The 71,961-nt window shown below is 43.3% G+C and overlaps 2 protein-coding genes across 3 annotated transcripts; both read right to left on the bottom strand.

The window, feature by feature from the left end:
• Window positions 1–32,148: 32,148 nt before the first annotated feature.
• ITGB1BP2 (integrin subunit beta 1 binding protein 2) lies at window positions 32,149–38,308 on the bottom strand. 2 transcript variants are annotated; one of them, XM_079764451.1, is made up of 11 exons: window positions 37,788–38,308; window positions 37,328–37,377; window positions 37,184–37,240; window positions 36,966–37,108; window positions 35,994–36,088; window positions 35,610–35,668; window positions 35,400–35,470; window positions 35,184–35,283; window positions 34,810–34,923; window positions 34,507–34,569; window positions 32,149–34,152 (listed from the first exon to the last, which is right to left on the bottom strand). In XM_079764451.1, the coding sequence occupies exons 1-11, from the start codon at window positions 37,849–37,851 to the stop codon at window positions 33,928–33,930; spliced, it is 1,041 nt and encodes a 346-aa protein (XP_079620577.1). In that variant the 5' UTR covers window positions 37,852–38,308; the 3' UTR covers window positions 32,149–33,927. The 2 variants fall into 2 exon arrangements, with proteins under 2 accessions (XP_079620577.1, XP_079620576.1); XM_079764450.1 differs by lacking the exon at window positions 37,788–38,308 and having other exon boundaries at window positions 37,328–37,768.
• Window positions 38,309–38,439: 131 nt separating this feature from the next.
• On the bottom strand, window positions 38,440–55,302 carry NONO (non-POU domain containing octamer binding). The gene is made up of 11 exons (XM_079764449.1): window positions 55,178–55,302; window positions 49,214–49,375; window positions 47,263–47,456; window positions 44,795–45,096; window positions 43,161–43,256; window positions 42,777–42,973; window positions 42,377–42,461; window positions 41,388–41,490; window positions 40,767–40,806; window positions 40,509–40,618; window positions 38,440–39,432 (listed from the first exon to the last, which is right to left on the bottom strand). The coding sequence occupies exons 2-11, from the start codon at window positions 49,362–49,364 to the stop codon at window positions 39,298–39,300; spliced, it is 1,413 nt and encodes a 470-aa protein (XP_079620575.1). The 5' UTR covers window positions 49,365–49,375; window positions 55,178–55,302; the 3' UTR covers window positions 38,440–39,297.
• Between the last annotated feature and the right edge of the window lie 16,659 nt (window positions 55,303–71,961).

Raw genomic sequence — 71,961 nt, 5'->3', positions numbered from 1 at the left:
ATCATCTTACCTAATAATAGACAAATATGTAAATTGACCGTACCTTCGCTATACCCACAGCCAATCAGAGTGAGTGAGTATGCAAATTAACTCACCAAAGATGGCGGTTAATTTGTATACAAAGGCAGGGCGGGCAGCACCATGGCCTGCTTCCAGGGGTATGGGTCCATGGGGCGGAGGAGGCCCTGCAGGCAGCGCCAGACACCGACCACAGATCCATGGCCGGGAGGCGGTGGGGTGGGCAGCGCCAGACAGAACAGGAGGGGTCTGGGTCCATTACAGGCCCCAGGAGGGGCAGCGCCTGCCTAGCCACTCCCGGGGGTCCCTGGGAAGATCGCCGCTCAGGGGAGGCGAGGCCGGACCCGCCAAGCCACTCCCTGGGGGTCCCTGGGAAGATTGCTGCCCAGGGGAGGTGAAGCCGGACTGCCTAGCCGCTCCCAAGGGTCCCTGGGAAGATCGCCGCCTGGGGAGGTGAAGCCAGACCGCCAAGCCGCTCCCTGGGGTCCCTGGGAAGATCGCCGCCTGGGGAGGTGAAGCCAGACCCGCCTAGCCGCTCCCCTGGGGTCCCTGGGAAGATCACTGCCCAGGGGAGGCGAAGCCGGACGCTAGCTGCTCCGGGGGTCCCTGGGCACATTGCAGGCATGGGGTTGCTGACATTCATAGCTTCATGGAGACCGAGGGCAGGGATCTGCCTCATCTGCAGAGAGACAGAGGTTCTGCAGTGGCCCCAAGACATGGGTGGGCCCAGCCAGGGATCAAGGGGCATGGAAGGACTCCCGAGCAGAGAGGCAAGGGCCCTCACCCCTGAGGCGGGGGTTGAGGGGTTGTGCCACCTCAGTGGAGGGATGCTGCACTGCAGGGTACTGGACTGACTGATGTGATTCAGAGAAGCTCCCAGTGCTAATGGGCCTCACTCAGGCGGCCTTCACACTTCAGAGGCAGTGACTCCTGCTCCTGCCTTGACCCAAAAGCAAGCCCACGGTGCCCTGCCCCATGGCAGAGCATGCCTAGGCAGTGAGTGCGAAGCCTTCCACCTGCTCCGGAGAAGCGGAGACAGTAAAGAATGGGGGACAGGGGACGGGGAGAGGAAAAATGTGGAGCATCCGCAATGAAGTGGTGCTCGAGAAAGAGGCTCGGAAGCCTGACTGGAAGGTTTGTTCTGTTTGCCGGGCGGCTGCCCCTTAGGAAGCGCAAAGAGCATGGCTCTGAGGGCTTCCTGTGTGCTGAGTCAAGTGCCACAGCCAACTGGAATTGGCCTCAGTTTCCTGGTCTGTAAAATGGATGAAGCGTGTCTCAGTGCCTTCACTGAGCTTTGATGGCCAATTGAGATACTATATAAAGAAAATGAGGGAAGAAGTGAGAAAGAAAAGGAAGGACGAGCAACACAAAAGAAACACTGAAAGGAACCTGTAAACCCATTGTCACTTAAATAGGGAATATAGTCACTATTGTTGTAATGATGGTATGATGCCAGGTGGGTACTAGAAATATTGGGGAACACTTTGTAAAGTATATGATTGTCTAACCACTATTCTGTAACTAATGTAAAACCTGAAACCAATACAAAATAATATTGAATGTAAAGAAATAAAAATTGGAGTGAAATTTTTATAAATTTCAAAGTTTAAATAAAAGCTGTAAAGGAAGGAAGGGGAGAATAAAAATAGTGTTTTTCATTTTACCACTTCATTAAAAAGACAGTTGTCTTTATATGGTGCTTTTATACTTTTATACTTTTCTAAGTCATTATCTCATTTTAATTTCCGGGCAACTTAAAGACAAGATAATTATTCCATCCACTATTCAAAGAAAGAAAATCTTGGTGTCTGGTCCTAATGATTCAATTATCAAGCCCTTATTGTAAAGCAGGGTTAGTAAAATTTTCTGTGCAGGGTCATATCTATACTAATAAAAGCCTTGGGGGTGATCAGACCAGCAGGGGAGGGTATTTGGGGACAATCAGGCCCGCAGAGGAGCAGTTAGGTGTCAATCAGGCTGGCAAGGGAGCACTTAGGGGACAATCAGGCAGGCAGGTGAGCGGTTAGGAGCCAGGGGTCCCGGATTGTGAGAGGGATGTCCAACTGCAGGTTTAGGCTCAATTTCGGGCCTAAACCTGCAGTTGAACATCCCCTGAGGGGTCCCATATTGGAGAGGGTGCAGGCTGGGCTGAGGGACACCCTCCCCAGTGCACGAATTTCGTGCACTGGGCCTCTAGTATATCTAATAAGAGATTATTATCCAAAATACATAAAGAACTTATACAACTCAACAACAAAAAATCTCCACAAACAACCCAATTAAAAAATTGGCAAAGGACTTGAACAGCTATTTCTTCAAAGAAGCACATGAAAAGGTGCTCAACATCATTAGTCATTAGAGAAATACAAATCAAAATTACAATGAGCCCTGGCTGGTGTGGCTAAGTGGTTAGAGTACCAGCTTGCTGTTTCTCCAGCTCTCCATGCCCCCAATCCCTCCGTCCCTACCTTTCCTCCTCCCTTCCACTCTTTTTGAAAAATCAATGGAATAAATATCCTCAAGTGAGGATTAACAAAAATATCACAAGATACTTTATATTAATTAGGATGGCTATGAATAAAAAATGGAAAATAGCCCTAGCCAGTTTGGCTCAGCGGATAGAGCATCAGCCTAAAGACCAAAGGGTTCTGGGTTCGATTCTGGTCAAGGGCACATACCTTGGTTGCAGGCTCCTCCCTGGCCCAGGCCCTGGTTGATGTGTTTCTCTCTCATTGATGTTTCTTTCTGTCTATCCCTCTCTCTTCCTCTCTCCCTAAAAATCAATGGAAAAATATCCTCAGGTGAGGATTAACAACAACAAAAAACATCAAAAAATAACAAGTATTGGTGAGGATGTGAAGAATTAGAACCTTTGTGCATTGATGATGAAAATGTAAAATGTTTGCAGTTACTGTGGAAAACAGTTTGGTGGTTCCTCAGAAAGCTAAATATAGAATTACCATAAGACCCAACAATTACACTCCAAAGATACTGAAAGCAGGGACTCACACAGATAGTTACATAGCAATGTTTACAGCATTATTCACAATAGGCAAAAGGTAGAAATGACTCAGGTTCATCAACTGATGAATGAGTAAATAAAATATGGTATATACATGCAATGGGATATTATTCAGCCATAAAAAAAGGAATCAAATTCTGATATATGCTACATAAATATGAATCTTGAAAATAATATGCTAAGTGAAATAAGATAGACATAAAAGTCCAAATATTGTATAATCCCACTCATATACAGTATGTAGAAAAGGCAATTCAGAGACAGAAAGAATGGAGGTTACCAGAGCCTGTTGGGAAGGGACAATGAAGAAGTATTGTTTAATGGGTACAGAGTTTCTCTAGGATGATAAAAAAAAAGTTCTAGAAATAAATTGTGGTGATAGTTATACAAACACTGTTAATGTACTTAATGCCACTGAATTGTACAATTTAAAGGAGTAAATTTTATGTTATATATTTTTTTCCATTAAAAAAAACCTGGCCTGCAAGGCTCAGTGGTTGAACATCAACCTATGAACCAAGAGGTCACAGTTTTGTTTTTGTTTTTTTGGTTTTTTGTTTGTTTGTTTGTTTGTTTTGTAGGAACAATCTATTTTTTAATATATTTTATTGATTTTTTACAGAGAGGAAGGGAGAGGAATAGAGAGTTAGAAACATCGATCAGCTGCCTCCTGCACACACCCTACTGGGGATGTGCCCGCAACCAAGGTACATGCACTTGACCGGAATTGAACCTGGGACCTTTGAGTCCGCAGGCCAACTCTCTATCCACTGAACCAAACCGGTTTTGGCCAATCTATTTTTTTAAATAAATCTTTATTGTTCAGATTATTACAATTGTTTCTCCTTTTTTCCCCCCATATCTCCCCACCACCCGGTTCCCACCCCCCTCTGCCCTTACCTCCCCCCCGTTGTCCTTATCCATAGGTGTATGATTTTTGTGCAGTCTCTTCCCGTACCCCCCACACAGACACGCCTTTCCCCCTGAGAATTATCAATCCACTCCCATTCTATGCCACTGATTCTATTATGTTCACCAGTTTATTCTGTTCCTTAGATTTTTAATTCACTTGATTTTTTGGATCACTTGTTGATAGATATGTATTTGTTGTTCATAATTTTTATCTTTACTTTTTTCTTCTTTTTCCTCTTTTTAAAGAATACCTTTCAGCATTTCATATAATACTGGTTTGGTGGTGATGAACTCCTTTAGCTTTTTCTTATCTGTGAAGCTCTTTATCTGCCCTTCAATTCTGAATGATAACTTTGCTGGGTAGAGTAATCTAGGTTGTAGGTTCTGGCTATTCATCACTCTGAATATTTCTTGCCATTCCCGTCTGGCCTGCATAGTTTCTGTTGAGAAATCAGCTGACAGTCGTATGGGGGCTCCCTTGTAGGTAACTAACTGTTTTTCTCTTGCTGCTTGTAAGATTCTTTGTCTTTTGCCCTTGGCATTTTAATTATGATGTGTCTTGGTGTGGTCCTCTTTGGATTCCTCTTGTTTGGGGTTATGTGCACTTCCTGAACTTGTAAGTTTATTTCTTTCACCAGGTGGGGGAAGTTTTCTGTCATTATTTCTTCAAATAGGTTTTCAGTATCTTGCTCTCTCTATTCTTCTGGCACCCCAAAAATTCGGATATTGGTACGCTTAAAGCCATCCCAGAAACTCCTTACGCTATCCGCACACTTTTGGATTCTTCTTTCTTTCCGCCTCTCTTGGTTGGGTGTTTTTTTCTTCCTCATATTCCAGATCTTTGGTTTGACTCTTCGGGTACGGTGGTCTACAGTTGAGTGTCTGTATATTCTTTATTTCAGACAGTGTAAGCATAATTTCTGACTGGTCCTTTTCCATTTTTTTGGTATTCTCATTAAGGTCCTTGAAGGTCTCTTCAAGTTTCTCAGCAGTTTTTAGAAGATTCTTGAGTAACCTTATAAATGTGGTTCTGAACACTGTGTCGTCCATTAGTTTGCTTTCCTCCATCTCTCCTACTCGTGACATACTTCGGTGTCTCCGCATTTTGGCTGCCTCCCTGTGTTGATGGAGTGGCTTTGTGTGGTCAGTGACCTATAGGGGCTGGTAGCTCAGCTTCCCCAATCACTCTAGGTGATCGCTCTTGGTACACCCCTTTGTGGGCTGAGTGGAAAGACTTGGTGTAGTTAATAGCCTTGATTGTTGTTGGTACACTGGGAGGAATTGACCTCCAGGCCAATTGGCTGTGAGGACCTGCTGTGTCTATAACGGAAGAATTTCTGTGCTGGAGACACAGTAGGGCTTTGGTGCTCACTGAGTCTGCCTCTTGAATGTGTCCCTTATGAGAGTGGTTGAAATCTGGTGTCATCCACACCAACCACTAGATACCCTAGCGTCTGTATCTCCAATGGGGTGTAGGTCTGAGGCCTCTCAGCAGGAGCTACAGCAAGAGCTACAGTTTTCTCCTCTTTGCTTGGGCGGTTTTGGAGCAGTCTGACTGGAGCTGCAGTTAATTTGGTTGAGCTGCCACAGAACAGGCCATTTATATGTAAAAGCCGCTGTGTGGAGCCTGGGCAGGTTTGTAGAATGTGCGGGGTCTCAGGGCGTCACTAGGCTGGGGCATGACCAACGGCCATGGCTGCCTTCAGCCGTCTCTGCCTTTCCGTGTTTCCAACTCCCCGTGTCCCGCGCTCCAGCGCAGCAAACCCTAGTTGCTGGGTGCACCTCTGCAGAAAAGTCACTCTCACTCTCCCACCGATGGCCGAGAGTCCAGCTTCTCCCTGTAGGCATCTGGGTCCCCCGCGTGTCCCCAGAAACTGGAGTTCAGAGTGATAGGGAGTTTGTCTCCCTTTGGTTTGAAGAAAAGCCGCGTGCCCCGTCGCCCGCCGCCAGCCTGCTTTGCGCGCGCCTCCGTACCTCAGCTCTCCAGCGTTTGCACTCCCTTCTTTTCTTAGTTGTAAATCTACCACTCAGCCAGCTTTCTTGTGGTTCTGGGTGGTAGACGTTTTGTTTTTTAGTTGTATTTTTGAAATTGTTGTGCGAGGCGGCAGTTTAGTTGTTTAACTTTGCCGCCATCTTGGTTCCTCCTCTGGCCAATCTATTTTATTGAGAGCCTTCAGAGAAGGGTCGAAGAGCTGGGAGGACAATGGATCCGTCGTCCTTGGCCGGCCGGGTCTTGGGTCTCCCAAGCTTTACAGCCGCTGAAAAAAAAAGGTGGGAGGTCACAGTTTGATTCCCGGTCAGGGCATATGCCTGGGTTGTGGACTCAATCCCCAGAATTGGGCATGCAGGAGGCAGCTAATCAATGATTTGCTCTCATCATTTATGTTTCTTTCTCTCTCTCCTTCTTCCATCCTCCCTGAAATCAATAAAAATTTTTCTAAAAAAGTCAAAAGTTAAAGAAGAAACTCAGAAAATATATTTCAACCGACATGATAAAAGCCTGGGTTTTGTAGTGTAAAAAGCTTTTACAAAGCAATAAGAAAAAGATAAATTGAAAACTAGGCAAAGAACAAGAGCAGGACACACACACACACACACACACACACACACACACACAGGAAATATATATGAATTAAGCATATTAGAAAGCTTAACCTTATTCATGAGAAAAATTGTGCTAAAAATATGATACCACTCTTTTCCTATAAAAATGACAATATCAGAAAGTCTGATAATGTATTGTTTTTTAAAGTGTCTGGAGAAACAGACACTCATTTTATTGAATTGTAGATTAGTATAACTTTTAGAAGGCAGCTTGTCAAAACATTTTAAAAGTAAATATGCCGAGAGAAACCAAGATGGAGGCATAGGTTAAACACCTAACCTACAGCCGGGCACAACAATTTCAAAAACACAACTAAAAGTCAAAACGGACATCATCCAGAACCACAGGAAAGCTGGCTGACTGAAATGCCCACAATTAGAAGGAAAAAGAAAACCACAAGGAAAATCAGAGAAGCCGTAAAAGCTTGAGGTATGGAGACACGGGCGGAGACACGAGCCCGCGCGCGTGCGGGGAAGACGGAGCCAGAGAGGAAGGGGCGGCTGACGGCCTGGCTGGCGTTCTCTGGCGGGAAGGAGATAAAAGCGCCAGATTGTGCTGAACCCCAGCTCCGACTGCACTGAACCCCAGTTCCGGGCGAAACCCTGGGAAGCCGGGCTCATGCTGGGGGAGTCTGGGCTGTGGGGCGGAGACACAGAGGAGTTGCGCCGGACCCGCGCACGGGAATGTGCGCAGAGGAGGGTCTGTTGCCTGTGCCGCTGGATTGCCCTAGCAGGAAGGAGACAAAAGCTCCGGACTGTGCTGAACCCCCAGTTCCAACTGCACTGAACCCCAGTTCCGGGAAAGACCCGGGGAAGCCAGGCTCATACTGGGGAAAGCTGGGCTGTGGGGCAGAGGTGCAGAGAGGCGGCGAAGAGCAGAGCACCAGAGGCGCGCACGGGATTGTGCGCGGAGGATGGGCTGTTGACTGTGCCGCTGAGTCGCCCTGGAGGGAAGGAGACAAAAGCGCCAGACTGCGGTGAGCCACAATTCTGACTACACGGAAACCCAGTTCCGGGCGAGAATCTGGGAATCCAGATTCATTGGGGGAGAGACTAGACTGTTTGGCAGCGCGCGAAACTCCAGGGCACTTTTCTCTCAGAGGTGTTTGCTGGGAGTACAGAGGGACACAGGAACCTCATAGGGCGGGGCTGACAGGAAGCCAAAGCGGTAGGCTCCGCCCTGTAACTCCGCCCCATCCAAGCTGAACACAGAGGCTTTTACAATTTTGCAAGTCTAGTTGAATGGGGCTGTCTCCCGGCATAGACACAGCTGATCCTCACAGCCAATTGGACTGGAGGTCAAATCCTCCCAGTGTACCAACAGCAATCAAGGCTTAACAACACCAAGACTTTGCACTCAGCCCACAAAGGGGGGTATCAAGAGCGACCACCTAGGGAGATTGGGGAAGCTGAGCGATAGGGAGGCAGCCAAAAGGGGAAGACACCGAAACAGGTCACGAATATAAGGGATGATGTAATTCCTGCTGAGGGGCCACAGGCAGTAGCTGACCTACACACTCCATTGGAGACCCAGAAACGAGGGCATCTAGTGGTCGGTGTGAGATGACACAAGATTTCAACCACTCGCATAAGGGACACATTCAAGAGGCAGACGCAGTGAGCGCCAAAGCCTTGCTGCACCAAGACCCGGCACATAAACGTGTCTCCCGCACAGCAACTCTTCCTTTATAGACACAGAGGGTCTGCATGGCCAATTGGCCTGGAGGACAATTACTCCCAGTGACACCAACAACAATCAAGACTTAACTATACAAACAAGGACCAAGATGGAGGCATAGGGCAGAAGCCTGATTGCTGCCTACCACAACAATTTTGAGAATACGATGGGAGAGCAGAGCAGACACCATCCAGAACCACCGGAGGGCTGACTGAGCAGATGCTCTACAACTAGAATAAAAGAGAGGGGTATGCGGGATGAAGCTGATGCCGGTGACCCAAAGACCACACTTTAAAAACTACGGCTCAGGCGACACAATGGCGGCCTGGAACGTGCTCGGCGCAGTTCCCCCAGCGGTCTCCGGCTGAGGGGAAGGCTCCACTCGCTGTCGAGCACGGACAGACGAGCCCCTGGGAGACATGGGGTGGGAGACTCCGCGCTTGCTGACCTCCGAGTCCCTCAAGAATCTCAACGCCCCGGAAGCGGCCAGGTGTGCACGCTCGGCGACCGGCCACCGCTGCAGACCCAAGGGCCGACGCAGCCACCCTGGACCAGCCCGCCGCCGCGCACCAGGCACACCGGAGCTTCGCCGAGCCCGCCGCCCAACGAGTTCTGCGGTGGCTGCCCTGGAACTCTGAGAAAATGGCCGAAGGAATTGCTGAGAGGGAATTGACCAACAGGAATTGGGATCAAGAAGACGAAACCCCGCTGGGTCCCGGATCCGGGTGAAGCCGCGTGCCCCTGGGTCCGGGTGAGGCTGGGAACTGGGTCAGGGTGAGGCTGGGCCCCGGGTCCGGGTGAGGCCACGTGCCTCTGGGTCCGGGCGAAGCCATGCGCCCTTGGGTCCGGGTGAGGCTGATTCCTGGGTCTGGGCGAGGCCGTGTGCCCCTGGATCCGGGTGAGGCTGGGTCCCGGGTCCGGGTGAGGCCGTGGGCCCCTGGATCCGGGTGAGCCTGGGTCCCGGGTCTGGGTGAGACCGTGGGCCCCTATATCCGGGTGAGGCCACGCGACCCTGGGTCTGGGAGAGGCCACGTGCCCCTGGGTCCGGGTGAGGCCACGTGCCCCTGGGTCCGGGGGAAGCTAGATCCCGGTTCCGGGCGAGGCCGTGTCCCCCTGGATCCGGGTGAGGCCGTGGGCCCCTGGATCCGGGTGAGCCTGGCCCCGGGTCCGGGTGAGGCCGTGGGACCCTGGATCCGGGTGAGCCTAGCCCCGGGTCCGGGTGAGGCCGTGGGACCCTGGATCCGGGTGAGCCTGGCCCCGGGTCCGGGTGAGGCCGTGGGACCCTGGATCCGGGTGAGCCTGGGTCCCGGGTCCGGGTGAGGCCGTGGGCCCCTGGATCCGGGTGAGCCAGGGTCCCGGGTCCGGGTGAGGCCGTGGGCCCCTGGATCCGGGTGAGCCTGGCCCCGGGTCCGGGTGAGGCCGTGGGCCCCTGGATCCGGGTGAGCCTGGGTCCCGGGTCCGGGTGAGGCCGTGGGCCCCTGGATCCGGGTGAGCCTGGGTCCGGGGTCCGGTTGAGGCCGTGGGCCCCTGGATCCGGGTGAGCCTGGGTCCGGGGTCCGGGTGAGGCCGTGGGCCCCTGGATCCGGGTGAGCCTGGGTCCCGGTTCCGGGTGAGTCCGTGGGCCCCGGGATCCGGGTGAGCCTGGGTCCCGGATCCCGGTGAGGCCGTGGGCCCCTGGATCCGGGTGAGCCTGGCCCCGGGTCTGGGTGAGGCCATGGGCCTCTGGATCCGGGTGAGCCTGGGTCCCGGGTCCGGGTGAGGCCGTGGGCCTCTGGATCCGGGTGAGCCTGGGTCCCGGGTCCGGGTGAGGCCGTGGGCCCCTGGATCCGGGTGAGGCCACGCGACCCTGGGTCTGGGAGAGGCCACGCGCCCCTGGGTCCAGATGAGGCCACGTGCCCCTGGGTCCGGGGGAAGCTGGAGCCCGGGTCCGGGCGAGGCTGTGTGCCCCTGGATCCGGGTGAGGCTGGATCTCGGGCCCGGGAGAGGCCACGCGTCCCTGGGTCTGGGCGAGGCCGTGTGCCCCTAGATCCGGGTGAGGCTGGGTCCCGGGTCCGGGTGAGGCCGTGGGCCCCTGGATCCGGGTGAAGCCGTGCCCCTGGGTCCGGCCGAGACCAAACCAGAGGGAGTCGGACCTGCATTACCACCATTTGTCCACCATCCAGAGCTGAGGGGTTAGTGCCGACATGTACTCATAAGGAACTGGTGGACATTGATATTGGGTCTCAAAAGAACTGTTGGTCCAGAAATAAACTCATTACAGACTGATTCATTTGCCTGTCAGCATAACTATTATTGCTCGTCGCACATTCAATTCTTATAAGTATATCTCTAGTGACACATGATCTCGCTCATCTAGGGGAAATGATGAACAACATAGACTGATGAACAAGAACAGAACCAGTAACAAGGAGGCATCGATCGGACTATCGGGCCTCAGAGGGAGGAGAGGGGAGGGTGGGGGGAGGGGGGAGAGATCAACCAAAGGTCTTGTGTGCATGCATATTAGCCTAACCAATGCTTAAGTTCAACAGAGGGTTGGGGCATCCATGGGGAGGGGTGTGGGATGGGAATGGAGGGATGAGGACAAATATGTGACACCTTAATCAATAAAGAAATTTAAAAAAAAAGTAAATATGCCTTTTTTATTGGTAAGTAACAGAAAACCCAACCCAATAGGCTTAAGCAATAAAGAGGATTTATTGGTATGTACAACGGGAAATTCCAGGGTATGAGCAGGCTTTGCAATTGGTTTAATTCCATGGATCAACAATAAAACCAAAGACCTAATTTTCTTCCATCTGTCAGTTCACCCTTCCACAGTGAAAGCTTCAAGATAAATTTGACTCCCTTCTCAGTAGCAAAAAGACTGCAGCATTTGAAGTCTTCACATCAGCCAAAAGATGAGACAAAGCTAGTCTTCTGTTATGTCTCTCAGAGGAGCAAAGAACTAAAACAAACAAAAATTCTTCCTCCAAATACTTCAACAAATACCCTCTAACATTTCAAGAATTTGAATTGGGTCAGTGGCCCATTCCTGAACAATCTTCTTCACAGGACAATGGTATGCATTTATTGGCTAAGGCCTGGGTTGCCTAAACCAATCACTGAGGCATATAGGGATAGACTTACACTGATTGGGTTACATGGTGGTACCACTTGCCAAAAGCTGGGGGTGAGATCACTATGATGGGAGAACTTCTGTGCTGGAGACACTCTTCTGGGGCAAGACTTGCTTCAGTGGAGCTTTGGTGCTCACTGAGTCTGCCCCCTGAGTGTGTCCCTTATGGATCTGAGGAGTTGTAATCTGGATGGTCCCACTCTGACCCCTAGGTACACTGGCTCTTGGATCTCCAAGGAGGTGCAAATTTAGCTCTGCCTGAGGACACCCAGCTGCGGAGAGATCTACAGGTGCCTCTTCTTTGTTTGGGATTTGTAGGTGCCCAGATGAGGCCCAGCTGTGAAGCAATGCAAGCTGCTGTGGAGCCTTGGGCCTTCTTTTGGAAATTCTGGGCCTCTCTGACCCAGTAGCAGTTTGTTAGGTAATTTTAGATTGCAAAGGGCCAGGCCATTCATATGCAAAGGCCTCTGAGTACATCTGGGGTGGGGTTGTAAATTGGGTGGGGCGGGGTCTCAGGGAATCAACAGGGCGGAGCAAACAGCAATGGCTGACCCTCAGCCCTGCCCCAAGAGGCCCGGGGTCTCAGTGTCCTGCGGTAATCGCTGCAAGCACCTCTGAGAGAAAGCTGCCCTCGTGTTCCGGCCTGATGCCAGATAGTCCAATTTCCACGCCAACCCCCCACCCCCCGCAGCCCCGTATGAGTCTGGGTCCCTAGAGTCTCACCCGGGACTGGAGTTCAGAGCAGTCGGGAGCTTGTGTCTCCCTCCCTATCTGAAAAAGACAACTGCAGAGAAACCAAGATGGCGGCATAGGTAAATACCTAAACTGCCTTGCACAACAATTTCAAAACTACAACTAAAAGACAAAACAGACATCATCCAGTACCACAGGAAGGCTGGCTGAGTGGAAATTCTACAACTAGAAGGAAAGAGAAAAGCACACTGAGACTCAGAGGAGCTGCAGGAGGCAGAGGTACTGAGACGTGTGCGCGGAGAGGACTGGCAACTGAGTGCATGGCTGCCTTTCTCAAGCAGGAGGGAGACAAAAGCTCCCTACTGCACTAAACTCCAGTTCCGAGCGCGACTTTGGGGACCCAGACTCATACGGGCTGAAACTGGACTGTCAGGAAAGAGAAAAGCACACTGAGACTCAGAGGAACTGCGGAAGGCAGAGGTACCGAGGCACGTGTGTTAAGAGGGCAAGCAACTGAGTACGCGGCTGGCTTTCTCAAGCGGGAAGGAGACAAAAGCTCCCGACTGCACTGAACTCCAGTTCAGGGTGAGACTCTGGGGACCCAGACTCATTCGGGGAGAAACTGGACAATCTGGCAGCGGGCGGAACTAGAGGGCGGCTTTCTCTCAGAGGTGCTTGCAGTGATTACCACGGGACACTGAGACACAGGGGCCTATTAGAGCAGGGCTGATGGGAAACCAATGCTGTCTGCTCCACCCTGAGACTCCGCCCCATCCAAGCTGAGCACAGAGGCTTTTGCAAGCCTTGTCTCATAAGGGTGTCTCCAGCACAGAAGTTCTCCCAGCGTAGACACAGCTGATCCTTACAGACAATTGGCCTGGAGGTCAATTCCTACCAGTGATACCAACAACAATCAAGGCTTAACTACAACAAGACTGTGCACACAGCCCACAAAGGGGTGCACCAAGAGTGTCCACCTCAGGTAACTGGGGAGGCTGAGCCACTGGGCCCTATAGGACATCTAGCACACAAAGCCACTCTATCAACGCAGGGAAGCAGCCAAAATGCATAGACAAAGAAACAGATCACAAATGAAAGAAATGGAGGAAAGCAAACTACTGTATATAGAGTTCAAAACCACGGTTATAAGGTTTTTCAAGAATTTTCTAGAAAAGGCTGATAAATTTAGTGAGATCCTCGAGGATATGAAAAGGGACCAACTAGAAATTAAGCATCACTGACTGAAATAAAAAAAATAATATAGAGAGATCTAACAGCACACTAGAGGATCATAAGAATCAAGTCACAGATTTGAAATACAAAGAAGCAAAAAAAAAAAAAAAACCCACTCAACCAGAAAAGCAAAAAGAAAAAAGAATCCAAAAATACGAAGATAGTGTAAGGAGCCTCTGAGACAACTTCAACCGTACCAACATCAGAATTATGGGGGTGCCAGAAGAAGAGAGAGAGCAAGATACTGAAAACCTATTTGAAGAAATAATGACAGAAAACTTCCCCTACCTGGTGAAAGAAATAGACTTACAAGTCCAGGAAGTGCAGAGAACTCCAAACAAAAGGAATCCGAAGAGGACCACACCAAGACACATCATAATTAAAATGCCAAGAGCAAAAGACAAAGAGAGAATCTTACAAGCAGCAAGAGAAAAACAGTTAGTTACCTACAAGGGAGCCCCCATACGACTGTCAGCTGATTTCTCAACAGAAACTATGCAGGCCAGAAGGGAGTGGCAAGAAATATTGAATGTGATGAATAGCAAGAACCTACAACCAAGATTACTCTACCCAGCAAAGCTATCATTCAAAATTGAAGGTCAGATAAAGAGCTTCACAGATAAGAAAAAGCTAAAGGAATTCATCACCACTAAACCAGTATTATATGAAACCCTGAAAGGTATTCTTTAAGAAGAGGAAGAAGAAGAAAAAGGTAAAGATAAAAATTATGAACAACAAATGAATCAACAAGTGAATCTATCAACAAGTGAATCTGAAAATCAAGTGAATAAAAAAATTTGATGAACAGAATAAACTGGTGAATATAATAGAATCAGGGGCATAGAAAGGGAGTGGACTGATAATTCTCGGGGGGAAAGGGGTGTGGGGGTACGGGAAGAGACTGGACAAAAATTGTACACATATGGGGGGGAGAGGAACACCTGTAATAATCATCTGAACAATAAAGATTTATAAAAAGTAAAAATTAAAAAAAATCGTACACGTATAGATGAGGACTTTGTTGGGGGTTCTGTGCACTATTGGGTGTGGGTAAGGGCAGAGGGTGGGGTGGGAACCGGGTAGAGGGGAGCTATGGGGGAAAAAAGAGGAACAACTGTAATAATCTGAACAATAAAGATTTATTAAATTAAAAAAAATTTTTAAAGAAAAAGACAACCGCATCCTCTGTTGCCAGCCCCTTTCCACACATGCGCGCCTCCGTACCTCCGCACTTTACTTCCGCACCTCCTCTCAGTTTCAGTGTGCTTTTCTCTTTCCTTCTAGTTGTAGAATTTCCACTCAGCCAGCCTTCCTGTGGTTCTGAATGATGTCTGTTTTGTCTTTTAGTTGTAGTTTTGAAGTGGTTGTGCGAGGCAGCAAGTTCCGGTGTTTACCTTTGCCGCTATCTTGGTTTCTCCAAGGAATGAAGATTTGAACCTGGGCAGCCTGATGTTATAGTTTGTTCTCTTAATTGTTAATGCTATATTGCTTCTTATGTAGGGAAAACTCGGTTGATATGGGCTATAGTAAAAGTCAAACAGGGTAATATGATAGTAACTTGGATAGTAGGTGCCAATTTAGATATCGAGGTCAAGAAATGCCTCTCTGAGTCCTGACCAGGTGGCTCAGTTGGTTAGAGCATTGTTATGTGCACCAAAAGGTTGTGGGTTTGATTCCTGGTCAGGACACATACCTCATTTGGGGGTTCAATCCCTGGTCAGGGTGCATACAGGAAGCAACTGATCAATGTTTCTCTCTCACATCCATGTTTCTCTCTCTCTCTCTCTTTCCTCTCCCTCTAAAAATTAAAAATAAAAAACATATCCTCGGATGAGGATTTAAAAAAAAAAAGGCCTCTCTCAGAGGTGATTTTTTGTGGAAGAACTCAGTTTCTCACTGTGGATTTTGCAAATTGCACAGTTATCATGCAATTCCTCTACATTTCCTACAGATTGGCAACTGATTCCAAAGACTAGGTCAAACTCGGGTTCCATCCCTTTGGTATGCTTATACGATAGATCATCCTAGTATTTTGTAACTTAGTTCATCTAGGAAATGCAAGATAAATGCTTGATTCTCTCCCTTTATTGATACATTTTCAAGATAATGAATTGGTTTCCTATCATGAGAGGTGATATTTGAGTTGAGATGTGATGACAAGAAGGAAACTGAGTATTCAAACTCTGGAGGAAGACTATCCCCAGGCAGAGGTATCAGATAGTACAGAGTCACTGAGGAAGGAGTGAGCTGCATTAAGTTCAAAGAACACAGGAGACCAGCATGATGATCCTAGTCAGGTAGCTCAGTTGGTTAGAGCCGTGGTCGGCAAACTGCGGCTCGCGAGCCACATGCAGCTCTTTGGCCCCTTGAGTGTGGCTCTTCCACAAAATACCATGGCCTGGGCGAGTCTATTTTGAAGAAGTGGCATTAGAAGAAGTTTAAGTTTAAAAAATTTGGCTCTCAAAAGAAATTTCAATTGTTGTACTGTTTATATTTGGCTCTGTTGACTAATGAGTTTGCCAACCACTGGTTAGAGCATTGTCCTGGTACAGCAATGCTGGGGGTTCAATCCCTGGTCAGGGCACATACAAGAAAACCAATAAATACATAAATAAGTGGAACAACAAATTGATCTCTATCTATCTATCTATCTAGTCAATTTGTCAATTTAAAAAAGTTTTTTAAAAGACCAGCATGGCCACATGTTTAAAAAGGTCAGCATGGCCACATTACTTTCACTCCTACCTGTGGAACTATCTTGTTATAGACTGAAGTTGTCCCCCAAAAATTCATATGTTGAAATCCTATCCATTATGATGGTATTAGGAGAAAAGGCCTTTGGTAGGTAATTAGGACTAGATGAGGTCATGAGTGGGATTTGTGCCCTTATAAGAGACATGACAGCTCTAGCTGGTTTGGCTCAGTAGATAGAGCATCGGCATATGGACCCGAAAGGTCCCGAGTTCGATTCCTGGTCAAGGGCACATGCCTGGGTTGCGGGCTAGATGCCCAGTAGGGGGCATGTAGGAGGCAGCCGATCAATGATCCTCTCTCATCATTGATGTTTCTATCTCCCTCTCCCTTCTTTTTTGAGATCAATAAAAACATATTTTGCCACGCGCCTGGGTCCGGGTGAAGCTGGATCCCGGGTCCGGGTGAGGCCGTGTGCCCCTGGATCCTGGTGAGGCCACGCGACCCTGGGTCTGGGAGAGGCCATGCGCCCCTGGGTCCGGGGGAAGCTAGATCCCGGGTCCGGGCGAGGCCGTGTGCCCCTGTATCCGGGTGAGGCCGTGCGTCCCTGGATCCGGGTGAAGCTGGGTTCCGGGCCTGGGTGAGGCCGTGTGCCCCTGTATCCGGGTGAGGCTGGGTCCCGGGTCTGGGTGAGGCCACGCACACCTAGGTCCGGGTGAGGCCATGCGCCCCTGGGTCCGGGTGAGGCCACGCGCCCCTGGGTCCAGGTGAAGCTGGATCCCGGGTCCAGGTGAGCCCGTGTGCCCCTGGTTCCGGGTGAGGCTGGGTCCTGGGTCCGGGTGAAGCCGCGCGCACCTGGGTCCAGGTGAGGCCACGCACCCCCTGGGTCCGGGTGAGGCCACGTGCCCCTGGGTCCGGCCGAGACCAAACCAGAGCGAGTCGGACCTGCATTACCACCATTTGTCCACCATCCAGAGCTGAGGGGTCAGTGCCGACATGTACACATAAGGAACTGGTGGACATTGATATTGGGTCTCAAAAGAACTGTTGGTCCAGAAAGAAACTCACTACAGACTGATTCATTTGCCTGTCAGCATAACTATTATTGCTCGTCTCACATTCAGTTCTTATAAGTATATCTCTAGTGACACATGATCTCGCTCATCTAGGGGAAATGATGAACAACATAGACTGATGAACAAGAACAGAACCAGAAACAAGGAGGCATTGATCGGACTATCGGGCCTCAGAGGGAGGATAGGGGAGGGTGGGGGGAGGAGGGAGAGATCAACCAAAGGACTTGTGTGCATGCATATGAGCCTAACCAATGGTTAAGTTCAACAGGGGGTTGGGGCATCCGTGGGGACGGGTGTGGGATGGGAATGGGGGGATGAGGACAAATATGTGACACCTTAATCAATAAAGAAATTTAAAAAAATAAATAAATAAATTATTTGAGGATTAAAAAAAAAACAACAACATATTTTATTTAAAAAGAGTCATGACAGCCCTAACCGGTTTGGCTCAGTGGATAGAGCGTCGGCCTGCGAACTGAAGGGTCCCAGGTTCGATTCTCATCCAGGGCATGTACCTTAGTTGCGGGCACATCCCCAGTGGGGAGTGTGCAGGATGCAGCTGATTGATGTTTCTCTCTCATCGATGTTTCTAACCCTCTATTCCTCTCCCTTCCACTCTGTAAAAAGTCAATAAAATACACTAAAAAAACAAACAAAAAAGAGTCATGACAGAGCTTGCTTTCTCTGCAGAGGGCCTTCACCAGAACTCAACCATGCTGGTGCCCTGATCTTTTACTTTTAGCCTCCAGAACTGTAAGAAATAAATGTCTGTTTAAAAAACACCCAGTCCATGGAACTTTATTATAGCAGCCTGAACTAAGAAATATATATTTACATATATATATTTTTAAAAATATACACGGAGTGGCCAGATTATTATGATCTCATATATATATGAGGCCCGGTGCATGAATTCGTGCATGGGTGGGGTCTGGCAAGCCTGGCCAGGGGAAGGGCACATGGGCGGTTGGCCGGCCTGCCTGCTGGTTGAACTCCTGGTTGAGGGGACAATTTGCATATTAGCCTTTTATTATATAGGATATACACTGAGTGGCCAGATTATTATGTGTTCAGAGATCATAATAATCTGGCCACTCAGTGTATATTTACATATATATTTTTTAAAGAAATATATCTTAAATCAATTACTCTTTCCTCCACTCTTTCTATCACACCAACTTAGTCTGGTGTCTCATCTTTCTCCCCTGGACCACAGCAATTATCCAACTGGTTTCACTGCCTGCAAGCAGTTCTTCCAACCTACTCAATTAACTTCATACTTGACAAAGGTTTGCAATTCTATATATATATATATATATATATATATATATATATATATATGCTGGGAATGCATTTGTAAATTTATAACAGATGTCATTGGTAAAATAAGATTCATTTATTAGAGGGAAGTGTTTGCTTGAAAGTATTGCTAGACACCAAAGATCATAGGCTTTGTGGTCCGATTTGTATTTGAGTCCCAGCTCTGACACTTGATAGGTATATGACCTAGGAAAAATTACATAACTTCCCTTAGCTTCAGTTTCCTCATCTATTAAAAAAAATGATAATAAAAGCCCTAGCTGGTTTGGCTCAGTGGATAAAGCATTGGCCTGAGGACTAAAGGTTCAATTTTGGTCAAGGGCACATATCTCGGTTGCAGGCTGGATACTGCCCCTGGTCCGGACACATGTGGGTGGCAACCAACCCATGTATCTTTCTCACATCAGTGTTTCTCTCTCTCTGTCTCTCCCCCTCCCTTCCACTCTAAAAAATCAATGGAAAAATATCCTCGGGTGAGGATTAACCAAAAAAAAAAAGAGAGAGAGAGAGAGAGAGAGAGATAATAATGCTTTTAATACATGGTTGTGAGAATTAAATGAGAATATATATTCTCAATATATATATATATATATATATATATATATATATATCAGAGAGAAGAGAGAAAAATATGTCTTTATTAAAGTTCTTGGATCATAGTAAAGGCTCAATAAAGAATAGTTTCTTTAATTTTTTTAATATATTTTTATTGATTTTTTACAGAGAGAAGGGAGAGGGATAGAGAGTTAGAAACATCGAGCAGCTGCCTCCTGCACACCCCCTACTGAGGATGTGCCCGCAACCAAGGTACATGCCCTTGACCGGAATCGAACCCGGGAACTTTCAGTCCGCAGGCCGACGCTCTATCCACTGAGCCAAACCGGTTTTGGCAGTTTCTTTAATTTTTAAATGACTCCTTACACCAAGCATATCGAACTCGTGGCCCACAACGAATATTTTTGCAGCCCAGTCAATATAATGGTATGTAAGAAACATTTTAATAAAAATCTTGTAACTTAATTTTTACAATATCCTGTTATACATAATTATTAATAACGAAATACAAAGTTCGCTAATGACTAATTACTATAATCATGTTGCATTCATTTCCCTTATGCGCTTTACACACCGGTGCACCATTTCTCTCCACTAATACTAGCAGCAAATATTTTAGCAGCTGATTGCCACATCATTAGTCTTGTACTGACTTGTTTGGTGTGAGCAACAGGAAATATTTCGTTTTCAGAGAACAAGAAAAATAGGTTTATTTGTGTTACGCTTATTAACTTGTGCAGTTATTCAGTGTCTGGTAAGTTAATGTTCAAGAAAAATATTAATTTTTATTAAAATGTTTCATTATCTAATATTAACAATTACTCATTTATTTTTTAATATATTTTATTTATTTTAGAGAGGAAGGGAGAGAGGGATAGAAATATCAATGATGAGAGAGAATCATTGATTGGCTGCCTCCTGCACACCCCCTACTGGGGATCGAGCCCACAACCCAGGCGTGTGCCCTTGACTGGAATCGAACCTGGGACCCTTCAGTCCGCAGGCCGACGCTCTATCCATTGAGCCAAACCAGCTTACTCATTTATTTCAGCCCTTTGTAGTCAGCATGTCTCTATCAAAATAAACCTACGTTTCTATGAAAATTGAAGCTTTTGTTTTTTTGCAGCCCACATAAACTTAAACCTTGTTTATTTGGCCCGTGTTAGCATTTGAGTTTGACATGCTTGCGTTACACTGCCCTGGTTGGGTTGCAGGTTTGATCCCTGGTCAGGGCACGTGCAGGAGTCATGTGGTGAATTCATGGATGGAACAACAGATCGATGTTTCTCTCTCTCTCTCCCTCCCTTCCTGTCTCTCACTAACATTTGTAAATTAAAAAAATTTAAATGACCCTGCAAACTACAAATTTCAATCTCCATGCTTCCAAATACTTTCATCAGATGAACTGTCCCTTCTGTAACAAATAAGTAATATCTTTCTCCCTTCTATCCCTGTCCTCTGGTCATCCAGTCCCCTTCATGGGGAAGCAACCAATGATCTCTTATTTATCCTTTCAAAGAGCTTTTATGACTCTACAAGCAAAAATATAGAAAAGAGAGGAGAAAAGATGGCGACCGGCAGGAAGGTAGGGAGAGAGAGAGTGTGAGTGAGGAACCCATAGAGGAGAGTGTAGATGTGTGTGGTGTGTGTGTGTGTATGAGATAGGGTCAGTTAGATTCTGCAGGTCTTCCAAGGGGCTCCCGAACAGGGCAGCCCTAGACGGCGGAGCCCCGCGCACAAAGCGGACACTTTTCGGCGGCTGGTGTGGACGCAGAGACCACGCCATCTTGGGAAACAGAGCTGCCCGAGACTCGGATCCTGGCTTCTAACACAAACCAGGACCCTGCAGCCACTGGGGACAGAGAACTGCTATCACAGCTTCAGACAAACAAACAAGAATCCAGAATTCCCGGCAGATTTCCGTGAGTCAAAGAGCCTATCCCCCTCCTCGCAGGCGCTGATAGCGCCATAGTAACTGATAGACGCGCCCCTCCCCCAAGCTGCTGAGCGCCCACAGGCGTGCGGAAAGCGCCATAGTAACTGATAGACGCGCCCCTCGCCCAAGCTGCTCACAGGCGCGCGCACAGACAGCGCCATAGTAACTGATAGACCCGCCCCTCGCCCAAGCTGCCGAGCTTTGCGCAGGGACGCGCTCCCTCTTAGGGAATTTGGTGCGCGCTCGCGCACGGGACAGAAGCAGCTCCCCGTCGGGGAAATCTGTCAGTGCGCACAGAGGGCTCCCCTTCGGGGAATTTGGGGGAAGTTGGCTCGCGGGGCACAGCTCCCCCTTCGGAGATTCTTAAAAGCGTGCACAGAGGGGCTTCCCTTTGGGGAATTTGGCGCGCAGGACGGACTCCGCCCCCCTTCTGGGACTTTGGGAGAGTGCACTGAGCCGGCTCACCTTCAGGTTTTTAAGAATGTGCGCTCTAGCCGGTTTGGCTCAGTAGAGAGAGCACACACAGGACGCAGCCCCACTTCAGGGAATTTGGCACGCCGGACACAGCTGCCTGGGATCCCTGACTCACAGCGCATTCACACTAAGAGCCAGCGACCCCAATTGTTGGTGCGTGCACACACGGGGACCCTGATTCTCAACGAGAAACCGCACAAGGCAACAGAGACTTTGACACTCGAGTCTTGGTGCAGACACAGGGAAACTCTGACTCCTGGCACATGCTAAGGATCTCATTCTCGGCACATACCAACAGTGTGGTGCAGACAGGGCCCCTGATTCTAAATGTGCACACGAGACCACACGGAACACTGGGGACACTGATCCTGGGCAAGTTTGGTTCCCACCAACCAAAGACAGTCACACGTCCTAGTGTCAGAGCACTTCAGTGAAACTAGGGTGGAGCGAAGTCCCCACAGCACACGACCCAGGTCCACGCAAACAGAAGCTTGAGCTTTCTGGTAATAGCCAGAATGGGGAAACGAAATAACTCACAGAGGAAAGAAAATGTGGAGTCGCCAAGAAAGGAAATTAGTGAAAATGAAGCTTGCAACATGACCGAAAAGGAGTTCAGAGTAATGGTCATGGAATTTATACATCGGATGGATGAGAAAATCAACAACTTATGCAAGAATCAGGAAGAAATGAAAAGTGATATAGCTACAATCAAAAACACCATGGAAAGTTTCAACAGTAGATTACAAGAAGCAGAGGACCGAATTAGTGAGTTAGAAGATCAGGTACAGAAACAAGCTCAAGCTGAACAGCAATTGGAGAAAAAAATTAAAAAGCAGGAGGAAAGCCTAAGGGAGCTTCGGGACAACATGAAACGAAGTAACATGCGTATAATAGGGCTGCCAGAAGGACAAGAAGAGCAGCAGGGATTAGAAAATCTATTTGAAGAAATAATGACAGAAAACTTCCCGGATATGGGAAAGATAAAAGTTACGCAAGTAAAGAGAGTCCCAAGCAGGATCAACCCCAAAAGACCCACACCAAGACATGTCATAATTTCAATGGCAAATATAAATGATAAAGAGAGAATCCTAAAGGCGGCAAGAGAGAGACAGAGAGTTACCTACAAAGGAACACCCATCAGATTGTCAAATGATTACTCATCAGAAACACAACAAGCTAGAAGTGAATGGAAGGAGGTATACAAAGTGTTGCAAAGCAAAGGACTGAATCCAAGAATACTATATCCAGCAAGACTATCAATCAAAATTGAAGGGGAAATCAGGAGCTTTTCAGACAAAAAAAGCCTCAGGGAGTTTATCACCACCAAACCAGCAATGCAAGAATTGCTAAAGGGAATACTGTAAAAAGAAGAAATAAACAGGTAAGAAGGAATACAGACACAAAAATAGATATGACTGCAAACAAATACCTTTCAGTAATAACTTTAAATGTAAACGGACTAAATGCTCCAATCAAAAGACATCGAGTAGCTGAATGGATAAAAAAACACGACCCATATATATGCTGTCTACAAGAGACCCACCTCAGAACAAGAGACTCACACAGATTGAAAGTGAAGGGATGGAAAAATATCTTTCAGGCAAATGGAAATGAAAAAAAAGCTGGGGTAGCAATACTTATATCTGACAAAATAGACCTCAAAGTAAATGCCATAACAAGAGATAAGGAAGGCCACTTCATAATACTAAAGGGAGAAATCCAACAAGAAGAAATAATTCTGGTAAACATATACGCTCCCAATATAGGAGCACCCAAATACATAAAAAAACTCCTGGAGGATATCAAGGGAGAGATTAATAGCAACACAATCATAGTAGGAGACTTTAATACCCCACTATCACCACTGGACAAATCCTCTAAACAAAAAATCAGCAAAGAAACAGCAATCCTAAATGACTCACTAGACCAGATGGAATTAATTGACATCTTCAGAACATTTCACCCCAAAGCCACAGAATATACATTCTTCTCAAGTGCACATGGGTCATTTTCAAAGATAGACCATATTCTGGGTCACAGGCAAAGTCTCTTCAAATTCAAGAAGATAGAAATTATATCAAGCATCTTCTCAGATCACAGTGGCATAAAACTGGAAATCAACTACAATAAAAACAATCCAAAGAAATCAAACACATGGAGACTAAACAGCATGCTATTAAACAAGGACTGGGTCACCAGAGAGATCAAGGAAGAAATAAAAAACATCATGGCAACAAATGACAATGAAAACACAACAATCCAAAATCTATGGGACACAGCGAAAGCAGTCTTGAGAGGGAAGTTCATAGCTCTACAGGCCTATTGCAAAAAACAAGAAACAATGGTAATAAATTACTTAACCCTACAACTCAAAGAGCTAGAAAAAGAGCAGCAAGAAAAGCCCAGTGTAACCAGAAGGAAGGAAATAACAAAGATCAGAGCGGAGATAAATGACATAGAGACCAAAGAAACAATACATAAGATCAACAAAACCAAGAGCTGGTTCTTTGAAAGGATAAACAAGATTGATGGACCTCTAGCCAGGCTCACCAAGAAGCAAAGAGAGAGGACCCAAATAAACAAAATCAGAAATGAAAGAGGTGAAATAACAACAGACCCCGCTGAGATACAAAGGATTGTTACAAAATACTACGAACAACTCTATTCCAACAAACTGGACAATCTGGAGGAAATGGACATATTCCTAGAAAAATATAACCTTCCAAAAATCAATCAAGAAGAATCTAAACAGCTCAATAGGCCAATAACTATGGACGAAATTGAAGCAGTCATCAAAAAGCTTCCAGCAAACAAAAGCCCGGGGCCAGATGGCTTCACAGGAGAGTTTTACCAAACATTCAAGGAAGAACTAAAACCTATCCTCCTCAGACTATTCCAAAAAATTCAAGTGGAAGGAACACTTCCAAGCTCCTTCTATGAAGCCAGCATCACCCTAATACCAAAACCAGATAAAGACAACACAATGAAAGAGAATTACAGACCAATATCCCTCATGAACATAGATGCCAAAATCCTCAACAAAATTCTAGCAAATCGGCTCCAGCAGTACATCAGAAAGATCATACACCATGACCAAGTAGGATTTATCCCAGGAATGCAAGGATGGTACAATATCCGCAAATCAATAAACGTGATACATCACATAAACAAATTGAAAGATAAAAATCACATAGTCATATCAATTGATGCAGAAAAAGCATTTGACAAAATCCAACACCCTTTCTTGATAAAAGCTCTCAACAAGGTGGGAATAGATGGCTCATACCTCAACATAATAAAAGCTATATATGATAAACCCACAGCAAACATCATACTCAATGGACAAAAACTAAAGACATTTCCCCTAAGAACAGGAACAAGACAGGGATGCCCACTCTCACCACTCCTGTTTGACATAGTACTGGAAGTATTAGCCATTGCAATTAGACAAGAAGAAGAAATAAAAGGCATCCAGATTGGAAAAGAACAAGTAAAGCTGTCTTTATTTGCAGACGACATGATATTGTACATAAAAAATCCGAAAGACTCCGTCAAAAAACTCATAGACTTAATAAATGAATTCGGCAATGTAGCAGGATACAAAATTAACGCCAAGAAATCTATGGCCTTTCTATACACCAATAGTGAACTTACAGACAGAGAGACTAAAAAGGCAATCCCATTTACCATCGCACCAAAAAAATTAAGATACCTAGGAATAAACTTAACTAAGGAGGTAAAAGACCTATACACGGAAAACTACAGGACACTGAAAAAAGAGATAGAGGAAGACGTAAACAGATGGAAGAACATACCATGTTCATGGATTGGTAGAATCAACATCATTAAAATGTCCATACTACCCAAAGCAATCTATAGATTCAATGCACTCCCCATTAAAATATCAACGGCATATTTCACAGACCTTGAAAGAACTCTCCAAAAATTCATCTGGAATAAAAAAAGACCCCGAATAGCCACAGCAATCCTGAGAAAGAAGAATAAAGTAGGAGGGATCTCAATACCAGATTTCAAGCTGTATTACAAAGCCACTGTTCTCAAAACAGCCTGGTACTGGCACAAGAACAGACATATAGATCAATGGAACAGAATAGAGAATCCAGATATTGACCCAAACCACTATGCTCAATTAATATTTGACAAAGGAGGCATGAACATACAATGGAATAAAGACAGTCTCTTCAATAAATGGTGTTGGGAAAATTGGACAGATACATGCAAAAAAATGAAGCTTGATCACCAACTTACGCCATACACAAAAATAAACTCAAAATGGATACAGGACTTAAACATAAGACGGGAAAAAATAAAAATACTAGAGCAATCCACAGGCAGCAAAATGTCAGACATATGCCAAAAGAAATTCTTCACTGACACTGCCCCTAGGGCAATGGAAGCTAAAGAGAAAATTAACAAATGGGACTACATCAAAATAAAAAGCTTTTTCACAGCAAAAGAAACCATCAACAAAACAACAAGAAGGCCCACTGCATGGGAGAACATATTTGCAAATGGCATCACTGATAAAGGTTTAATCTCCAACATCTACAGGCAGCTTATACAACTTAATAAAAGGAAGATAAATGATCCAATAAAAAAATGGGCAACAGACCTAAATAAAATCTTTTCAAAAGAAGACAGAAGGAAGGCCAAGAGACACATGAAAACATGCTCAACGTCACTAATTATCCGAGAGATGCAAATCAAAACAACAATGCGGTACCATCTCACACCTGTCAGAATGGCTATCATCAACAAATCAACAAACGACAAGTGTTGGCGAGGATGCGGAGAAAAAGGAACCCTCGTGCACTGCTGGTGGGATTGCAGACTGGTGCAGCCACTGTGGAGAACAGTATGGAGTTTCCTCAAAAAACTGAAAATGGAACTCCCATTTGACCCAGTAATCCCACTCCTGGGAATATATCCGAAGAAACTAGAAACACCAATTAGAAAGGAGATATGCACCCCTATGTTCATAGCAGCGCAATTCACCATAGCTAAGATTTGGAAACAGCCTAGGTGCCCGTCAGCAGATGACTGGATCAGAAAACTGTGGTACATCTACACAATGGAATACTATGCTGCCATAAAAAAGAAGGAATTCTCATCATTTGCAGCAACCTGGGAGGAATTGGAGAACATTATGTTAAGTGAAATAAGTCAGTCAATGAAAGAAAAATACCACATGATCTCACTCATTTATGGATAATAAAGAACATTATAAACTTGAACAAAAAGATAGATACAGAGACAGTAAAGCATCAAACAGACTGTCAAATTACAAGGGGAAGGTTAGGGAGAGGTGGGGGAGATAAGAGATCAATCAAAGGACTTGTATGCATGCATATAAGCATAACCAATGGATGCAAAACTCTGGGGGGTGGGGGCATATATGGGAGTGGGGTGTGGGGAGGGCAATGGTAAGATATGTACACATATAATACCTTAATAAAAAAATTGGAAAAAAAAATATATAGAAAAGAGGGAACTAGCACTGGTCATTAGAGATAAGTAGGATTTGGATGGGTAGAGAAAAAGGAGATGACATTCCAAGCAGAGGAAACATCCTGGGCAAGAGTACACAAGTGGGAATGAATAAGATATATTTAGAAAACAGGGTACAGCAAACAGAGTAATTCCCCTGAGAAATAATCCCAGCTGCTGCCTCAAATGCTACCTCTCCTTTTCCAGTTCTGACTTCAGCCTGATCATTCCTTCCCTGCTTGTCCTGCTCTACATACCAGCAGAGTGGAAATCTGACACGACATGGTCCCTCACCCATCCTATCTTGCCTGGACTTATGTTACTATTTATTGAGCTTTGACCCCAACCATCTGTTTCAGTCCTGATAAAGAGGTCCTAGCTCCTTCCTGAGTCACTCTCCAAGCCAGAGAACTTCCATTTCTTTGGTCACATGGACAAAAGAAACAGGATAATAAATATAGAGGATGCAAAAAGAAAAAAATATATATAGAAAATGCATTGTACAGATATTATTGATTGCACCAATATATACAACAGAGGTCAAGAAAACATGTAAACTATACAACAGAGATGTAATCAGCAAAACCCAGACTTTGTGAAACTCTACTGAAAAACAATCCAATTTCCTCAACCAAAAAGTATAAGGAAAAGGAAAAAAATGAAGGAGAACATTTAGTTTAAAAGTGACATATAATATGTATCCACCAATCACAATATGTGGATTTTATCTGGATACTGACTCAAACAAAAAAGTTGTAAAAACTTATTTGGACATTTATGAAACTATTGGAAATTTAAATACTGACTTGGTATTTGATGACATTAAGGAATTATTGCTTGTTTATTTTATGTGCTAATTGTATTACTTTTGTGCTTTTTTAAAAAAATATGCTTATCTTTTAAAGTCACATACTGAAATATTTAGGTATGGAATGATATGTCTGGGAATTATTCCAAAATAATATGGAAGGGAGGAAAGAGATGAAACAAGAGTGCCTAAGAGCTGATACTATTTGAAGCTGAGTGGTAAATGGGGATTCATTATATTATTGTTTACTTTTGTACATGTTTTAGATTCTCCATAAAAGGTTTTAAAACAATGTTGTTTGTCAAGCAACTGATGAAAGTGTGCGTGTTATTCTGAGGTTGTAGAACAGGAGGGGCTGGAATTTGAGAAGAGGAAGGTCTGAAACAGCCTCAGTGGGAAGTGCCAGGGAATGTATGAGACAAATAAAAGGGTTGCTGAGCAGCTGCAAAGGCTAAGTTGAAATTGGACAGCATGAGTTCATACTGGTCTGCTTGGTTCTCCTTCTAGCAGTGTTTTGGGACTTTGGAAGCAGAAAGGAAGAAAGAGTACAGTGGGGACCCAGAGACAGGAACACCAAATCTGGTATAACTGGGAGATAGTTATTGACCTGGATAAAGTAAATGGTAAAGTAGCTAGGAGTCCCACCAAAGTTAGAGATGAGGTGATCAGAGACATAAAAGTTGTTTGGGAAAGTGTTATGGGCCTCGCTGGTTTCGTTAGGCTTATCAAAGGGACTCTGCTTGACTAGATGATGTGGTGTCAAGTTCCTCTTCTAAGAGCCCAGTCCTCAAAGGGCTCTAGGACCTGGGACAGCTCTTTGCAAACACTGAGGTTTTAATCAGTAGCTTTGTGTCCACAAGCAAGCTGTTTCCTTTTTTGAGCCTTGGTTTCCTCATCTGTAAAAAATTGGGAAAATACCTACTTCACAGAGCAGGTGTGAGAATTAAGTGAAATAATGTGGGTAGAAGTGCCTAGCCCAGTGGTATTCTGTTCATGCGACTCCACTCACTCATCAGGTGATTACAATATCCATTAATCCTGAAGCTGATGCAATGTTATGGTGAATATGTTATCACTACATAGGATAGCAAGACCTGACTGTCAAGAAAATGCTTTTTTCTTTCCAAAACATTATAAAATTGGATATTGGAGGTGTGCCCTGCCAAAGAAAAAAGCACCCCAACTTTCCTAATAGTCTGAGGTGAAAGTTTTTGGGTTTTCTTTCTTTCTTTTCTTTTCTTTTTCTTTCTTTTTTTTTTTTTTTGAGGTGCAAGTTTTTGATGAAGAGACAGAGGAGGAGTAAAGTAGTACTAATAATAGAAAACACATATATAGTACTTACTATATGCTAGACACTGTTCCAAATATGTACTACCTATTAGTATGATAATACACAGATCTGGACCTAGAGATAAAATTGTGTGAGACATCTGCATATGGTTGGTATTTGAAATCATGTGCATAAATGAGTGTCTAGAAGAGTTATATATAAGAGAGAAAGCCTAGGACTGAGTCTTCAAGAACTTCATAATTGAATGACCAAGTAGAAAAGGAGGAGCCTGAAAAGGAGACTGAAAGGAATGGCAAGTGATGTAGAACAACCAAAAGGAGCAATGGGTCACAGAAGCCAATGTATTTCAAGGAAGAAACCATTATTGGTGTCAAATTTTACTTGAGAAATCAAGCAAGATGAGGACTAAAAGTATCCATTGGATTTAGTAGCTTCATAGCCAATGGTAACCTTATCAACACAGATTGAGGGCTTTGGAAGACAGAATGAAGTGTGCTGTGAAGGGATCAGGAAGAAGGATCAGAAAAAGTAGTTATTTCAAGAAGTTTAGTTATAAAGGAGAGAAAAGAGTTAAGTAGTAGCTAGGGAAGGATGTGAACTCAAGGGAAATTGTTTTTGTAAGATTGGAGAGACTTGGACATATTTAAATGCCAATGAAAATATCCAACAAAAGGGAAAGGTTGAATAAACAAGAAAGAGAAAGGATAATTAATAGTGTAAGGTTTCTGGGAAGGTGTGAGGGGATAGGATACAAAGCACATTAGGAAGAAATGAGAAGTGTAAAAGGAGATATGGAGAGGATTTGTGCTAATGTGAATATATATATATATATATATATATATATATATATATATATATATATATATATATTTCATGGTGGGAAGTGGAGGATTAAATTAGATAATGCATGCAAAGCACTTAGCAAACTGCCTGGCAGGTTAGTTTCTATCAGAAATAGTAGCTATGGTTATTGTTGTTGTTATTAATGTTATACACCTGCCTGAAAATTTGTTACATTTTAGGCTTTGGGCTATGTAAAATGAGCTAGTACACTACTTTATTTTTTAAATTTTTATTATTTTTAGTACACTACTTTTTAATGCTGTAAATTTAAAGTTTTATATATCAAATTTATATACAACAAGGATTACTTGAACTTTCTGATTCCTCACCTCCATCCTCTCCAGGATTTCTGGGTAATTGCTGGTCCCCTGATTTTGATAAGATAGAAAAAAAGTTGTACATTTAAGGTTAGTGCCCTTTATGTATTTTTCTATATGGATTTTTACTTCTATGTATTTTTAATGTCTACCAAAGCCTCTATGGATGATAACTCTCTCACAGAAAAATGACATTAAAAGTTAACTGCTGCCCGACTAGCGTGGCTCAGTGGTTGAGCATCAACCTATGAACCAGGAGGTCACATTTTGATTCCTGGTTAGGGCACATGCCCAGGTTGTGAGCTTGATCCCCATTGGGGAGCGTGCAGGAAGGAAGCAACCAATCAATGATTCTCTCTCATCATTGATGTTTCTATCTCTCTCTCTCTTTCCCTTCCTCTCTGAAATCAATAAAAATATTTTTAAAAATAGTTAACTGCTGCTAGGGTTAGAAAGAATCTGAAGGGTTCAGTTCGAGGGGGACATTTTATTTGCATTTCAAATCCATAGAATGAGAGAATACTGAGTGAGTATTGTCGAATATCCTGGAGGTCCAGGAAGCCCCTTTATCTCTGATATGTGAGGTATCCCTGAACTCATTCCCTAATATCCCCTAATCTTGCTTCAATCTCCAAATTCTCAGCCAAACTATGCTGTGATCCCTCACCTTTGCTGCCCATATCCATTCTCCCATCCCCATCTTACTCCTAGCTCCCAATGAGACCCTATGTTTCTTTAATCTGAACTGAGAGGGAAGGTTGCTATGAAAAGAACTTGAGGTCATCTGAGGTTTGGTGAGCTTCCTAGTTTGATGTTTCTTAGAGTTTAAATCTTCCAGATTCTTGGCGATGCTGTTGAGAAAGTAAATTTGACTCAAGGCAGACTTAAAAGAGTCCTCTGATTAAGAATATACATTTTAAAAGGAAAAGCTTATAATGCCTTTTTAACTCTCTTTTAAATCATGTTCAAAATCCTTGATCTAGTATTTTAGGCTCCTCCCAATCTAGTCAGATGCCATTTAATTTTTTTATGCCCTCCCTTAAACATGCCTTTTTATATGTTAGCAGTGGTTACAAACAGCAAAGGAACTAAGATTGGAGAACATCTGAAGAGGAATATTTACGTTTTACTCTACATACTTCTGTACTGAGTTTTTCTACAGTGGCAGTGTATTACTTTTGGAATTAAAATTAAAACACAGCCCTAACTGGTTTGGCTCAGTGGATAGAGCATCAGCCTGCAGACTGAAGGGTCCCAGGTTCGATTCTGGTCAAGGGCATGTACCTTGGTTGCGGGCACATCCCCAGTAGGGGGTGTGTGCAAGAGGCAGCTGATTGATGTCTCTCTCATCGATGTTTCTAACTCTCTATCCCTCTCCCTTCCTCTCTTTAAAAAATCAATAAAATATATTTAAAAAATTAAATTAAAACACAAAAAGTAAAATAAAACACCTTCTAGCCCCATCCTGGCTCTCCCTCTCTTCCATACCCACCCAAATTTCTCATTCTTCAAATTTCCATTCAGAATGTATTTCTTTTTTTCTTTTTTTTAATATATTTTATTGATTTTTTACAGAGAGGAAGGGAGAGGGACAGAGAGCTAGAAACATCGATGAGAGAGAAACATCGACCAGCTGCCTCCTGCACACCCCCTACCGGGGATGTGCCCGCAACCAAGGTACATGCCCTTGATCGGAATCGAACCCGGGACCTTTCAGTCCACAGACCGACGCTCTATCCACTGAGCCAAACCGGTTTCGGCCAGAATGTATTTCTTAATCCTCACATTTATGGTCAATTGATTTTCAGCTAGGGTACCAAGGCAATTGGGACAGAAGAGTCTTTCAAAAAATGGTGCTGGGACAACTGGATATCCATAAGCATAAATGTAAAGTTGGACCCCCTACCTCATACCACGTAAAAAAATTAATTCAAGATGGATTGAAGACCTCAATCTAAGAGCTAAAACTATAAAACTCTTAGGAGAAAACATAGAAGCAAATCTTCATGACCTTGAATTAGGCAATGGTTTCTTGGATTTGACATCAAAAACATAAGAAAACAAAGGAAAAATAGAAAAACTGGACTTCATAAACATTAAAAACTTTTGTGTACCAAAGAACACCACTAAGGAAGTGGAATGACAACACACACAATGGGAGAAAGTATTTGCAAATCTTATATCTGACAGGAGACTTATCTCCAAAATATACAAGGTGTCCCAAAAAATGTATACCCACTTTAACATCTGAAGCTCAATCTTGAAAATGAAATTTATTTTAATAAACACTGCCTTTAATAATTATTCAAAGTGTGTGTATACACTTTTGGAGATACCCTATATTTTAAAACTTTTACAACTCAATAAAAAGAAAACCCAATTAGCAGATGGTCAAAGGATATGAACAGACGTTTTTCCAAATAAGAGACACAAATTACCAATAAGCACAAGTAAAGATGGTCAACATCATTAGCCATCAGTGAACTGCAAATTAAAACCATAGTTAGATTGCACTTCACACCCACTAAGATGGTTATAATAAAATAAGACAAATAAGTGTTATTGAGGATATAGAGAAACTGGAACCCTCTTACATAGCTGGTGGGAATGTAAAATGATGCAGCCTCTTTGGAAATAGTCTGGCAGTTGCTCAAAAGATTAAAGTTACCATTTGACCCATAAATTACACTCCTAGGTATATATCCAAGAGAAATGAAAACCTATGTCTGTATAAAAACTTTTACATGAATGCTCATAGCATCATTACTCATAATAGGCAAAAAGTGGAAAAGGACCCAAATGTCCCTCAACTGATGAATGGATATACAAAATGTGGTATATCACACAGTGGAATATTATTTGTTCATGAAAAGAAGTTAAGAGCTAATACATGTTACAACATGGATGAACTTTGAAAATATTATGCTAAGTGAAAGAAGTCTGTCACAAAAGACCACATATTTTTTTTATTCTAGTCATATGAAATATCCACAATAGGTAATCCACAGAGGCAGAAAGTAGATTAGTGGTTGCCTAGGGCTATGTGTTTGAAGGAAAATTGGGAGTGACTACTAATGGGTACAGACAAGGTTTCTTTTGGAGTGATGAAAATGTTTTAAGTTGATTGTGGTTGTACAACTCAGAAAAACATTGAATTTTATACTTTAAATGGGTGTTGTATGGTCTGCAAATTGTATCTCAATAAAGCTTTAAAAAAATTACCTCTGCCATGGAGACTTCCCTTTCTTTTTTTTAGGAACAGGTTAGATTTTATTCTGAGCCTTCCTTTTCTACTGCAGTCCACATTAATCTCGCCATTCTCTCAACTCCAATAGCTCTTAAAAACTGTACTGCACAATTTAGTACTCAGTTTAACTACCTAAAAATGTTTATTATTATTTCATGTCGATTATCCATGACTTGTAAGCCAGACTGTAATTGTCCTGAGATGAATGAATAAGTAGTCTGTTTCTCAAATATCTCTAAACTACCTAAACACATAACTGGGCACATAGTAAGTACTCAGTAAATAACTGATGGTTGTGAAGAATAGATTGAATGTGCATGTGCTTGTTTTCACACATGTGTCAAACACACAGAAGTTGGGGGAAATGAATACAATCTTAGATAGTGAGGTGAGAGAACAACACTATGTGAAACTGTAGAATACCAGATTTATTTAAGAGAAAAAACAGCATGGTTTGGATGTTTTTGTTCTCCCCTCCTTCAGCCTCCTGCTGCTCAATATCTCATGGCAAACCATATCCTGGTCTCTGAGATCCTATGAAATTTATTGAGGTCCCGTCTAGATCCTTGATTGTTTGGTGTCACTATTCCCCCATTGCTTCCTCCTCGTCCTCCTCCTCTGTCCAGCTCAGATCATCTGAGTCCTCAGATTCTTCCTCATCCATCTCTAACCCAACCCCTGCCTTAGCCTTCTCAGCTAGTGCATCAGGGTGCTCCAGCTGGGCCCAGGATCCTGGGTCAGCCTTCACCAGGGAGATTTCAACCCGAGATGGCATCAAGGAGACAGAGCTCAGCTCCACGTTTATGACCTGAGGAAGAGGGAAAGATAAAGGAACACGGGAAAAAGAGAAAATGAAGAAATCAACGTTGTTGGGGTCAGGGTCAGGTGGTGATAAATGACAGGGAGAAAATAAAAATGTAAGGCGGAGAAAAGATGGAGGAATAAGACAACATAGTAAGGGAGAGGGGAAAAAAGAGAAAGGGGATAGGGAAGGGGGGAAAAAAGGAGGTGAAGGGAGAGAATATAAAAGCAAATGAAGAGAAAACCTCCACTTCTTCCCATTACAACTCCTTCCCCCCCAAGACACCCTCTATTCATTGCAGTCTGGCCCTTCTTTTCACCCCATCTGCCCTCCTTCCTGTGCTCCCTTATCTTCACTTACCCCCCAGAGCTTCATCTGTGCTTGGAACACACGGTTACCATCAAAAACAATGTGGACATGAAGCTGAGAGAAAAGAATTATGGGGGTAGTAACAATCCAGAAGGTCAGAACAGATCATTATGACACAGAACCAGGCCAGATCCATACCTGCACAGGTCAGTCAGATAACCCTGACCTAATATGACTACCTTCCTCTCAGGGGACTATGGAGTCTACATTTTAACTACATAAAGCAACACTGCCTGTAAGATTGTAATAACACCCAATTCACTAGCCTCCCATCCAGTATCAGACATTCCTTACCTCAGTTTGACTGGCCTTCACCCAGTTGAATGCAGGAAGTGGAATCTGGCCATACACAGTCACCACTACTAAGGAATCTGTCTGGTGCCAATCGTGACGGCAAGATGCTGGTAGCTAAAGATATGAAATGTGGGTGATAAAAATGAACGCTTAACCCAAGAGGAGTTCTCATGGTTTGTATGGAGAAGAGACAGAGTTCAAAAAGATTAACACTAACTTATATTGATTGCAAAGATGCTGGGTTGTTGAGGGATAAGGAGTAGAATCTTATTTGGTCCATACAAAGGGAGATAGAGAGCTTGCTATGAATTATGGGGAGGAGAAATTATTTCTGGAATTGGCTTCTAATCGAGTTCAGGGAAGTTGGAGCTTACCTGCTTCCCCCAGTCATGTCTACCAACTCTGCATCCTGGCTGTGCCAGGAAGGCCCCAAAATCCAGGGTCTGGATGCCACAACAGCTCCACGACTTCATCCTGAAGTAGGAAGATAATTCAACTGAATCCCTTTCCATTCCCACAAGCCCCTACTCCCATCTATGTTCAACATTGGGAGAAATCTCTCCCACAGCCCACCTAGTACCCTCCCTTACCCCTCATGGAATCGAGGTGCTCCTGGGTGGTAGGTACATGGAGTAGCATCACTCTCAGGGTCTTGGTAAACCTAAGACAGATCAAGGAGAAAGGAAAGGAATCGGGTCATTCTAAAGTGTACTTCATGGAACTTCATATCTATACCTAATCATCTCTTGGGTATAGTATCCCTCAGCCACATGCTTGAGCCCTCATAAACTCTCACTCACAGCGTCACATCCTGGGTTCTGGCAGCTGGAACCAGTCTGGATCAGACTACTGTCAAGTCCTGGTCAAGGGAGGAAAATAGAGTCAGAAACTTATCTTTTATTTTTATTTTTAAATACCTTTTTATTGATTTGAGAGAGGAACATCAGCGATGAAAGAGAATCACTGATTAGCTGCCTCCTGCATGCCACTACTGGGGATCGAGCCCCAAACCGTGCTTGTGCCCTGACCAGGAATTAAACCAGTAACCTCTTGGTTTATGGGTCAATGCTCAACTGCTAAGCCACACCGGCTGGGCATTCAGGAACCTATCCATTACATCCACCTAACTGCCACTTTCACTACATTCCAGTCTGTGAGGTCTGTCCAACTAAGGACCCACTTACCTGCTCCAGATTCCTGGTCTAATTCCTTTTTTTCCAATGCCATTTCCAGGGCCTGGGATATATTTAGTGGAAGCAGCTTTGGAGGCAACTCTGACCTAGGGGGTAAGGGTGGGGTGATTTAATTCTGACTCATTAACCATGATCGACAGCTCCAACACTCCCACCAGTTCTAATGGAATCCAAGATGTCTGGTCAGGTTTGGAGAAGTTGCATAGAAACCCCATTGCCAATTTTCTTCTCTATGGACATCCCAAATCCCTGACCCTGGGGAAATCACCAGGACTTACCTTGCTCATCTACTCAGTTGCCTTAAATCTCACATTTCTCTGTAGAAACATACCATTTCCCCTTCCTCTAATTGTGGGCCTAATATGACTTTCTTCTATTTCCATAAAATTAACTTACTCTTCTCTACAGCCTCCTGACTGCCAATTCTACTACATCCTTTTCTTGATGTAAAACTATTTTAAAGATCTTTTCCAAAAAGAAAAAAAAAATCAAGATCTTCCCAATTACCCCTTGTATTATAAATACGTATTCATGAGGGGCTATCTGCTCTGTTAAATCAAAATACCCATCTATCACCCATACCACCTTACAGTAAGGGACATTATTTCTGGATAGATTTCCCTTACGGCACAAAATATACACTAAGCCCTGACATCTGGCCCTCCTCACATCTCTATGCCCTAGCTTCCAAACCCCAATGACCCTAAGCTCCATGAATATAGAAAAAACCCTGGGATCTCCTCCTTTTTAAATATTTTTATTGATTTCAGAGAGGAAGGGAGAGATAGAAACATCAATAATGAGAATCATTGATCGGCTGCCTCCTGCATGCCCCCTATTGGGGATCCAGCCTGCAATCTGGGCATGTGCCCTTGACCGAAATCAAACCCAGGACCCTTCAGTCTGCAGACTGATGCTCTATCCACTGAGCCAAACCAGCTAGGACTGGGACCTCCTCTTTACTTGGGCCTCTCCCGGCGCAAAGTCTCTGCTGACTTTGGAATCGTAGTCAGTTTTTGCTCCTGAAATGAACTGCTTGTGCCAGGGCCCTCAGGTTGAGGGGCTTCAGGGAGCTTCTCAGCACAGTGTGGTCCCACAGTACAGCCCTAGTACAGATAAGGAGAGGAGGATTAGAGATAGAATCTTTCTATTAGGGGCAGAATCTAAATAAAAGAATTTACCTTGATGTTTAAGAACTCAGAGAAATCTACAGTTCGCTTCCGGCAACAGGACCAACCCTGATAATGAGACCCAGCTCAGCTTAGACTCCTGAGTGTATTTCCTTTGGGAAATGTTCTTGCTATCCCCCCTCACTTATACCTCACCTTAAGTGCATCATGGAAGATTGGGATCCCAGTGTGATGGCAACAGGAATCTGTGGATATGGGTAGAAAGATCAAGAAAGGAAAACTATACCAGATGTCACTTCTTACCTCTTCCATAGGGCCTATATGCTTTGGTTTTTACATATAATTTTTTTAAAAAAATTTTTTTATTTTTTACATAGAGGGAGAGGGATAGAGTTGGAAACATCCAAGGTACATGACCTCGACCGGGATCGAACCTGGGACCCTTCAGTCCGCAGGCCAACGCTCTATCCACTGAGCCAAACCGGTTAGGGCTTTCCATATAATTTTTTAAAAGTCCAGTAAAGAGTGAAGACTGCCCAGACCAGTTAAACTAGGGCAGGTACACTAAATTTCTTTTTCTACTCCTTTATCAGACTATCCACAGATGACCATTCCCCAGGATCCGGATCCCCCTGGCAAGACCAGGCTTACTCACCAGGAAGATTTGTATTGGGGTCAAAGTGCTGCCCACAGCCTTTGTTATGGCAGAGTAGAGACATGGAAGCGTTGGTAGAATTACTGAAAGGGTATTTCAAGGAGTCTGGCTGCCGAGTGGGGAACACCTCTTAGTCTGGAAGCTTTTAGCTGCCTGGAAGGGCCAGCTGTGTCTATCTTTAGTTCAGGAGGCGTACACCTCCTAACATGGGCAAGGGAACTTCAATTGGTCTTCCCAGCCAATAGGAAAAAGCTCAGGAGTATTTTAGCTCTGAGGCTCAAGAAAAGGATCACGCAGAGTAGGGTTTGGAACTTGGGCGAGGTCAGCTAATCACAGCTGAGACTGTTTTAGATTTACCATGCCAATTCTAAGCCTCAGACATATTAGCAGCTGCTCAGAAACATATACCAATTTGAGAACCCTCCCAATGAGAATACCCCAATCCCCCAGCCCATTTTCTTTCAAAGAAGCTTTCCTCCCATCCTTATTACTTCTGTGTACCAATAGCACAGATCTTTTGTCAACCACTTCATCCATAGTATGCACCCAATCCCTGATGTTTGCCACATGGATACTTTATAAAACCTACTGCTCATCTCCTGAGACAGAACACCCCTCCCTCCCTTCCCTTTCAAAAATAGCACAGAAAATGAAAAGGATTAAAATGTATTTTAATAAGTTGATGCTGCATTACTGCTTCATTTTCAGAAAAAAACTCCGAAGGTATCAGGAACAAATCAAACATGGTACACCAATAAAAAATAAAGCATAGCATAACTACTTAAGATAGGCAATGCTAAGAGCTACTGTTGGACATTCATCATACAGCAACCCTGTTCCAAGGTTGTTATTAGGCCTATCAAGAAAAGCTGTTAACAGCAACATCAGACACAAAAGGGCCATTCCTGGGTTGTCCTTACCCAAGAAAAAGATGGAGGCAAGTTAACACAAGATTTTTTTTTTTTAAAGATACGCTAAAATGAAAATCTCTAAGAGAAAAATGTCTTCCTTAGGGTATGAAGGGATAATATATGGGGTATAACAGAACCGTATGTATGTATGTTATCTGTGACCTCTGCAGACATTTGCCTGAATTCCCACCTGGGAGTGAATAAAGTGATGGAGGATGTTTGTGGTTTTTGTGGTACATGTGGCAGTGTCTCCGGGGTCGGGAAATTTAAGAATGAGAATGCAAATAGAACAGGATAAACAGAATGGAATGATCAAGATTCATGGGGGCTCTAACTGGATCCACTTTGCCATTGCTCCCCACCCCTGGCCTTCAATAATCGAGACTTCAGGAATGCACCACACAGACACGATTCAACAATATACCACACAGAAATGATTTAAATATCACCCCTCCCTTGACCTCTGGCCCTAGAGTAGTACAGGCAGGGAAGATCTAACTATTGGGAGGAATCCTAACACTTTTCCAGGGTAGAATTCTGGCTAGTCCAAAAAGGGTCCTTCTCTTAAGGGTTTTGGGAAACTAGACACTGCAATTTTATTAGTATCGGCGACGTTTGTTTGGAGCAAAATCAGCTCCAGGAGCTGCACGGTTGAATGCAGGAGGGGTGCCACCAATTGCCCCTATTCCTTCCATTGCAGCAGCTTGGCCAAAGCGTTCGGTAGTTGGTGGGGTCTTAAAGAGAAAAAGAGAGCAACATTACAAAAATAACCTATGTCCTAAGCTTCCCACCCATCTGTAGTCCCTCCCTTGGAGGCCATTTCTACCCAATTTTTCAAGGCTCCTGATGCTGGGGGTGCCTAATCGTATTTAAAACTCTAGTGGAGCCTAGCTGGCATGGCTCATGCTTGAACAGTGACCTATGAACCAGGAAGTCACAGTTAGATTCCTGGTCAAGGCACATGCCTGGGTTGTGGGGCTCCATCCCCATTGTGGGCATGCAGGAGGCAGCCCATCAACGATTCTCTCTCATCACTGATGTTTCTCTCCCTCTCCCTTCCTGTCTGAAATCAATGAAAACAAACAAACAAAAAAAACTCTAGTGGATAGTCCGGCCAGAGTACACAGTGGTTAAGTGTCGACCTATGAACCAGGAGGTCACCGTTCAATTCCTAGTCAGGGCACATGCCCAGGTTGTGGGCTCAACCCCGTGTGGGGTGTGCAGGAGGCAGCCAATCGATGAGTCTCTCTCATCATTGATGTATCTATCTCTCTCTCCTTCTCCCTTCCTGTCTGAAATCAACAAAAAAATACATTAAAAAAAAAGAAAGACTAGCAGATAGATGTCCCTGAAAGGAAGGGTACCTGAATTACGGACCCACCCAACAATCTCACCTTTAACTTTTTATCCCTATTCTTTCTTCTTCTTCTTTTTAATCCCTATTCTTATTAGCTAAGCAATATTACATACTAAATTCCTAAGATGGTTAAGTTCTACCTATGGCCTTTTTGATGAACTAGGTACATGGACAAGGGCAGGCCATCACTTTCAAGCAACCTGAAGCCTATCCAGTTTTAACATTTTGATATAAGAACTAAAATCACCTCAGGATTATATGGACCATAAAGTATATTTTGACACTCGGTTTACTCAGGAGTCCAAAAGAAAGATCTTGAGGTTTCATTGGATAACAGTGGTTCTAATACTGTCATCTGTAGCAAAATCATGGCAGGTCAAGCGACTATGGAAGCAAAGTCCTTTCTCCTCCCATCACCATTCAGGGTTACTATTAAGGCCCTGCAGTTATTACCAATCCCAAGGTTCCATCTGGCATCATAGTGGCAGGTCCTGGAGGAGCTGGGGTACCAGCAGGCACAGGAGCAGGGGGCATGGCACCTCTGTTGTTTATGCCCATAGCACCTAAAGCAGAGTAGTGTGATCAGTACAGGAGAAAGATGCTCCCAGAAATGTGAATCCCTTAAATCCGGACTATGTAAAATAAGCTACATAGTTCACAAGAGACAAGACAGGAAAGAAAATCTGAGCCGTTAATCTCCTGAGTCCTTACCTCCCATAGCCATCTGGCCCATCCGTATCTCCTGCTCTCTCTGAAAAAGAAAAAAACACTAAAGACAGTCTAAGACAGAACTGAATTCTCCCACAATCCATTGAAGACCACACACTAAGGAAAGTATAGAGTGATAACACATCCCAAGTACACTGAGACCAAGCTGACGAACACCAACAACAGTTCCTCACTAGTTGTACAGTGAGTTCAAGATCAGAGCTACTAGGACACAAGTCAGTCTCCTATTAGGTACAAGAGAGTTATGAAAGGAAAGGGGAAAGATAGTCAATTTTTTTCTATAGCTCCAACCTGTACAACTTTAAGGACAGCAATGGACTAGTCAAGGCTGCTACGGAACTGGATATATCTCATCCTACAGTCACTGAGTCTAAACAGCATATACTGGTCCCAGCTTTTCACTCTAAATAGCCCGTGGGGCAAAAAGAGCTCTCCTTCAAACCTTACCTTTCCTTCCTATGAATTATTTCTAAAAGGAGTTTCACAGAATGGAAAAATTGATCATAACCTGGTATGTTGTATAGTCCTAGTGGGCAGACAATTCATGGTGGGTTTGTCATATCACGACTGGACTGGTACATCATGGGCACAAAGGAGATATACCGCATCAGGGAAGGTTCCCTTGAATCCTTCCTGCTGTCTCCGCATCATTTCTTCCTGCTGTCGCCTCATCTCTTCTTCACGGCGCCTGCGCTCTTCCTCCTGCCTACAGAGAATCACCAAGGTATTTAAGCAGAGGTATTCCAGAACTTAAACCAATTATCTTTTTTAAAAAAATATATTTTATTGATTTTTCACAGAGAGGAAGGGAGAAGGATAGAGAGCTAGAACCATCAATGAGAGAGAGACATCGACCAGCTGCCTCCTGCACACCCCCCACCGGGGGATGTGCCCGCAACCAACGTACATGCCCTTGACCGGAATCGAACCTGGGACCTTCCAGTCCGAAGACCGACACTCTATCCACTGAGCCAAACCGGTTTCGGCTAAGCCAATTATCTTAATAGGGGACTCAGCCAAGAGGATTAAGAGCCTACTGAAGCCCTAGCCAGTTTGGCTCAGTGAATAGAATGTCGGTCGGCCTGCGGACTGAAGGGTCCCGCAGGTTTGATTCTGGTCAAGGGCATATGCCTGGGTTGTGGGCTCAATTCCCAGTAGGGGGCATGCAGGAGGCAGCTGATCAATGATTCTGTCTCATCATTGATGTTTCTATCTCTCACTCCCTCTCCCTTCCTCTCTGAAATCAATAATATATATATATTTTTAAAAAGAGCCAACTGAAAACTATCATAGCTCCCCAGGAAGCTCAATGTTAAATGTGCCCAGCCCTAAAGCAACCCAGATGTGTCCCTTATGGGAAAAAGTTCTTTCTCACAGGAGCCTCATGAGACCAGCACTCAGCTATTTTCTCTTTAGTGTAGCCCTGGGTAATTCCCAGAACCACTGGCAGCTGAAACATCTCCCATCCAAAGGGAGAACTTCAGAAACAGCCAGGAAATGTTTGCCAATATATTTACAAATGCATGAGGTAGCTCAGTGGTAGGAAGCAGGAGTGAGACATTGTGAGAGAAAAAAGGGTTGAGAACAGTTACCTGAGCTCCAGTTGCTTTCGTTTTTGCACTTCTTGGTTGTGCAGCTCTTCCATCCTCCGAAGTTCTTCTTGACGCCTCATCAAATCTAGAAAAACAACAGACTTGATTGAGAGTATTCTTCATTCTCCTCAATGGGCCCAATAATTTTCTATAATTAAAGATCCAGAAAGCAAAGGGGATATATAATCCCTCAGTGGCCATCCGAGGTATCCAGATTCCAAAAATACAGCCAAACCTATTATTTGCCACGTCTCCAAGCTCATTTGCCTACCCAAGATCAACAAAATATTTTAGAGGATAAAAGTAGAGGTTTAGGCCTTTCTCTACTGATTAATACTAAGAAACTCTGGAAAAACTTATTTTGTTCTTTTAGTTTTAAGACTTAGAGGCCTATACTCACCCTGCCTCATTAGCATGACCTGGTGCTCATGGCGAGCAGCCTCCATCTCCATCTCCAGTTTCTCACGAGCTTCCTTGATGTTGCGGTCCACTTGGTCCTGCTGCTGTTTCTCCATCTCAATGAGTGCCTTCCAGCGCATGGCATATTCATACTCAAAGGAGCCAGGCTGTGCAAATCTAGGTGGCTGCTCCCTCTCCCTAAAGAGAAGGTTCCTGGGTTACTAAAATTCTAAGATGCCAACTAAGCAATGTATTCCCCCTGAGTGCCAAAATAATGGCTGCTAGTAAATACATATAACAAAGACCTGTCTCTTTTACACATCCCTTTACAAGCTTCCTTAACAATAGGCAAACAGCTAAAAGGGAATCTGTCAGGACAACATACTTGTGAAATTGCTGGTTCTTTATAACCAGCTTCTCTGGAAGTCCTTCTTCATCATCTAACTGGTCCATGGGCTCCACAGTCACAGGTCGAGGAAATCTGGGAAAAATAAAGATCAAATTATACCCTACACCAGGCTTGCTCTCTACACCTGCCACTGACACATGAACTAGTTTTAGGGGTCAGGACAAGACAATTAAACTTATGAAGAAGTTTTATACCCAGTCCCAAGTAACCAATTCCTTTTAATGGCATTATGTGGAAATGTGGAATCTGGGGTTGATAGGATCAAGTCAGGCTTCAGATCTCTGAATACAGCCTTTAAAAAGATGTTCAGCCTGGCCAGTGTAGCTCCATGGTTGAACATCAACCCATGAACCAAGAGGTCACCAGTTCGATTTCTGGTCAGGGCACATGCCTGGGTTGCAGGCTTGATTCCCCAGTGGGGGTCGTGCGGGAGGCAGCCGACTGATGTTTCTCTTTCTCCATCCCTCTCCCTTCCTCTCTACAATCAATAAAAACATAATTACTTAAGTGCAGCCTAAATATGTATTATCTATAGAACTCCAGACAACAACTTGGGATAAATTCTAAGATGTTGCATGCACAAAACAACTTTTCAGAGTTATAAAACCTCAAAGGGGAGACCTAACACTGATTAAATGACCCACTGAAGGACTGAAAAATTTTAACATAAAAAAATATATATTCTGCCCTAGCTGGTTTGGCTCAGTGGATAGAGCATTGGCCTGTGGACTCAAGGGTCCCGGTTTCAATTACGGTCAAGGGCACATGGGGTACATGCCCGGGTTGCAGGCTCGATCCAGGAGGCAGCCAATCAATGATTCTCTCTCATCACTGATGTTTCTCTTTCTCCCTATCCCTTCCTCTCTGAAATCAATAAAAGTATATTTAAAAAATCCTCACCCAGAGGGTGGGGGTAAAGGGGAGAGATCAACCAAAGGACTTGTGCGCATGCATATGAGCCTAACCAATGGTTAAGGGGGGTGGGGGCATGCGTGGAGAGGGGTGTGGGATGGGAATGGGGGGATGAGGACAAATATGTGATACCTTAATCAATAAAGAAATTCAAAACAAAACAAAACAAAAATCCTCACCCAAGGATATTTTATTGATTTTAGAGAGAGAGGGAGACAGAAACATTGACGTGAGAACCATTCGACTGCCACCCACATATGCCCCAACCAGGGAAACCTGCAACATTCTGGTGTACGGGATGATACTCCTATCAACTGAGCCAGGGCTATTAAAGTTTATTTTTTAATCCTCAAACTATACTTGTGTTAATTTAAGATTATGTTAACAACTCTACTAGCCCAGCCAGCGTGTCTCAGTGGTTGAGCATCAACCAGGAGGTCACAGTTCGATCCCCGGCCAGGGCACACGCCCTGGTTGTGGGCTCAATCCCCAGTGTGGGGTGTGCAGGAGGCAGCCGATCAATTATTCTCTCTAATCATTGATGTTTCTATCTCTCCCTCGCCCTTCCTCTCTGAAATCAATAAAAATGAATTAAAAAAACTTACTAGAAAGCTGAACTAGTATGAACAGTATTTAAATGAGCACAGAACAGGGTTTCTAAAGGCTAACTTCCCAGACAACAACTTGCCCTCACTCACGTGGTTAGCAGGAAGGAACCTTCACTGCATCTGTCCAGAGCTTTCCGAGCAGCTGGCTTCCCTGAGAATTCAACAATGCCTTTTCCTGAGGGCCTTCCTCGGTCATCCACAATGACTACGGCCCTCTCCACCTGGCCGAACACAGAAAAAGCTTCCTCCAGCAGTTCGTTGGATACATATTGAGGAAGGTTTCGGACTGTAAGGGATGCACTATGGCAGGCAAAGCGCACACGCAGCTGCTTTCCACGGAGTGGCATGTTGTCCAGCTCTACTTTAGCAATCTCCGCTAGGGTTCGTGTTTCCTAGGAAGCAGAGGAAAGTTAGAATAACTCAGTTTAACAGACCAACTACACAGCTATCAATAGTTTAAAGTAGCACCTGGCTGGCATGGCTCAATGGTTGAGCCTTGACCTATGAACCAGGAAGTCATGGTTCAATTCCTGGTCAGGGCACATGCCCAGGTTGTGGGCTCGATTCCCAGTATGGGGCATGCAGGAGGCAGCCGATCAATGATTCTCTCTCATCATTGATGTTTCTATCTCTCTCTCAAATCAATAAAATAAATATATTTTTAAAAGATTCTAAAGTAGCATAGCTCAATACAAAATACCTCAAAAAAAAAAAAAAAAAAGAGCTTGGCCCTAGGTGGTTTGAGCATCAACCCATGATTCTGGTCAAGGACATGTACCTTGGTTGCAGGCTCGATTCCTGGCCCTGGTCAGGGCATATATGGGAGGCAACCAATTGATGTCTCACATCAATGTTTCTCTCTCTGTCTCTCCCCATCCCTTTCACTCTCTCTAAAAATCAATGGAAAAACATTCTCGGGTGAGGATCAACACACACACAAATAAAAAACCAACAACAGCCCTAACCGGTTTGGCTCAGTGGATAGAGCGTCGGCCTGCGGACTGAAAGGTCCCAGTTCGATTCCTGTCAAGGGCATGTACCATGGTTGTGGGCACATCCCCAGTGGGAGGTGTGCAGGAGGCAGCTGATCGATGTTTCTCTCTCATCGATGTTTCTAACTCTCTATCCCTCTCCCTTCCTCTCTGAAAAAGAATCAATAAAATATACACTGAGTGGCCAGATTATTATGATCTCTGAACGCATAATATCCTATATAATAAAAGTGTGTATCCTATATAATAAAAGGCTAATATGCAAATTGTCCCCTTGACCAGGAGTTCGACCAGCAGGCAGGCCAGCCAACCGCCCATGTCCCCTTCCCCTGGCCAGGCTGGCCGGACCCCACCCATGCATGAATTCATGCACCGGGCCTCTAATATATCTATATCTATATATATATATATATATATATATATATATATATATGAAATTCGTGCAAGGGGCTTGGCCCTTGCAGCCCCAGCTTCATCCGGACGGTCGCTCTGCTGTTCAATCTAATTAGCATACTAGCTCTTTATTATATAGGATACACACACACTGAGTGGCTAGATTATTATGCATTCAGAGATCATAATAATCTGGCCACTCAGTGTATACTTAAAAAAAAAAAAAAAAAACAACAACAAAAATACAAGGAGCTTGACAACAGCATATAAAGAAGCATGGATAGAACTGAAAGAATGGAATTGTGTGTTTCAGATCACTCTTTGGTTAGCCTAACTGTTCTTATGGCCCTGAAAAACCAATTGGAAATCCTAAAAGGTAGTAACACTTACATGGTTATCAGTATCACAGGTTATTCTCCCAAGGGTAACTTATCATCTGGACAACAATGATCAGCATAAAACCTACCCTTACAATACAGTAGTGCTAGAATATTTAAATTTCAGCTAGCTACAAACAACTTAACCAGAATCTCTTATGTCCTCCAAGAGACCTCTTTAGAACCACAAACCTTGATTGGACTCCCTTCATATTACTAAAGAGGAATCTGAGCCCCATAGAAAATGACTTGCCTATATAGTCTTGAGTGAGTGGTACACCTGGAAGGAATACTAGTTCTGATCACATCAAGTTCCTCATTTATGGAGATAAATAAAAAAATATATATATTAAAAATAAAATTTAAAAAATAATTAAGATAATAAATTTTATCTTATGTGTATTTTAGCACAATTAAATTTTCAAAAATATATACAGCCCTGAGCGATGTGGCTCAGTTGGTTTAGCATCATCCAGTGCACTGAAAGGTTGCCAGTTTGATTCCCGGTCAGGACACATGCCCAGGTTGCTGGTTGGATCCACGGTCAGGGTGTGTGTGGGAGGCAACTGACCGATGTTTCTCTCTCCCTCCCTTCCACTCTCTTTCAAACCCAATAAAAGCAATATTTTTAAGAAATCTATGAGGAAAAATTTTTAAATCTGCATTTTTGTCCTATTCCATTAACTACAACTACAAGCTTTTAGCAGACCATCTGAGAATTATTTACTGCCTTATTTTCCATATCCATCACTCCCCAGCTTCCGCACCTTTGTTCTATAAACCTACAGTTGCTTACCAAGCGGATAAAGCCAAAGCCCTTATCCTTATGAATGAAGACTTCGCCTGCCTTCCCATATTTCTCAAATAGTTTCCTCATTTCCTCCTCAGTGATGTCAGGAGGAAGATTGCCCACAAAGAGCCGGCTACGTTGGGTGAAGGTCTTCTCTCCTGGTTTCCTAAAATTCTTCAGGTCAATAGTCAAGCCTTCATCTGAGAGAAGACAAGAGATTTACAGTCATTCTCAAACAGCTACAACTACTGCTATATTAGGAAACCTAATTGCTATAGAAAAGCCAAACACCATTTCCCAATGTAATCTATTTATTAACCACTTATCACTAAATTGCACCTCAGAATATGAAAGCAGTATGCAGAGATTGGGGCGGGGGGGGGGGGGGGGGGCTACTGTGGGCCAGGAGCCAACTAGGACTAAATCAAAGGCAGAAAGACAATACAGGAGCTATTGGCCAAAGAGAAAATTAAGCAAGTCAAGGAACTCTATGTAAGAAGGGACAGATTTTTGAAGTATAAAGCACAGTTGTTCCATTTCCCAATCTCACTCATCTTCATAACCTTACAGTTCCCATTCTCTCAGGCTTGGGCGGTAACATAATAAAAAGAAATGAGTTAGGCCCTACCCAGTTTGGCTCAGTGGATAGAGGGTCAGCCTGTGGCCTGAAGGGTCCTGGGTTTTATTCCGGTCAAAGGCACATGCCTGGGTTGTGGGCTTGATCCCCAGTAGGGGGCATGCAGGAGGCAGCCAATCAATGATTCTCCCCCATCATTGATGTTTCTATCTCTCCCTTTCCCTTCCTCTCTGAAATCAATAAAAATATATCTTAAAAAAATGAGTTAGGAAAAAGTATTCTTGCCCTGACCGGTTTGGCTCAGTGGATAGAGCGTCGGCCTGTGGACTGAAAGGTCCCAGGTTCGATTCCAGTCAAGGGCATGTACCTGGGTTGCAGGCACATCCCCAGTGGGAGGTGTGCAGGAGGCAGCTGATCAATGTTTCTCTCTCATCGATGTTTGTAATTCTCTATCCCTCTCCCTTCCTCTCTGTAAAAAATCAATAAAATATATTAAAAAAAGAAAAAGAAAAAGTATTCTTTGTAGAAATCTCAGGAAATTAAAAAGGTTTGAAGTAGGTTCTAGTCTCCCCCGCACCCCCCCCCCCCGGTCACCCAAAACCATTTAGTCCCTCTATGCCCTTTCCCACCTCCACCCTCTGCCACAATCATCATATCGTTGTCCATGTTTGTGAGTCCCCCCCCCCCTTTTAGGTTCTAGTCTTAGAGGCACACAAATAGGCGTTCAGTTTGCTGAACAAATGGAAACATACCTTTAAAGACTTTTCACTGATTATAAGTGGGCTGGCACAGGCCCCAGGCTAAAAGTGTAATAATACTCAGTACCAGACTACTTCTCCATTAAGTCTTAAAAACTTGTTCTATATGTTCCCTAAGTATCAGTCATCTGATTACCTCTAGGAAACCAAGCTTTGAGGCAAAACATGCAGACATCTGTTTAGCCAACACAGCAAAGCAACCTAGACTCAACTGCTATCCCTACATGCCTGCTCTTTGGTTTCAGAGAATCAGCCTTTTTCTATCTTAAATATTAAGAGGCAAATAGAACAAAGACCTATTCCTTTATAATCCCAAAAGACTAATCTAAAAATCAAGAACCCAGCCCTAGCCAGTTTGGCTCAGTGGATAGAGCGTCAGCCTGTGTGGACTGAAGGGTCTTGGTTCAATTCCGGTCAAGGGCACATGCCTGGGTTGCAGGCTCGATCCCTAGTAAGGGGCATGCAGGAGGCAGCTGATCAATGATTCTCTCTCATCCTTGATGCTTCTATCTCTCACTCTCTCCTTCCCTCTCTGAAATCAATAAAAATATATTTTAAAAAAATCAAGACCCCATTCCTAAGAGGGAACCTATCTCGACCCCATTACTTAGCATGCACTCACTTTGGCTGCTGGCTTGTTGTCCATTTGCAGGTACTGCTGGCGGCGGTGGCTGCTGCTGTTGCTGCTGGTGGTGCTGCTGGTGGTGATGCTGATGATGCTTTCTTGGAGCATGGTTTTGCTTCTCCAAGTTAAAGGTTTTATTGCTCTGCATTTTTTTGTACCCTAAGAAGAAAATGTGGACAGTCAAATACATTCAGTGCTAAGAATGCAGTCACCTTCCTGATGACTCATACTGTATGTCATCAATCATCGTTGGTATCCTGACTTTTGCCAGATCTTAACAACTGGTTATTTTGAACAAGTATGGCAAAGGAATACAATTCAGAAATATAAAACAACCAGGAATTAGCAGTTACGTTGCACACAGAAACTGGATAAGAATCAGACAAGAACAGCTTGCACTAGAATGACCTGAGGAATCTTCTAGTTCAATAATTTTACACATAATAGGAAACTACTTTTCCAAACAGATCTACCTCTTAACTGTTAGCCCTATCATAAAATTATTAAAGCACATTTTAAAAACATGACTGCCCTAGCCAGTTTGGGCGACAGGGGCTGCAGTGGGAAGGGCTGGGTGGGGGCATGAAGGATGGGCCAAGACCCACCCCTATGCCCACTGCAGCCTCAAGGCCCACAGTTCCTTTCAAGGTGCACGAAAGTCATGCACTGGGCCCCTAGTATAAACATAAAATGTTAAATTCTGTCATCTAAAAATTAAAATAAGATTAAAAGAAAACAAAATGAAAATTTCCAGCATAATCCAGAAATTGGCAGTTGGTGGTTTTAAACTGACATCCAAGGACAGTTCTTTAGTTAATGAAATAAAAGGGCAAAGTCAATTCTATTTTTTTATTTTTTAATATATTTTATTGATTTTTTACAGAGAGGAAGGGAGAGAGATAGAGAGCCAGAAACATCGATGAGAGAGAAACATCGATTCAGCTGCCTCCTGCACACCCCCCACTGGGGATGTGCCCGCAACCAAGGTACATGCCCTTGACCGGAATCGAACCCGGGACCCTTCAGTCCCCAGGCTGACGCTCTATCCAGTGAGCCAAACCAGCCAGGGCGTGAGCCAAACCAGCCAGGGCCAAAGTCAATTCTAAACACAAGACCCTCTAGTCAGAATTTAGCTGAAGATACAAAGAAAGACCTTATGGTGAATACATTATATGATTCCTTTAAAACAGTGCAAGCTATATTTTAGATGAAGAAAATAACTGTTAATTTTTGGATAATGGACATTTAAGAATACTTTTATGTGTATAAAAATCCTTAATATATTTTGTATCATATCCCACCAAAACTGGGAACATCATTGCAATTATGAAATACTATATCCAAAAGTTGTTTCATAAGACAATAGGTAACAAGAACTATCAAGATGTTCATATTCTTTAACTCAGGAATTCTGTTCCTAGAAATTCATCCTAAGAATATATTTTAAAATTTAAAAATCACACCTATGAAATATTCACTGCAATGGCCTTTATGGACAATAAAAATGGTAAATAATAAAAATGACTTACATATCCAAAATCAGAGGCCTAGTTTTTATTTTTTATTTTATTATTTATTTTTTTGAGGCCTAGTTTTTAATTATGATACATCTATACAATGGAACATTACAGTATTAAAAATTATGAAGACCATGTAAGCATGAAAAATGTTGATACTTTAAGAGGGAAAGGGTTTTTTAAATTCATAAATGTAGACAAGGAACAGAAGGTAGGCAAAAATAAAAATTGTCCTGCTTGTTATAGGTTATTGATGATTTTTTTACTATTATTTTTTTTTTACTAAATCAATAATTCAACAAATAAATATTCACTGAATGCCAACTATTTGCTAGGCACTATTCTAGGTGCTTGGGATGTATTAATGAACAAAGCAAATATTCTTGCCTTCTGGGTCCTTACCTTCTAGTGAGAGACAAAACAATATACATAATAATTTTATCACATAGTAGTTAAGAAGAGGTGTTACTGGAAAATAAAAAAGGGGGGGAGGAAAAGAGGGGGGCAAAATAGTTATGGGAGTGAAAGGTAGTAATTTTAAATAGCTGTGAGGAAACATGTCACTGAAAAGTTGACATTTAAGCCCAGACTTGAATTTTCTCATTTATGTCAGTTCATCAGTTTTGTTTCTCATTAATAAGGCACCTACCACAAAATACATCTTTGTTATAAAAAACTCAGAAATAAAAATCCAAAGACCCAGCACTAAAAAATAGTCACTGTTAACATTTTGGTATACCCTCCTAGTCACTGATTTATATATTTGTAGGTACTCTAAATAGGATATGATAAAAATTATTTTATAATGCCTTTTCTACTTTACAACACATATCTAACAGTTTTCATGTTACTAAATCTTCTACATTGTTAATGCACAGTATTCAGCTGTCAACCAAGCCACTGTAGTGTTGGACACGGGTTGTTTCTAATTTTTCACCATTATAAACAATGCTCAAGCTAAATCTTGGGGCATAGCCCTGAGTAAATATTCCTCTCACAATTTCCATTTTTGATTCTTTAGCTTTCAGAAAATACATTATCAGTTCAATGACTATAATCATAATGCACCATTGTATATTCAGGTTTTCCTCATCTCTATAGTAAACATAATTATAATTTTTAACAGCTACATAAAGCCCATGTGGATTTACTAAACTACTCTCTACTATGAGACATTTAGGTTGTTTTCAATATTTTCCTATTATAACACTGCAGTAAATATCTTTGTGCTTGTAGCTTTCTGCTGAATTATTTCCTTAGGATAAAAATAGTATAACCGAATCTGTGACTCTTGCCACATAGTGCAGCACTGTTTTCTCAAAAAATTGTAATAACTTTAAATGCCATGAATAGGTGTAGCAGTTTCACAGCAAATCGGTTCAGATTGCAGTCACCTCGGTTGCAGGCTAGCCTCCAACCCATCAGGGGGCGTGCGGGAGGCACCAGTAGATGTGTCTCTCTCATATCAATGTTTCTCTCCCCCAACCCCTTCCACTCTCTCTAAGAGTCAATGGGAAAAAATATCCTGGGGGAGGGGGGATTAGCAAAAAAAAATAAAAATTTAAAAAATTAAGAAAAAAGAAATCATTATTTTAAAATAAGATATATATAAAAGAAATAAAAGCATATAAAATTTAAAGTCTACCCCAGCAACAGTTGGGAGCAGGTTTAAGTTGGGCATTAGAATCAGATATTTTCCTATTTGATACTTTTTTCCACAGATACTTTTTTTTTAGAGTCCCAGCTATTAAACATCTCCCTTCCCTGACCTCAAAGTGGCCTACAACAGAAACTTGAATGATTTTCACAGCCATTTCTTCAACTAGGTCTTATCTCTTGCTAGAGCCCAAGGACCCTCTTTTTTTCCTCCAGCCTTTAACTAAGGCACTAGCCTCAGTACCTTGCATCCCATTAAGGAATATACAATTTATAATTTACATGTTAATAGAAATCCTTAGAGATCCATTCAAAACTGAAATATTAAAAACTCTTATCTTTACATCTTACCCACACCTCATCATTCCATTTCAAAAGGCCACTTTACAACTTTTTAATAGAAATGGCCTACCTTTTTGAGGATAAAGTGCTAAGATGTTCTAGACCATTTAAGATTACTTCAGGGGAGGTTATTTTATTTATTTAAAAAAAATCTTTATTGTTGAAAGCATTACGTCTCCTTTCCCGCTCATTGACCTCTCTCAGCCCACTCCCATCCCCCAACACAGGCCCTCACTACGCTACTGTCAGTATCTATTGGTTATGCTTATATGCATGCACACAAGTCCTTTGGTTGAACTCTTACCCCCTCTCTCTCCCCTGCCTTCCCTCTGAGGTTTGACAGTCTGTTCCATGCTTCTATGTCTCTGGATCTATTTTTGTTCATCAGTTTATGTTGTTCAAGGGGAGGTTATTTTTTATTTTAGAAAGTATAGTGTGGCAGTTAAGGTGGCAATACAAAATATTGATCGACCATTATGTCAGGCACTGTGCTAAGTCTGCATTATCTCCTTTAGTAATCACAATTATTATTATTCTGGATAAGAAAAATGATGCCCATCCAAAGTCACACAGTGTGATGGAGCATGGAGTGGAGAATCCCATACTCATCTCTATACTACAGGCTTTGTAATTACTCATTTCAATTTCAGAGTTCCAAACTAGCCATGTTACCTAACTTGAGCCTAATTTCCTCACCTGTAAGATAGGGATAACAATACCTACTTTATAGGGATGGTTATTTTAAGGACTAAATGAGGTAAAGTACATAGCAGACACTTGTTCCTGCTGGAAGCCACTACCCTTATTTCTACATATGGTAGGTGCTTCAATTAGACAAATGTCACTAATTACATTCTACCTCCACTCTTCTGGATTCTAGCAAAAATCACTTGTATAACCAAATTCCCTACCTTTGTGTTTTTAAATAAATGTCTCCATAATGCTCATCTTTATAATCTTCCCTTTCTGTTTGTTCTTTCCCAAGCAAGCATTCAATGAAGACTACGTAATATTGTATAAATCCCTTAAACAGTGCCCACAGAGTAGCTAAGTACTCAGTAAGTATTGTTCCTATCACCTACTTCTGATGATGACTACCAATATAATTTGGAAATATGTGCAGAAATCACTGCCCCCTAACCATGGGGCCTCTGAGAAGAGAACAAAGTACAAAGATCAGCAGCAAGGATTTCTATCTGCAATACTAACCTTGATGAAGGACTTGCTTGAGAAAATATGTATTGCTGATTTAGAAAGACTGGGGCTACTGAGCATGAGGTACAATTGCACAAGTGTTTAGATACAGGACCAAGTACATTACTGTATCACATATCTGAAAACTAAGTAAATGTCCCCTTAATTTTCAGGATAAGGATCAACTTTTTAAGTGGAAACATTCGGAAAATCTGGTTAAAATCTACCAGACCAAATGGCCGCCTGGATCTGGACCAGCCTGAAAGCTGTAGAATGCACTAACATGGTAAGGTCCTTTTTTATTTTCTAAGAGTTTCTTAGGACCTTTCATTTGATAACAAAGAAAGTATAAATCTAACCAGTGTACTCCGAATAGAATTGGCAGATTTATCAAATAAAAATACACAACAGAGTAAAATTTGAATTTACGATTAGAAATGATTTCTTTGTGTGTAAGTCCCATGAAACGTATACTAAAAAAATAATTCGTTGTATGTGTCAAATTCAAATTTAACAGGGCGTCCTGTATTTTATCTGGCTACCCTACACCTACCTCAACCTAGATTTAAGATAGCAAAGTGCCTCCCAGTCTTCTCTAACCTTGACTTCTCTGTTAAGAACACAAAGAAAGGTGTCACCTTACGACAATCGTTTCTCCGAGTGGAAAATAGCCGATAAAAAATCCATAAAATTAAGTTTCATTTTTTAAAAGTGATGCTACACGTGGGTTGAGCAGCTAGGCAACAAGACTAAAAGTAAGGGCATACAGGAACCTGAGGAAGAAAGCGGAGGGGTCTGGACGAACAGATGAACTTCCCAGCTAAGAGTTCTGACAAAGAAACATCGCTCGGGGTGCCCCAGTTGCTCATTCAGAATTCATGGCCTCGCGAAGCCGAGGGGAGGAGCGCCCTACAAAGCGCCTCCTCCTCCTGCCGCGACTCCAAGGCTCTGGGATGATAGACCCCACACCCTCAGGCCCAGGAACTTATTGACAGCGCAAAGATTCCAGGCCACGTCGCACAAAGAAAGGCAGCGGGAGAGGAAGCGGGAGTCAGGTTTGAATGCGATCGCCCCCTCCCCCCGCGCGGGTGGGCTGGGAAGCCAGTGGGATGGCGGGCACAAGGCCTCAAGGGGCCTTGGAAAGGGCCAACCTCCCTCCAAACCGAGCCTTGCCCTAGCCTCTTCCTTCACCGATTGTCGCGAGAAATCATATTCCCCTCTCACAGGAGAACTAAGTCGTCCCCAAACTCACCCTCTACCGACTGTTCGCTCCTCAAAGTAACGGCGACGCTACACGGCCTCTACCGTCCCAAGAAAAGAGCGCGCGACCGCCGGAAACGCAACGACGGAGCTCGGTGCCTCCCCAGGGGTACAAAGTGGCATTCTTGATTGGTTATCTGAACTGCCAATCAAGATTCTTCTTCAGAGGCGGAATCAGTTTTCCGCCATTTCTACGATCCTATTGGCTGACGAATGCGAAAGACTTGGGTTCGTGTGAACGACGGATGGGGACAAAGAGCGAGGCTTTGTACCTAATGCGCATGCGCTAGTTTCGTCCGCTAGAGACCCAAAAGGAAGGGGGAGAAGGGGGGATGGAGGCTCGGAAGGCGAAACGTAAACCAGCTAACGGAAAGACTGGAAGACCAAATGATTGCGAGGGGGGAGAGGGAGAAAAGGAGAGAGGAAAATGGAAAGAGAGAGAGAAGGGAAGGAAATGTGCGCGTAGGCGTGCTCTGAGGATTCCTGCACTGCGCCTGTGCAAGAAGCAAGAGCAACAATGTCGTTGTATTCAGTAGTAGATCTAGTCTTTTCCTACTGAAAAAAGGCCCCGCCATGTTTCTTTTTCACACTTCCTCATTAGGGCTTGCACTCTGATACTCCATACTTAATCAGATGTTTAGTTGCGTCTCCTGCTGCCAGGTCTGCTCATGAAGCCCACCTGAAATAATCACTATGGTTATGGTTATAAAAAGGGCTGGGGGAGGGGAGGGAGGGAGGGTTGATACCTTATTCTCTGTGATTACACAGAATTGTAGCCAGGTACTCATTTCCATGGTAACCAGGAAAACCAGCAGTCCAAACATCACTATTGTTCCTAAGATTTACAGAGATTCAACAGGTGTCATCATTACCATGGATACGTTGTAGACCTCTAGATTCTAGATTCTGTAGGACAACAATCAGGTAATCAATCCCCTTTATTTTTCAGTAACGCCTAACTAGCTCTAGCCCTGTGGTGAATCAAGGCTACAAGGCTCAACTGATAGCTCTTTGTAGTTATTCCCACTAATTAACAAATTCACGCTCAGGATTTCAGGGTGTCCCAACTGGCTCCACCTTCTGTGGGGACACAGCGAACAAGACCTACACTGTCCAATAGAGGCTTCTGCAATGATAGAAATGTTCTGTATCTACTCTGTTCAGTACAGTAGCTACTGGCTATATGTGACTGACCATTGAGGGCTTGAAATATGACTAGTGCAACTGAGGAACTGAATTGTTAATTCTATTTTGTTGTTGTTAATCCTCACCAGAGGATTTTTTTTCCATTGATTTTCAGAGTGGAAGGGAGAGAGGGAGGAAGAGAAAGAGAGAGAATGAGAGAGAGAGAAACATCAATGTGAGAGAGACACATCCAATGGTTTGCCTCCTGAATGCACCCTGACCAGGGCCAGGGATCGAACCTGCAACCCAGGCAGGGAAATTGAACCCGAGACCCTTAGGTTCAAGGACCGATGCTCTAACCACTGCTCAGTAGCAATTCTATTTTATTTTAATTAGCTAAAATTTAGTCACATATAGCTAGTGACTACCATATTGGGTGTATCTGGACCAGTGTTTCCCAAACTTTTTAAGAATTAGCAGCTCTATTATGAAAAAAGATATTTTATGTCTACTTTTCTAAAAAAGACATTTTTTCCTGCTTGTGGAAAAAAAGTCAAACAATATTCAAGAGTATAAAGAGAAAAGTCTCTTTCTCTACTCATTCCAATGGTTACAATTATCACCACTTTCTTGCATTTCTATTTTCTGTGTTTGTACTGTCCTGGTCAAACAGAAATGTTTATACTTTTTTATATATGTAGGATTAAGCTATATATACTTTTCTGAGTCATGATCTCACTAAAAAAATACTTTAGCTATCTTACTATATAAATATAGAAAGATGTATGAGGACATTTTAATATTAAGTACCACATGATGGTTTTCAGTATCTGTTGTGGAGGAAAATTATTTTAAAGGTACTATAGTACATTCGTGTATCTCCTCAAGGCAATCACAACATAAGCAGAGAAATCCTATCTAATAAAAGAGTAATATGAAAATTAACCACCACTCAGCTATACCCACAAGCCACGCCCACCAGCCAATCAGGAGCGAGTATGCAAATTAACCCAACCAAGATAGCTGTGGCCACTGAGCAAGCAGGAGGCCCGGCAATGGAGAAAGCCAAGCTTTCCACACACCCTGGCCAGCCCGGGCTTCCACTCAAGGCTACAAAGTTTCAATTATAGAAGATAAATAAATCCCAACAAAAATGGCGGCAGCCACGGAGCTGGAGAGAGCAGGAGGCTTGAGTTGCCCCCGGCGATGGAGGAAGCCAAGCTTTCCACAGTCCTTGCCTGCTTTGGTCTCTGCTCAAGGCTACAAAGTTTCAATTATAGGAGATAAATAAATCCCAACAAAAATGGCTGCAGCCACGGAGCAAGCAAGAGGCTTGGCTCCTCTCAAGGCTGAAAAGTTTCAATTATAGAAGATAAATAAATCCCAGATACCAGGGTCTCTGCTTAGGTCACCGGGGGGCGTGGCCAGCCTGCAAATCACCACAGGCCCCTCGCCCAGGCCGTCCCATACCCCAAGGGAACCCCCACCCTGATCCGGGACACCCTTCAGGGCAAACCACCTGGCCCCCACCCGTGCACCAGGCCTCTATCCTATCTAATAAAATAGTAATATGCAAATTGACCATCACTCCAACACACAAGATGGCTGCCCCCATGTGGTCAAAGATCCTGTCCCCATGTGGACACAAGATGGCCGCCACAAGATGGCCAGCAGGGGAGGGCAGTTGGGAGGGACCAGGCCTGCAAGGGAGGGCAGTTGGGGGACCAGGCCTTCAGGGGAGGGCGGTTAGGGGTGACCAGGCCTGCAGGGGAGGGCAGTTAGGAGCAAACAGGCTGGCAGGGGAGCAGTTAGGCATCAATCAGTCTGGCATGGGAATGGTTAGGGGGTGATCAGGCTGGTAGGCAGAAACGGTTAGGGGCAATCAGGAAGGCAGGCAGGCGAGCAGTTGGGAGCCAGCAGTCCTGGATTATGAGAGGGATGTCTGACTTCCCATTTAGGCCCAATCCCAGTAGGGCAGTCAGACATCCCTTGAGGGGTCCCAGATTGGAGAGGGTGCAGGCTGGGCTGAGGGACACACACCCCCGTGCATGAATTTCATGCACCGGGCCTCTAGTGTTAATGAAAACAATTAATTTCAGTACTGCCAGCAAATAAAATAACAATAGCATATTAGAGGTAAACTGGTAACTTAAAGGAAGCCTGGCTGTGCTTGAGTGGATCAGGAAAGAGCACCTTTGAATTTGGTCTTAACCAAGAGGCAGAATGGCCTGTTTTAGGTAATTTGTCATGGCTGAAGAGAAGTGGAAGGCTAAGTAATTGGAAATTAGATAGAGAGACAGGCATGGGCCAAATAATCAAGGACCTGTGCCATGCTTAGAAGTTTGTACTTTAATCTCTAGATGATGGGAAGACATTGAAGGTTTTTTTTTAAAAAAAATAACTTATGCCCTAACCAGTTTGGCTCAGTGGATAGAGCATCGGCCTGCGGACTGAAGGGTCCCAGGTTCGATTCCGGTCAAGGGCATGTACCTTGGTTGCGGGCACATCCCCAGTAGGGGTTGTGCAGGAGGCAGCTGATCGATGTTTCTCTCTCATCGATGTTTCTAACTCTCTATCTCTCTCCCTTCCTCTCTGTAAAAAATCAATAAAATATATTTAAAAATAACTTATGTTGACTTTTCTTGTTATAAAAGTAATATATGCTTATTGAGGAAAGAACTTGAAATACACATAGGTATAAAAATCATCATAATCCCACCTTGTAGAAATAACTTAACATTTTGGTATATTTTCTTCCTGACTATATACCTCATATATACATTTGTGTGTGTGTGGGGGGGGAGTTGGGTTCATATATATATATATATATAGATACAGATAGACACACAGACTGAAAGAGATAAAGAGATTAAAATTTTCCCATATACGATAAGTTTGAACTTCAGGAAGATCACTGTATTCATGCCCTAAGGTTGCTGTAAAAAATTACCACGGCCCTAGCCCATTTAGCTCAGTGAGTAGAGCGTCAGCCTGTGGACTGAAGGGTCCCAGGTTTGATTCTGGCCAAGAGCACATGTCCGGGTTGTGGGCTCAACCCCCAGTGGGGGGCGTGCAGGAGGAAGCTGATCGATGATTCTCTCTCATCATTGATGTTTCTCTCTCTCTCCTCTCCCTTCCTCTCTGAAATCAATATATATATATTTTAAAGTGTGTGTTTAAAAAAAATTACCACAAACTCAGTGGCTTAAAACAACAGAAATGTATTCTCTCATAGTTCTGGAAACCAGAAGTCTGAAATCAATATCACTGGGCTGAAATCTAGGTGTTGGCAGGGCCATAATCCCTCAGGAGGCTCTAAGGAAGACTGTTTCTTGTTTCTTCAAACTTCTGCAGTGGTCGGCAAACTCATTAGTCAACAGAGCCAAATATCAACAGTACGACGATTGAAATTTCTTTTGAGAGCCACATTTTTTAAACTTAAACTTCTTCTAAGGCCACTTCTTCAAAATAGTCTCGCCCAGGCCGTGGTATTTTGTGGAAGAGCCACACTCAAGGGGCCAAAGAGCCGCATGTGGCTCGCGAGCCGCAGTTGCCGACCACGGTTCTAGGGGATTCTGGCATTCCTTGGCATGTGGCTGCCAGGAAGATCTTCCTGAAGTGATCTTCCAGGGATCTTCTCTGCTTTCATGGTCACATGGCCTTTTCCTCTTTGTGTGTCAAATCTCCCTCTGCCTCTCTTTTTTCTTTAAATATATTTTTTAAAGAGATACAGAAACATCAATGAGAGAGAAACATCTATCACCTGCCTCCTGCATGCCCCCCACTGGGGATTGAGCCTGTAACGCTGTCATGTGTCCTGAACGGGAACCTAATGGTGACCTCCCTGTTCATGGGGCAGCACTCAACCACTGAGCTACACCGGCTCGGCTCCCTCTGCCTCTCCTATAAGAACACTTGTCATGCACTAGCCAGTGTTCTCAATGCTTAGAGCGTCAGCCATCACACTGAAGGGTAGTAGGTTCAATTCCCAGTCAAGGGCAGGCACTGTAGGTTTGATCCCTAGCCCCAGTTGGGGCATGTGCCAGAGACAACCAATCTCTCTCTCTCTCTCTCTCTCTATGAACCAGGAGGTCATGGTTTGATTCCTGGCCAGGGCACATGCTGGGTTGTGGGCTTGATCCTCAGAGTGGGGTGTGCAGGAGGCAGCCCATCAATGATTCTCTCTTATCATTGATGTTTCTATCTCTCTTCCTCTCCATAATCAATAAAAATATATATTTTAAAAAAGAATACTTCAATTTAATAAATAAAATAAAACATATTAATATAAAAAATACTTGGTCATTACATTTAGGGCCAACCTTGATAATCTCCCCATCTTATGATATTTAACTTAATCACAACTGTAAAGTCCTACTTTTTTGCCATTTAAGGTAACATTCACAGGCTCCAGGAATTAGAACAGGGATATCTTTGGGGGTGCATTATTCAGCTTACCACAGTCACCCTGGCAATAGTGTGTAGAAAAGATTGGGGGAGATAAACTAGGAGACAGGGACATGAGTTATAACACAAAAAAAAATAATTTCAGGTGAAAGATGAGAAAGGCCTGAACTAAGACAGTGGTTGTAGGGATAGAGAAGAGGAAACCAAATCCAAATATTTAGAAGGTAGGATCAAGGGGACATAATAACCAAATAAATGTAGGGGGCAAGAAGTAGAAGAAAACTAGAACAATTCCCAGGTTTCTGTTTTGGGTGCCTGGGTGTCTGATTGTGCCACCAACCAGGATAGGAAATAGAGCACCATTGGGAGAAAATCAATGCAATTTTGGTCAAGTTCAAGGTGAGAGGAGTCAGCCACGCAACAGAACAGGGTCCAGCCCGGCTGGTGCTGCTCAGTGGTTGAGCATCCACCTAGGAACCAGGAGGTCATGGTTTGGTTTCTGGTCAGGGCACAAGCCTGGGTTGTGGGCTCGATCCCCAGTGAGGTGCAGGAGGCAGCCGATCTAATAAGCAGTTTCTATATACTTGCAATGAACAATTTAAAAGCTAAATTAAGGAACAATTCCATTTACAACAACATGAAAGAGAATAAAATACTTAAGAACAAATTTAACAAAATAAGTGAAAAACTTATACTCTGAAAGCTACAAAATATTGCTGAAAGAAATTCAAAAAGATCTAAATAAATGGACTTTGATTAATCAGATAACAAGTGTTAGCAGGAATGTAGAGAAACTAGAACCCTGTTGACTGGAATATAAAATAGTGCAGCTACTGCCCTAGCTGGTTTGGCTCTGTGGGTAGAGTGTCAGCCTGTGGAGTGAAGGGTCCCAGGTTCGATTTCAGTCAAGAGCACATGCCCAGGTTGCAGGCTCCATCCCCAGTAGGAGGCGTGCATCATCATTGATGTTTCTATCTCTCTCTCTGAAATCAATAAAAATATATTTATAAAATAAAATAGTGCAGCTACTTTCAAAGACAGTCTGACATTACTCAAACAATTAAACATGAAGTTACCATATGATCCAGAAATTCCACTTTTCATTATCCAAGAGAACTGAAAACCTATGTTCACATTAAAACTTCATACATATGAATGTTTATAGCAGCATTATTCATAAAGCCAAAAGGTACATAAACTGATGAATGGTTAAACAAACTGTGGTATATCCATACAATGGCATATTATTCAGCTGTAAGATGGAATGAAGTTCTGATATATGATACAATATGGATAGGCCTTGAAAACATTATGCTAAATAGAAAAATAAACAGTCACAAAAGACCACATATTATTATAAGATTCCATTTATATGAAATGTCCAGAATAGGTGAATCTATTGAGACAGAAACTGGAATAGTGCTTGCATAGGCTGTGGCGGGGGGGGGGGGGGGGGGGGGAGGATGGGAAAGATAACTAAAGGGTACAGGGTTTCTTTTTAAAATGATAAAAATGTAAAAATTGTGGTAATGGTTGCACATATCTGTGCATATACTAAAATCCAATGAATTGTATACTTTAAATGGACAAATTATATAATATATGAATTATATCTCAATAAAGTTCTAATTTAAAAAAATAAGTAGCCCTAGCTGGTTTGGCTCAGTGGATAGAACATCGGCCTGTGGACTGAAGGGTCCCAGGTTCGATTCCAGTCAAGGGCACATGCCTGGGTTCTGGGCTTGGTCCCCAGTGTGGGGCATGCAGGAGGCTGCCGATCAATGATTCTCTCTCATCATTGATGTTTCTATCTCTCTCTCCCTCTCCCTTCCTCTCTGAAATCAATAAAATATATATATTTAAAAAAATAAGTATAAGGGGGACCCAAAGAAATAATACTAACCTAAGCTGATTTCCCAAGGGACAGTGGCATAGCATACAGTCCTGTAGAGACCTTGGGACCCATATAAAACCTAGGGAGTATGTCTCATAAAGTCTGTTCACCTTCTGTGGAGTAAATTGAGTATGTTGCCTCCAAACTTGGGAGAGATGTTTGGACAGGACAGAGTGAATGTTAAAGACTGGAGTATAGTCAGAATCACACTACTAAATCACACTGCCATCATTGGACTTGCTGATAGGTGCCTTTTCACTACATTTCACTTATCCTTCTTTTTAAAGATAAAGATGAAGATTCCCTCTTTGCCTGCCTGTGTTTGCTTCCCTCGTTTCTCTCTCATTTCATTCCTTATTAAGCCTTCTATTATAGAAATACTAGAGGCCTGATGCACGAAATTCATGCAAGAGTAGGCCTTCCTTCCCCCCACTGCCGACACCGGGCTTCCCTTGCAGCCCTGGCTTTGTCAGGTCAACGGGAAGGACATCTGGTCTAATTAGCATATTACACTTTTATTATTATAGATTGTTACAATTTGACTTCATTGGTTTTTTTTTTTTCTGCCTCCTTTATTTATCCTTCCATCAATTCATCCAATAAACATTTACTAAGGCTTAGCTGGTTTGGCTCAGTGAATAGAGTGTCGGCCCTTGGACTGAAGAGGGTTTGGTTCCGGTCAAGGGCACATACCTTGGTTACTGGATCCCCAGCCCCAGTCCGGGAGTGTAGGGGAGGCAACCAATCAATCTGTCTCTCACATTGATGCTTCCCTCTCTCTGTCTTCCCCTCTTCCTTCCACTTTCTCTATGGAAAAATATCCTCAGGTGAGGATTAAAAAAAAAAAAAAGAAAGAAAGAAAGAAAAGAAAAATAGCCTCAGGTAAGGAATAACTAACTAAATAAAAACACTTAAAAAAACTTTTTTTGAGTATCTATCAGGGACTATGCTGGAGATAAAGATGAGTAAGAAGTGGTCCCTATTGTTGAGGAGCTCCCAGGCTAGCATTTTCCCAGTGTCCCCCTGAATACATATTTCCCTTTTCTTCATTTCAGGGTACTTTAGAATGGTCTAAAACATTAAATAAGAATCCATGTGTTTTTTAACTGCCAATTTGTACTTCTTAATCCCTTCACCTTTTGTACTTAGCCCCCCAACCCCCTCCCATCTGGCAACCATTAGCTTGTTCACTGTATCTATGAGCTTGTTTCTGTTTTGTTTTTGTGTTTTGGATTTCACATATAAGTGAAATCATATGGTATTTGTCTTTCTCTGATTTATTACACTTAATGCCCTCTAGTCATGGGGATGTAAAGTACAGCATAGGGAATAACGTCAATAATCTATAATAATAAAAGTGTAATATGCTAATTAGACTGGACATCCTTCTGGACGTCCTTCCGGACAACCTTCCAGATGAAGCCGGGGTTGCGAGGGAAGCCCAGGTCCCAGGTGCCAGAGAGAAGACGGTGCCGGCAGCGGGGGGAAGGAAGGCCCACTCTTGCATGAATTTCATGCATTGGGCCTCTAGTACTGTAATAACTATGTATGGTGTCAGGGAGTACTAGACTTATCAGGGGGATCACTTCGTAAGTTATATAAATGTCTAACCACTATAGTATGCACTTGAAATTAATATAATATTGAATGTCAACTGTAATTAGGGGAAAAAATAAAAAAGTATCCATGTTTTTCCAGACTGAGTTTTAAAGAGTGAACCTCATCCTAATCAATGACTGCTGAATAGTGCCTCCATTTGTTGTTTTTTTGTTTGCTAATCTTCATTAGAGGATTTTAGAGAGAATGGACAGGAGGGAGGGAAGGGGGGAGGGAGAGAGAAACATTGATGTGAGAGAGACACATGGGTTGGTTACCTCCAGCACCCACCCTCACCCGGGCTGGGGAATAAAACCTGCAACCCAGGTACATGCCCTTGACCGGGAATTGAACCTGTGACCCTTCGGTGTGAGGGCCGATGCTCTAATCATTTAGCAACACTGGACAGCGCTAGTGCCTCCATTTGTTTGACTAAGTTATATGTATATTTTCCTGTCATGAGAAAATAAAAGTTTGACACCCAGCAGTAATTAAATAAAAAAAGTATAGTGCATCTCAATGCTGAAACAATATACAACCATTGCAATTATGTTGTAGAACATATTGTACAAGATAATTCCAATTTTGTAAAAATAATGTATACAAAAAAAAAAGAACTGAAAGGATATACATCAAAAAGAGCAGTGAGCCCGGCCAGCATGGTTCAGTGGTTGAGCATTGGCCTATGAACCAGAAGGTCACGGTTCAATTCCAGGTCAGGGAACATGCCCAGGTTGTGGGCTCGATCCCATGTGGGGCGTGCAGGAGGCAACCAATCAATGATTCTCTCCCATCATTGATGTTTCTATCTCTTGCTCCCTCTCCCTTCCTCTCTGAAATCAATAAAAAAAAATTTTTTTAAGTGCAGTGGGCCCTGGCCAGTGTGGTTCAGTTGGTTGTACATTGCCCTGTGCACCGAAAGGTTGCCAGTTTGATTCCCAGTCAGGGCACATGCACATATTGCAGACTCCATCCCTGGTAGGAGGCAGCTGATCTGATCAATGTTTTGCTCTCACAGAGATGTTTCTCTCCTTCTCCTTTCTTATCTCTCTAAAAAAAATCAATTAAAATGTGTATATTTTTAAATATATTTTTATTGATTTCAGAGAGGAAGGGAGAAGGCTAGATAGAAGCACAATGATGACAGAGAATCATTGATCGGCTGCCTCCTGCACAACCCACACTGGGGATCGAGCCTGCAACTTGGGGATGTGCCCTGACAGGGAATCGAACCATGACCTCCTGGTTCATAGGTTGATGCTCAACCACTGAACCACTTCAACCGGGCAAAAAAAAAAAATTTTTTTTAAAGGGCAGTGGTTATTTTCAAGTATAATAGGTAGGATATAAGTGATTATTGCTTTCTTCTTCAGACTTGCTATGTTTTCCAAAGATTTTACAATGAACATTTACTTATATTTTTATAATCAGAAAAAATATATATATAATTAAAGTGAAAGTGCTTTCTGGAGGACAGGGACTGAGTTTTTACATCATATACAGGGTAGGGCAAAAGTAGGTTTGCAGTTGTGATTATGTGAAAATTTATTCTTGTATTTTTTATTATTTTCCACACTAAGAACTGTAAACCTACTTTTGCCCACCTTGTAGTGCTTATGGACAGCATTTAAGGAGTGCTTTATTTATAAATGTTGAATAATAAGTAACAAAACGAGCACTACTAGTATTTCTCTTACAATGCTAATAGTAATCAATATATATGAAACACCTGCTATATGTCAGACAGGTATACATCTCAATCTTTTTTTTCTTTTTTTTTTTTTTTTTGGAGGAGGCAGTGCGCGAGGTCCTAGACATTGCTGACTGTGCCTGGTGGAGGTGGTCCCTGGCACCCCACGGAAAGGGGCCTGGGGCCTGCCCAGTGTCTGTTCCTCACCCCACATAATTTTAATAGCATCAATATGAGGTATATCTCCATTATTTCCTTCTAGTCTTTTGCTATGTGTACATATATATAGAATTTCCCTACAAAGTATCATTTTAACTACTTTCTAAAAATGTGTCAGGAGCATTTGCATGTGAGAGTTTTTTAATAGACTTTATATTTTAGGGCAGTCTTATGTTTACATGAAAAATGAGCTGAGAGGAGATTAAAAAATGGCAGCGGAGTAAGTGGATGCTGCATGAACACACTCCCAGGACCAAACTGGAATTACAACTAAAATACAGAGAACTTGCCGAAAACGGTTTGGCTCAGTGGATAGAGCGTTGGCCTGCGGACTCAAGGGTCCCAGGTTCAATTCCAGTCAAGGGCATGTACATTGGTTGCGGGCACATCCCCAGTAGGGGGTGTGCAGGAGGCAGCTGGTCGATGTTTCTCTCTCATCGATGTTTCTAGCTCTCTATCCCTCTCCCTTCCTCTCTGTAAAAAATCAATAAAATATAGAAAAAAAATACAGAGAACTTCCTGAATAATCAATGGAAGACATGCAGAAGAGAAACCTGATAATGGAGGACCTAAAGTGGAGACCTTATAGAGACTGATAGGAGGGGCGGAGGTGTGAAAGGGCTGGCCTGATTCCCAAAGACAGCACCTGAAGTTCCTGAGACATATCTCAGCTATGGGGGGTTGTCACTGAGAACTTTGGGGTCTAATCTCCAAGCTGGGACCGCCAGAAGAGAGCACCACAACTGAGAAGGGTACCCACATAACATCTGGTTGTGAAAAGCAGCCGGGTTGCTGTCTGCCAGGGAGAGATGGCTGGAAATTCAGGCACCCTCTTAAAGAGCCAACCCACAAAATTCCCTGTGAAGCCACCCACCTTGTGTTCTGGCAGAGGTACAGAAGAGTGCACTGGAGCTGTGTGAGCAGAAGCCAGGATTGGGGGCTCTGAGGTTACAGCTCAGAAAGCAGACACCCTGGTTTCTGTGCTGAGCCATTCCCGCACACTGCTGAGGTCATCTTTCTCATGCAGCCAATTGTTATACAGACAGTTTTGCTGGGGGGGTGGGGGGGAGACAGCTGACCCATCCTATTTGAAAACACCTTGCCCTATGGTGCAGAGCTTCTGAGGCCCATTAAGAGACTGAGAATAACAATTAACCTCCAGGCAGAAGCAATTGCCCCACCCTGTTGAAAAAAACTCTTACCACACCTGTGGATGATTGCCAGAGGGCAATTCCAGGTGGAATCCTATCAGTCAGTAGGCAGAGGAGGTCTCTGAGGATTTGAGTATCTGCCTGATCTAATTAGGCAGAAACAGCGTTTGACACTGTCCTGCACTAGAGATTGAGAGGCATACCAGGTCTACCTAATATGGAGTCACAAGCCCAAACAGGCAGCAAAATAAGGAGACAAAGAAACAACCCTCAAATGAAAGAACAAGAGAATTCTACAGAAGAGATAAGTGAAATGGAGATAAGAAATTTATCTGATATAGAGTTCAAAATAATGATGATAAAGATGCTCAACAGCATGAGAAAAGATATAGTAACTATGAACACAAAGATAAAGAATGACAGCACAAATAAAGAACACATTGGAAGGAATACACAGCAGATTAGAGGAAGCTGAGGATCGAATCACTGAATTAGAAGACAGGGTTGAAAAAAATCACTCAATCAGAGAACCCAAAAGAAAAAATAAGTTGAAAAACAGGATGACAGCTTAAGGGAGCTGTGGGACAATGTGAAATGTAACAACACTAGAATAGCAGGTGTGCCACAAGAGGCAGAAAGGGAGAAAGGGATAGAAAACATGTTTGAAGAAATAGTGGCAGAAAACTTCCCTAAACTGGTAAAGGAAAAAGTCACACAAGTCCAGGAGGCACAGAGAAACGCAAGCAAGAAGAATACAAACAGGCCCATGCCCAGACACATCATAATTAAAATGCCAAGAATTAAAGACAAAGAGAATCTTTTAAAATTTATTTACTAGTGGCCCAGTGCATGAATTCCTGCACCTTGAAAGGAACTGTGGGACGCGAGGCTGTGGTGGGCACAGGGGTGAGTCTTGGCCCATCCTCTGTGCCTCCGCCCGGCCCCTCCTGCCACAGCCCTGCTCCCAACAAGCAGGACTGGCACCAGCAGCAGGTGCAAGTGCCAGGCGGGACTGTGGCACATGGGAGCAAAGAATTTTCAGTAAACCACCGAGGCTTACCCTGATGACAGCGACCAGCACCCTGCCTTGGTCTGGCGCCCCCATCACCTGCTCCACCATCCCTCCACGGCTGACACCCGCCATGTTCTGTGCGTGCCCCCGGGTGGTCAGCTCACATCATAGCGACCGGTTGTTTGGTTGTTCTGCCGTTTGGTCTATTTGCATATTAGGGTTTTATATATATAGATTTTTTTTTGACAAAGAGAATCCTAAAGGCAGCAAGAAAAAAGCAAACTGTTACCTACAAAGGAATTCCCATAATGCTGACACCTGATTTCTCAGAAACTTTACAGGCCAGAAGGAAATGACATGAAGTACTCAAGGTAATGGAAAGCAAGGATCCGGAACCAAGATTACTATAACCAGCAAGGCTATAATTCAAAGTAGACGGTCAAATAAACAGCTTTCTGGACAAAAAAAAAAAAAAAAAAGGCTAGAGTACATCACCACCAAGCCAGCATTACAAGAAATGCTAGAGGGACTACTGTACCAAGAAGAAATAGAGAGAGAAACCTAGGCATGCAGAATTAAAATGGCAATAAATAAGTACCTATCTTATATAATAAAAGGCTACTATGCAAATTGACTGAATGGCAGATCGACTGGTCACTATGACGCGAACTGACCACCAGGGGGCAGACGCTCGATGCAGGAGCTGCCCCCTGGTGGCCAGTGCACTCCCACAGGGGGAGCATTGCTCAGCCAGAAGCGAAGCTCACGACTGGTGAGCACAGTGGCGGTGGCAGAAGCCTCTCCTGCCTCTGCGGCAGGTGGACATCACCCGAGGGGTACTTGACTGTGAGAGGGTGCAGACCGGGCTGAAAGACTCCCCCCAGTGCATGAATGTCGTGCACCAGGCCTAGAGTCAATAATAACTTTATGAAAAAATAAATAAATAAATAAATAAATTAATTAATTAATTAATTTAAAAAAATAACCTTATGCCCAGCCAGCATGGCTCAGTGGTTGAGCACTGGCCTATGAACCAAGAGGTCATGGTTCGATTCCTGGTCAGGGCACATGCCCAGGTTGTGAGCTCCATCCACCGTGTGGGGCGTGCAGGAGGCAACCAATCAATGATTCTCTCTCACCATTGATGTTTCTATCTCTCTCTCCCTCTCCCTTCCTCTCTGAAATCAATAAAAATACATTGAAATAATAATGACCTTAAATATAAATTGATCATCAAAAGACATAGGGTAGCCCTGACCGGTTTGGCTCAGTGGATAGAGCATCGGCCTGTGGACTGAAGGATCCCGGGTTCGATTCCGGTCAAGGGCATGTACCTTGGTTGCGGGCACATCCCCAGTAGGAGGTGTGCAGGTGGCAGCTGATCGATGTTTCTCTCTCATCGATGTTTCTAACTCTCTATCCTTCTCCCTTTCTCTCTGTAAAAAAATCAATAAAAATATATTTTTAAAAAAAGACATAGGGTAGCTGAATGGATACAAAAACATGACACAACTATATGTTGACTACAAGAGACCCACCTCAGAACAAATGACACAGGATGAGAGTGAAGAGATAGGAAAAAATTTTCCATGAAAATGGAAAAGAAAAAAAATATCCGGCAAAATAGACTTCAAAATGAATGTCATCACAATAGACAACAAAGGTCACTACATAATACTAAAGGGATAAATCCTACAAGAGGATATAAACCCTGGTAAACATATATGCATCCAATATAGGAGCACCAAAATATATTTTAAAAAAACTTCTAGAGGATTTTAAGGGATAAATAGACAACAATATAGTCATAGCATAGTACTTTAACACCCCGCTGACTTCACTGGATAGATCTTCCAGATTAAAAATTTAGTAAGGAAACATTGACTCTAAAGGACACACTGGATCAGATGGATTTAATAGGCATTCATAGAACATTATACCCCAAAGCTGCAGAATATACATTTTTCTCAAGTGCACATGGATCATTCTCAAAGATAGACATGTTATGACACAAAACAAGTCTTTTCCAGTTCAAGAAGATTGAAATCATATCAAGCATCTTCTCAAATCACAGTGGAATGAAATTAGAAACAAATACAATAAAAACACCCCAAGACAATCAAACACATGGAGGCAAAATAGCATGTTGTTAAACAATGAATGGGTTACCAACAAGATCAGAAAAGGAATAAAAAACTTCCTGGAAACAAATGAAAATGAACACACAACAACCCAAAATATCTGGGATACAGCAAAAGCAGTCCTGAGAGGGAAGTTCATAGCACTACAGGCCTACCTCAAAAAACAATATAAACTAACAATAAACTATTTAACCCTACAACTTAAAGAACTAGAAAGAGAACAACAAGAAAAGCCCAGAGTAAGTAGAAGGAAGGAAATAATAAAGATTAGAGCAGAAATAAATGACATAGAGACTTAAAAAATACAAAAAAATAAATGAAACCAAGAACTGGTCCTTTGAAAGGATAAACAAGATTGATGAACCATTAGCCAGACTCATCAAGAAACAAAGAGGACCCAAATAAATAAAATAAGAAACTAAAGTGGAGAAGTAACCACTGACACCCCTGAAATACAAAGGATTGTAAGAAAATACTATGAACAGCCGAAACCGGTTTGGCTCAGTGGATAGAGCATCGGCCTGCGGACTCAAGGGTCCCAGGTGCGATTCCGGTCAAGGACATGTACCTTGGTTGCGGGCACATCCCCAGTAGGGGGTGTGCAAGAGGCAGCTGATCGATGTTTCTCTCATCGATGTTTCTAACTCTCTATCCCTCTCTCTTCCTCTCTGTAAAAAAAAAAAATCAATAAAATACATTAAAAAAAAAAGTGGACATACAGATGGCCAAAAGACATATGAAAAAATGCTCAAAGTCACTGATCAGCCCTAGCTGGTTTGGCTCAATGGATAGAGCATCGGCCTACGGACTGAAGGGTCTCGGGATCGATTCTGGTCAAGGGCACATGCCTGGGTTGTGGGCTCGATCCCCAGTAGGGGGTGTGCAGGAGGCAGCCAATCAATGATTTTTATCATTGATATTTCTATCTCTCTTTCCCTCTCCCTTCTCTCTGAAATCAATAATATATATATATATATATATATATATATATATATATATATATATAAAATAAAAGTTTTATAAAAATAAAAGCCACTGATCATCAGAGAGATGCAAATTAAAATGACAATAAGTTATCACCTCACACCTTTTCAGAATGACTACCATCAACAAATCAACAAATGATAAGTGCTGGTGAGGATGTGGAGAAAGGGAACCCTAATACACTGCTAGTGGGAATGCAGACTTGTGCAGCCATTATGGAAAACAGACAGTATGGAGGTTCTTCAAAAAATTAAATATGGAACTGCCATTTGACCCAGTGATCCCACTTCTAGGAATATATCCTAAGAAACCTGAAGCACCAATCAGAAAGAATGTATGCACCCCTATGTTCATAGCAGCACAATTTACAATAGCTAAGATCTGGAAACAGCCCAAGTGCCCATTAGTAGATGAGTGGATAAAAATGCTGTGGTACATTTCTACCATGGAATACTATGCAGCAGTAAAAAAGAACCTCTTACCCTTTGAGACAGCATGGAGGGACCTGGAGAGTATCATGCTAAGTGAATTAAGTCAGTCAGAGAAAGACAAGTATC

Source organism: Cnephaeus nilssonii (assembly GCF_951640355.1).
Source record: "Cnephaeus nilssonii genome assembly, chromosome: X".
Lineage (NCBI taxonomy): Eukaryota > Metazoa > Chordata > Mammalia > Chiroptera > Vespertilionidae > Cnephaeus > Cnephaeus nilssonii.
This window is presented reverse-complemented; position numbering and strand designations above follow the sequence as displayed.

Bases quoted from the DNA above. Each gene is read 5' to 3' on its own strand.
- ITGB1BP2 (XM_079764450.1), bottom strand. From the start codon at position 37,444: ATGGAAGAGGTAAGAAGTGACATCTGGTATAGTTTTCCTTTCTTGATC. The intron at 37,241-37,327 runs GTGAGGTATAAG...TCTCATTATCAG, and splicing joins TCTTCCATGATGCACTTAAG to GGTTGGTCCTGTTGCCGGAA. The intron at 35,471-35,609 runs GTGAGTGAGAGT...GATCTGTCTTAG, and splicing joins AGAACCCAGGATGTGACGCT to GTTTACCAAGACCCTGAGAG.
- NONO (XM_079764449.1), bottom strand. From the start codon at position 49,364: ATGCAGAGCAATAAAACCTTTAACTTGGAGAAGCAAAACCATGCTCCA. The intron at 47,457-49,213 runs GTGAGTGCATGC...GTCTTCTCTCAG, and splicing joins ACAACAAGCCAGCAGCCAAA to ATGAAGGCTTGACTATTGAC. The intron at 42,974-43,160 runs GTATGTTGTCCT...CCTTCTCTTTAG, and splicing joins AAGAACCAGCAATTTCACAA to GGAGAGGGAGCAGCCACCTA.